Source organism: Adiantum capillus-veneris, chromosome 14, assembly GCF_014529385.1.
Source record: "Adiantum capillus-veneris isolate H3 chromosome 14, ASM1452938v2, whole genome shotgun sequence".
Classification (NCBI taxonomy): domain Eukaryota; kingdom Viridiplantae; phylum Streptophyta; class Polypodiopsida; order Polypodiales; family Pteridaceae; genus Adiantum; species Adiantum capillus-veneris.
The window spans coordinates 42,962,175-43,034,263 of record NC_140944.1 but is presented as its reverse complement, the minus strand read 5'-3'; the positions used below and the strand labels follow the sequence as shown (position 1 = coordinate 43,034,263).

At 41.1% G+C, this 72,089-nt stretch overlaps 2 protein-coding genes across 2 annotated transcripts in view; both read left to right on the top strand.

Annotated features, from left to right (window-relative positions):
• Positions 1-2,986, top strand: part of LOC147442278 (pentatricopeptide repeat-containing protein At3g09040, mitochondrial-like) — a 3,437-nt gene extending 451 nt beyond the window's left edge. Inside the window, exon 1 of the mRNA XM_086528506.1 lies at positions 1-2,986. This exon is cut by the window's left edge and continues 451 nt beyond it. Coding sequence (XP_086384632.1) covers positions 1-2,112 — 2,112 coding nt within the window. The 3' untranslated portion in view covers positions 2,113-2,986.
• Positions 2,987-56,920: 53,934 nt separating this feature from the next.
• LOC147442277 (uncharacterized) lies at positions 56,921-66,933 on the top strand. The gene is made up of 7 exons (XM_086528505.1): positions 56,921-57,730; positions 58,710-58,781; positions 58,861-58,925; positions 59,020-59,158; positions 59,289-59,369; positions 66,156-66,245; positions 66,342-66,933. The coding sequence occupies exons 1-7, from the start codon at positions 57,218-57,220 to the stop codon at positions 66,423-66,425; spliced, it is 1,044 nt and encodes a 347-aa protein (XP_086384631.1). The 5' UTR covers positions 56,921-57,217; the 3' UTR covers positions 66,426-66,933.
• Positions 66,934-72,089: the final 5,156 nt, after the last annotated feature.

The following is a 72,089-nucleotide window of genomic DNA, read 5'->3' as shown; positions in this document are numbered from 1 at the left end:
GGAACTGCACTGCTTGGTATGTATGCCAAATGTGGCGCACTCGCAAAAGCAACAGCAGTTTTTGATGAGCTTTCAACACCAGATGTCGCCTCTTGGAATGTGCTTATTTCTGGATATACCCAACATGGCCTTGGTCATGAGGCTCTCCATTGTTTTGAGCGTATGCAAGAGCAGGGCCTTACGCCTAGTGCAATCACTTATGTTTGCCTTCTGAAAGCTTGTGGCAGCGTGGGGGCAATTGACAAAGGTGAACAGATACACATTGAGGCCAGTAGGCAGGGGTTGTTGGAGAATAATCTTGTGATATGCACTTCAATCATGGACATGTATGCCAAGTGTGGTGTTCTTGGAAAGGCCCAAGAAGTGTTTGATGCGCTCTCATCACGAGATGTTGTCTCTTGGAACGTGCTTATAGCTGGATATGCCCAGAATGGACTGAATGATGAAGTTCTAAAGTGTTTTGGACGTATGCGTGATGAGGGGCTCTCGCCAACTGTAATAACATATGTTTGTGTTTTGAAAGCTTGTGGCAGCATTAGAGCAGATAAGATTGGAGAAGAGATACACGATGAAGTGAGAAAGCATGGAGGGCTTAAGAAGAATGTAATCTTAGCGACTGCATTGGTGGATATGTATGCTCAATGCGGTGCACTTGCAAAGGCGCGAAAGGTTTTTGATGACCTCTCGGCAAGAGATGTAGCCTTGTGGAACGTTTTAATATCCGGATACTGTCATCATGGGGAGAATGAGGAAGCTCTGAATTGCTATAGAAAAATGTGTGAGGAGAGGTTTTCTCCAAACGTGGTTACACTTGTTTCTGTCTTGAAAGCTTGTGGGAATCTAGGAGCGAGTGCAATTGGCAAAGAGGCACATGCTGAGGTTTGCAGACAGGGGCTTGTGGGGAAGGATCTTGTGCTAGGTACTGCATTAGTGGACATGTATGCCAAGTGTGGTGACCTCATGAAAGCACATTTAGTGTTTGATGAGCTTCCAGTATGGGATGTAACCTCTTGGACAGCACTAATTGCGGGATACGCTCGGCAGCAGCTTGGTGAGGAAGCTCTAAGCTGTTTTAGCCGGATGAAGGAAGATGGCTTCTCTCCAAACGCAGTGACCTTTTCGTGCATTCTGAATGCTTGTGGCAGCATTGGAGCTATCGAGAAGGGCAAGGAGATACACGCTGAGGTGGGTAGGCAGGGCTTGCTGGAGAAGAGCATTGTATTGGGTACTGCATTAGTGGATATGTATGCCAAGTGTGGTCTGCTTGCAAAAGCAAAAGATGTCTTGAACAAATTGCCAGCACGGGATGTTACATCTTGGACTGCACTACTGGTAGGATATGCCCAGCATGGTCTATACGACGAAGTTTTAATATGCTTTGAAAGAATGCGTGAGGAAGGTCTCTCTTCAGATGTGTCTAATTTTCTTTGCATTGTGAGAACTTGTGGCAGCGCCGGAGTGATTGAAAAAGGTAAACAGATACATGCTGAAATGGGCCAACAAGGGCTTTTGGACAAGCACAGTGTGTTAGGCATTGCTTTGCTGGACATGTATGCAAAATGCGGTGCTCTTAAACTAGCACAAGATGTGTTTGATAAGCTTCCAATAAGGGATACTGTTGCGTGGACTGCACTAATCGCTGGACATGCTCAGCTCGGTATGGCAAGCTGTGTATTCGACTTGTTCAATAAGATGAGAGGAGATTCTGTAGAGCCTAATGAGGTTACGTTTGTTGTCTTGCTCAATGCATGTAGCCATGCTGGTTTAGTGGAAGAAGGGCAAAAGTACTTCCAAATTATGAGCAGTTTTGGTAGCATTTTATCAACGCTAGAACACTATACTTGCATGGTTGATCTGTTTTGCCGTGCAGGGCTCGTTGACAATGCAGTGAGTTTGATTGAGAGGGTGCCTTCTTCTAATTGTCATCTTCTTTGGTTGTCTTTGTTGAGTGCTTGTGGAAGGTGGGCCAATGCGAAGCTTGGGCGGTTGGCATTTGACCGTGCAGTACAGCTGCGTGAAAAGTATGCTGCAGCATATGTGATTGTAAATAATCTATACGCAGTCACTGACCTGCAAGAAGAAGCAGACATTGCTGAAGCTTTGGGATCATAAGTTGTGATGTAATCAGCTTGGGACGGACAAGTGTCCACAAGGGGGGGGATAATATTTTAAAGCAACACTTGATGATGTTGGAGATAGGGTTGCAAGAATGTGCACACAGCTTGGAGATGGAGAGGAAGCTTAAGATACACAATAGAGAATGTATTACTCTTAAGTGTGTGAATACAGGATAAGATAGCCCTAAAGTGATGGATGTATATTCAAAGCACCGGAGGAAAAACCTCCCACTAGTGAGAGAAAAAAGTGCCTCGACAGTCCCAAGTGTGTTCACACACATCACTACCATATACATGGTAACAAATCCCTCAGGAAAGTGATTCGGTGAACGAGAGATGGTACGTAGAGTATGGTGAAGTGCCATGCTCTATGGATATGATCAGTCCACAAAGGGAAGCAAGCCCAAAGGTTTGCGAAAAGCTTCGAGACTCTCACAAGGCAATGTATTTGTGAAAAGATTTGCAAGGTTTTTCTGTGTCAAAGCATAAGCCAAGCTATCTCTACATATGAGAGTCTCTCCTTGACATAGTTATAATGCATCTCAATGTGCTTTGTGTATGAAAGACTTGGTTCCTCATAACTGTCAATGCACTCTGACTCTTAGTGTAAATGAGAGTGCTAGACTACTGTCCAACTCCCAAATAGCCATAAGATGTTTGAGCCACACACACTCAACCATAGGTGTGAAAGTTGTCTGTACTCAGTCTCATAAACTAGAGGTGGCTATAGTAGGTTGCTTATTGCTCAATCATGATTTGCATGAACTCTTGAGCATGAGAACTCATGTCGGCCTGTAGAGAGCAAGGTAGTGCTATGTGAAAGTATTATTGAATTGCTTATGAAGTTTGACCATGAAGTTTGTGCTTGATATGTGCGTTTTGAGCTTCTATTAACTAGATGTGTCAAGAATTGAGCTAAAAATGCTTGTGGTATGTTTAATTTGTTGGGCGAAGCCAAAACTTTGTAGAAATGTTTGTACTATGGTGGAGGGGCTAGAAGACTTAGTGTTGCTGTTGAAGTCTCCCACCACCATAGCAGACCTACTATCTATGGACAGTCTGGCATATCAACCTAGTCATGGCAAAATCATTAAAAGCTCGAAGTTAAGGCCAAACCGTTGCATGAAGAATGCCAGGAGGCTGAGTGTATCAAAGAATACCCCGTGCAACAACTTTTGATTACTTATGACTTACAACTTAGCAAAGTAGAAGCCGAGTTGTGTTGTGTTGTGGTGGAGGCTTGGGGAAAGGAATCTTTGCTACCTACCCACTATTTATCCCACTTGAGAAGAGCTAGAGCCGTCGGTACATGTGCTATGAAATACAGGGGTACCTGCACTACAAAGAGTGCTTGCAAGGCCTAGCGATAGGCATCAAAACTGAAGTAAACTAACAAAAAGGCACAAATTCAAAGTCCTCACCCTACATTACATACATGTGGCGCACATCCGTGACATTCATCCAAGGATGCACAAAATGCTCCCTCTATACATGTTTCCCTCTATGGTCTATGCAAAACACTTCCTCTATACATGCTTCCTTCTATGGTCTTGATTTGCTTTAAATTCAACAATGTATGTCTCATTTGGACTAGTGGGCAATAAATCATCCATATACACAACAATGATAAGAAAGACATGATATGTTCGTTTAACAAAAAGTGCTCTCGGTTGAACTATTTAGAAAGCCATGTGAAATGACTATATATCTTTTTGTATGAAGCACAGGAAGATTGCCTTAAACCATACAATGCCTTATTACATCTTAACATATTCTATTCTTGTCCCTTCTTGACAAAACCATGAGGCTGCATTACATACACTTCCTCAAATAATTCATCAATCAAAAAACAATTTTGATGTTTGACTAATGCATATCCCGTCCAAAAGAAGATGCAAAAGAACATCATAATCATCTTACAAAACAACCATGCATTGCTTCATTGAATGTAAGAGGTTCATCTTCATAATGTATACTTGGCACAGCCAAAGCATAACAATCCGCACAAGAAGCATGATGAGAATCCTAACGAGTCCGACTAGCAAAGATGCATCTAAATTTTAATCATGCAAAGTATGCACCAAACATTCTAACTTTCTCATTTTCAATTTTGTCCTCATTAAGTACATCATTTATATCTGCATCACAAATATGTTGATATGTGTGTGCTTTGCCGTATGTGTCGAGGACTGGGAACTTGCCAAACATCGTGCGCAAGCCACGAATTGCTGCAAGCACACAACTAGACAATCCTAGCAAGCTCAAAGGAACAATGGTGTGTCACTCACCGCTCAATGCTTCCATCGTGGAGGATCCTGTGCTGTGAAGAAGAAGGAGCCGCAGCCGATACCGCGCTCAACCACCTCGCCGCCGCCGATGCCGCCGCAATGCTCGATCTCACACACACACACTCTCTCTCTCTCTAACTTAGTAAATATTATATTGTTTACTTCTTGATGACATTTGGATCTGATATGTGCACATACATAGTAGATATTCCTACTCATGATAAGGTTTTAATGGTTTTACAAAGCCATTTAATGACGTACAATTAATATGTGAGGTAACTCAAAAATTCCAAAATATCTAGTATTTGGGCGGGCTTACCTCATAATTACTTCCGTCTAGGTACATAACATCTTCACTAAATAGTCTACCTCACGGTTGTTCTTTAATTCTTGCTCCACATCCACCTCATGCACATTGAATGCTTACTACCTTCCACATACGCTCCCCTTGCTCTCTTCTTGGCACTTGCTGCTCATTTATGCTACCCCCTCACTTTCCTGGCACTTGCTGCTCCTTTACGCTGCCCTTCACCCTCTTTGAGATTGAACACACACACACACACACACACACACACACACACAAGGGATTCGAAGCACTTGGAGGTTGCTTATTAAACCCTCTTGGAGATCGAACACACACACACACACACAAGGGATTCAAAGCCCTTTGAGGCTGCTTCCTTATTCTACCTCTTCACCCTCTTGGGGATCACACACACACACACACACACACACACAAAGATTTAGAAACCTTGAAAGCTGATTTTTTAGGATGCTTCTTCACTTGGCCTAGGATCGAACACACACACACACACACATCCACACATACACACGCACATGCACATACGTAAGCATGATACAATAGCCATTTGTAGTAGAAAGCGACAATGCCACAAGATATTGGACATACAAGGCAAGACAGATTTGCCATAAGCAAAAATTCAAAATGCCGACAACCAATACAAGTATCCCACACACATTTTTTTCTGATTTGATGAGTCTTGACACCTATTGTGATACAAAATCTGGTAATCATTAAATACAAAAATTTGTGTGTGGGATAAAATGATTGTACTTCTCTTACTGGGCTTTGTAGTCTTGCATTTTTCTCCCTATGTGGATTAGAATAAGGTTTGGGAATCGTCAAGAGTTATTCTCTTACAGCTTGAGAATTTCTTGGATTCACCTAAATTATGATGTTAAGATACAATAATTTGGGGGTGTACATTTAAATTTTAGTGTCTAGTAGATACTTCCACTTTACGAGTTCATGGACTTAATTTTTGGTAGAAAATCTAGTCCAATAGTTCTGTTGGTTGTCTCTTACAGTTCAGATGTGTGAACAACATACAAGTATATTTGTTTCTACGTTGTACATGGGAGATCTCTACAAGATGGTTGTCTCATCAATTTTTACAAATCCTCGTGTGAGGCTCCTCGGAGAGGAGGACAACTTTATTTTGAAAAGTTGTCCGAGTTACAAGCGAAACTCGTCCGATTTTTGATAGATTTCTTATAGATTTTAATTTACATATACATAGTATTCTAGCATCCCTCATACTGATTTGGGTTACTAATATAATATCAATTGTCATAAGTAATATACCATATGTTCGTATGCTTACTAATATAATACAATTCATACTACCAAATATGAGCATTTGGCATGTATCACTATGTTGAAAAATATGCAGGACAATAGCATGTACTGATTTTTTAAATCTTGGTTTTATGAAGATCCTGTAATACACTTTCATAGGATGTTTTTTTCTTTGTATTATGTTTATGACAAGTGCATCCACTATAGGATGCTTTCGATATGGGACTCGATGCTTGCAAATCACGAGTTTGGTCTGTGAAAGACAATTGTATAATTTATAATCCTTCTTTGTCCACATGATTCTCTAGGAACGAAGATAATTTTATCATATTTTATCAATTCGGTTTGGGTCATTTTGCCGTAATCCTCCTATGAGGATCTCTTAGGAGATGGCAGAAAAAGGGACTTTTTGAAAAGCTAGCCAGAATACAAACAAAATGCTGCCGAAATTTACAAAAAACTATGAGATGGCATAGCTGGTGTTAGATTGATAAAAAATGGGGGCAACATTTGGTGATAGATTAAAAAACATATATAAATAAATTAACTTTGATACCTAATAGCATATTGGTTTAAGTTAATATTACATTCATTGATACATGCTGTTGGTTTTTTAGCAATTCCTGACGCCGATAACAAGGTGAAGGGGTCGTTGACACTTGCTTTCCCACATTAAGCATGCAAAGTACTAACTTAATGCTTTTGTGGATGGTGGCAGGTAAGAGACTCTTTCCTTGGGATTGTTGCATGGATTACAGATGTAGCAGTTGATCCAGATCGACTCAAGCAGACTTACATTGGTTATGGTCTATCATGATAGCATAATTTAACTTTTTTTTATAAATATGGAAATAATGTATACTTATCCAAATACTATGTTATATGAAATGGTTGGCAATTGTATTCTATGGAATATATTGTTATGACACTTGTCCAGTCTCTTCCATTGTATGATTCTGAATGATAGGATTTTAAATTCAAACACACACACACACACACACACACACACACACACACACATGTGAGCACACGAAGGAGAAGGAGATAGAGGTAGAGGTAGAGCAAGAGCACTTCTTAGCATGCACCTCCCAGAACGAGGATTTTTAGATCAAATGGACCTGGTCGCTAATTCAACGGTCGAAAGGCACTAGAGGTCAACTATGAATACCATGGGTAAGCTTCTCAATTCTGTCTGGTCAATTAAGCTGTTTAATCGCGAGAGCAAAGTATTTCATGTCCGAGGGCTGACTAGAGGTTATACCTAGATGGCCTTGTAGTTAAGCTATAATAAAGGGAATTGCTCATGAAATCATCGCTTGACTTATTCCCTTTTCTTTGACCCCCAAAGTTTTTTCACCTTGATCAATTTTGTGTGTGTGCTTATTTTGTATGCCTTGGGCTTTTTGCTTTTCAAGGAAAAGCGCCCACACTGGGAACCTCTAGGGCTCTAGTACCATAGGCAATACATGTGAGTCACGTAACCAAATCAACCTAGGATTTCTCTTCCAGCTTAAGATTTTACATTGTGGCACTTTTGATTAGTTTGTTTATTCGTTTTCAACATTTCAATTTTGTAACTTTGGGGGGTGATATGACACTATTACCCTCCCCAAGCTCATCACACTAGTAAACTCCCTTTATAATACTTAAGCTAAAGGTCAATAGAGACTAAGCCCACTAGAAAGCCCTAGTACATTGCACACAATGCTTCGTAAATCGGATTGAGAACCTAAAGCAACCGTTGACAATTAGGAAGGCATTTCCCATGGTATTAAAAGAAGATCTCTAACGCCTATCTTGATCAAACTAGCTTACTCAGACAGCTTGATTCTTAAACCTAGGCAAGGGATTATGAAATAAAATTATATTGAATCTAATGTTTAATCTAAGCAAATATGCTAAATATTGTGCTGCCAATCATATTTAAAGCAGACAAACATGCATGCTGTAAAAAAAAAGAGGCAATGCTAATGGTCAAGAAACACCTGTTTGTGTTGATGATCACACTTGATTCCAAAATGGAACGAGACAAAGATTCCATGAAGGTCAAAATTGCAATTTTGCAATGCAATTCTATACACACTAGAAAACACAAGGAATACCTCTAGGAGGCACATTAGTGGGAAGAGGCATCAATATTTATTGAACACAATCAAACAACATTGGGAACCCTAACCTAATTATGTGCACCCCCTAGAGAGTCAAGGGAATAGGATATTGAATAGATGAACGGATAGTCCTAGGTCTAAACCCCTATTCTCGTCATCATCGAGAAAAACAAAGTCATCATCATCCGTGAGACCATACGTGCCATCCGTGTAATCATGTAACTCTTCCTCATCATTAGAGGCACAAATGTTCACTATAACGTCACTAAGCGTCCATAGTCATCTTGGTCAAGAGGGTAAGCTTGTGCAATCGGAGAGACATCCTCTAATAAGTATGGATCATTCGTGGTTAAGAGACGTATCAACCATTCTAACTCCTAGAAATTCCTCTCACATGGTAGCGTATCTACCAAATCCCATTCACATGCAACCAATGTTACCATAAACATGTGGTAGTGATGTGTGTGAACACACTAGGACCGCTGGGGCATTTTTTTCGTCTTTAGGAGGTTTTTTTCCCCGTGCATTGTATGTACGCCAATCACTCTAGGGCTATCCATCTTTCCATTACACACTAAGTAACACACTCTCAGTTGTGTTCCTTGAGCTTTCTTCGTCTTCTCTAAGTTGCGTACATTTCTCTGCAATCCTAATTCCAACAATTGGTATTAGAGCAGGTGCCATCCTCTTGAGCTTAGTCGCCATCAGCTCCAGCACATGCCTACTCACTTTCTTTGATTTCTGTGAGCTTTGGTGAGCGTTCGTAGGTCGACAAAATTTTTGAGAGTGCTCGTAGAGCTTAGTCTGCTCAAATTTCTGATTCGAGCTCATTTCGGCCTCCGTTTCCACTACAAGCAGGTCTGCGCAGGCAATTTCGTCATTTTGTGCAGAATTTTTATCAGTGCCATTTTCTTCATAACAAATCCTATACACTCTACTGAAGGTTGTGCTATATAGCATGTGCTAGTCTCACTCAATTTCTCCTCATTTTGGACAGTTTTCACATCAAGTGCAGGCATTTACTATGGCTGACAACAACACAGATGTGCTCAAGATGTTTGCTGCTGAGGACACATTGGATGGGGACAATTACCCTATGTAGGCTTACACGATGCAACATGTTCTTGTGTCAAAGGGCGTCTGGAATATTGTACAGGGCATTGATGTACGTCCCGGTTCTGAGGATGTAGGCGATGTTGAGGGTGTTGCAGGTCTTGCTGCAAGGATTGCTTCATTTCGAGTTGTTTTGCCTACGGCAAAACAAGCTCATTGGGATGTAAAGGATGCATAGGCTCATGCGTTGATTGCATTGTCTGTGAAGCGCACAATTACTCCTCACATTCGTTTAGTAAAATCTGCAAAACAGGCTTGGGATTTCTAGCAGGTCTTTATGCAAGCCGCAATGAGGCTAAAATTGCTTTGCTACGTAAAGAGCCGGAATCGAAGATTATGCATGAGGAAGATGATATGGACACTTTCCTTGCTGGTGTCAAGGATATCAATGATCAACTTACTCCTTTGGTAGATCATACCTTTTGGAACATTGTTGTCACATTTTGAAAACAATTGTTTCAAGTTGTTATAAGTGAAGACTTTGACCAATAGTTGTTGACCACCCTAGGCGTTTCATCTAAGGTACTCTCTCATGATTTTATTTGCAACGTTGTTGTAGGTGGTGAACTTACAGCGGGAGGTGCAAATTCTTTTTTGTTTGTATGTATATGTACAATGGTAGGTGGAGGTTGTGTCGAAGCTTCTATTTTCGTATATGAACTACATGAAGAGCAAGAAGCTTCATTTGTTTTTGCTATTTTTGAGCTGAGCAAAACAAGCCTTTCTCACTTGGGTACCCATATTAGCTCCGGATCCGATGTATAGAGTTTTGTGACCTTTCCCTTCCCACGATCTTCAATCGGCTTTATCGTTACAAGAGTTTACTCACATGGATCAGGTGGTGATAGGTAAAAACACAATTTACGTTTTGGCACCCAGATTTGATCATTCATTTCCTTGATAGTAGCCTTGGGCTCAAGAATCTAACGCAATGTTTTCTTACATTTCTTGGAGCGAGTGGGGCGTCTCTTACAAGGCTCCTGTTTTTTAGCATAAAAAATGGTCTCTAAAGAAGCTTTAGGGACCCATTTGTATCTTTTCCTTGTTATATTTCAACGAGTCTTGTCAGAAGCTATATGCATTGTTCCCATCATATTTAAAGGTACAACTTGTGGAATTTCATCCCCCTCAGGTGTTACCCAAGTCATCACCCTATTTTCTCAAGTGTCTATGGTTTCTACTAGGTGGACCCAATACACATTGTCACACTCAGTCGCCCCAGGTAGAACATCCATATAAGGAGAACCTTCCCCCACATCAGTGCCCGTTTTACACGTGTAACAATACTGCAATGGGGCTAGTGAATTGTGGTGTCAGATCTATGATCAATTATAAATCTATTTCCTAGAGGATGTGCCCGACCAGTTACAAGATCAACTTGAATGGCAAAGTCTTGGAACTGCAAGTAGACATGGTTTTTAGACCAGTCATGCACCATTTTTTCTTTCCTCATGAAAGGATGTCCTAAGATCATCTCAAATGACATAGTGTGCTTGGAAAAATCCATAACAATGAAGGTATGCCTTATTTTGTGTCCAAAGACCCTGATCTTGAGATCTTCTAGCATCCCAATAGGTTTACCAATAGTCCCATTGGCCATCTTTACCACTATGTTTGAAGTCCCAAGGTGAGGTCTTCCCATAATTTCCCAACAATTTTTAGTTACAATGTTAATCCCAGTGCCACCATCAAGGATTCCCTTCACAGTTAACCCTTAGTAGTGATTGATAGGGTTGCATTGGATTCTTTGCCTTCAAAGTATTGTCCCAACTTGTTAATAGGTATTTCAACAAAAGAGTTATCATCTAGGTTGGATTGTGGATCTAAGTGTTCCTCCTCTATTGGCACCTCCCTAGCTCCATTCATCTGTGCAAATTGTGGTAGCCGGACTTTCAGTTCTCCATTGAGGAAAGCTTGAAGAGCTCAGAATAGCTCAGGGTCTCCATATAGTTTGGACATGATGGTGGTTTTAACTTCTGAAGCCATGAAATACATCAATTTGGCAATATTTAATGGCACCGGTGCAGACTCTAGATCCCTTTGGGTCTCTTCTTTTAAACTCCTTAATTGCTGGACTCGCTCGATCTCCTCTGTAGGGTTTGGGTAAGTTCCTATCTTCTTCTTGGGTCCTGGCCATTGTGGCTCATGACCATCTTTCTTGTTTGTTTTTTCCCTAGTGGTCATTTTAGTCTCCATGGTTTCACCTGAATCAGAATCCTCTTCAGCGTCGTTCATATATACGGGGTCGTTACCAATCCCTATATTGGTCTTTGAACTGGGGTTTAAATTCGCTTCTTTTTGCGATCTCTTCCTCCGTGTTTTCTTCTTCTTTTGAGATTGGGCAATTGATGTTGTGTCTCTTTCTTCAAGAATATAATTTTGGTTTTGGAGCATCACTCGTGTGAGTACATTTAATGGTACCAAATGTATACTTTGTGTTCTCTCCTCAGTACCCTCAATTAAATTCAATGGCGATTTCTTTGGTGCATTTGGATTATTAGGACATTGGGATATCAAATGATCCACATCGATAAAACATGAATATCGGCATTGTAGATGTGCTCGCTTGATTGGTTTGCATAGTGTAGCATTCTTTTGTAATCTAATAGGACATTCGGCTACACGATGTGGACCTCCACATTCATATCATTGAAGAGGTGGTCTCTTGGCAGCGTAATTGTTATTTTGGCCTCTTGCCACAAGAGCAGCTACTTGATAGACAAGTTGGACTTGTCCCCAATAGTCCTCCATGTAGTATCAATCCCATAGGCAATATTAGGGTCTATATCTTCCTCACAGTCTTCCAAACCATCAATAGATGTCTCATAATCCACTTTATTCACAAAAGTGATTCTCGGATATGGTGGTTGCGGACTTAGCAATGGAGGTGGTAAGGGTGTTGTTTGAATAACATTTTGGGTCCTAGGGACCATGTGTTGTGACGTTTGTTCAAGAGGTGGGGCCGACATCAATGCAGGCACTTGAGGTGTGTCCGTCCATGCTAAGGTTGGTCTATTGGCCATCGCGCATTTAAATACTATGCAATCCTTAGCTTGATGACCATACCTCCCACATGCATTGCAATTTCCATTAAAAAATTTACTTTAAAAGTGGGGCATTCACTGGTACTATGCAGACCATAGAAAACTGAGCACCATTGTTGCTCCCTTCTTGGATACAAATGATTGTTTTGCGAAGCACTATTGTCTCTAAGACTTTCTTGAATGGCCTTGGTGAGATCTGCTAAAGTCATCTCAGATATCTTTGGCTCCTTAGCAATAGGCTTTATGGTCATTAGCTCATGCCCCGATGCTTGCGAGCTAGTAGATTTAGGCTCAATAGACACTCTTTCTCCTTGAATCATTAAATTATCCACCAATCGGATCGCATTGGTGGTAATTGCTTCCAAGTGGTGATACCTCTAATCACTAGACCATTGTAGATATCCTCATATCGTAGTCCCCTAATGAATCTATTGAGAAATTGGTTATTATTGAAGCGCTCATTTGGATTACAACAAGAATTCAAATGCTTTAAGCGACTAATAAAGTCTCTCACTGACTCTCCTTCCTCTCCTTGGGCTTTCTGGAGCTGAGATGTTACGTACTCCCTCTCGTATGTACTCTTTCAAGGACAGTCTCCTAAGAGTAGGGTAAATCGTTTTCTCTTCCACCCTTAGGGTTTGATACTAATCCCCAGCCTTTCCACTTAAGGTCAGGTTTAAAGAATTACTCTTGTGCAGGTCATTATGTTCTCCTCGGGAATTGCATATTTGTTCAAATAATTCGATATGCTTTCTCACATCCCCGTCTCCACTAAATTTTTGTGTGAGCTTGGCTATTTGCACTGCCTTACTTCTAGGCTCTCTATCCGGCGTGTTACACATATTTTTAGCAATGGATTGACCAATAGCTTTAGCAAAGGTTGCTAAGTCACCTAAGTGAGCAGGTATAGTGGGGACACGTGCTCTTGGGACTGCATGTGGAATGGGGGTTGATGTTGGGCTTGACGTATAGGAATCCCTTGGGTTCCAAGTTTGGTACGGTGTTGTGCCATGTGGTGGCCCAAAGTTCATATGTGTGGCCCTAGGCATAGCAAAACGTTGCATGTGACATGCTAATGCTAGCCGGTAATGGTCCCATTGAAATAAGAGCTTGGGTGTTGTGGTTGTGGAGCATAAGTTGTTGAAACAATGGGAGGGGAGGAGATATATGAGTACGAGGACCTATAGGTGCATATGATTGATACACACTTGTAGGTACTGTTGCAGGAATTGGGCTACCATGTAGTGGTGCTTTACTAACAAATGAGGTCCATGGCGTGTTTCTTGGCATGCCCATCACTGGGGTAGGCATGGTGGCTAAACTTGGAAAGGTAAAGCTATCACTTGTGGGCTCAAATTGTATTGAGACCCTTGGAGAAACAACATATGGAGGATCCATTGGGCTTACCGAGGGAGTCTCCATTTGCGATAAGGTTGGTTGCTTAGCCTTCCTTGTATCCAAGAATCTCATGAGACCCGTTGAAGGTATGTGGATTCCTTTGTTTGGCCTCTCTAGCTCAATAAACCTATGGATGACATCACAAACTCTTTGTTGTTGGTCCTCTACGCTAGTAGCACCGATTGTGGATTGTAGGACATGTAACCAACCCACGTGATAGGTTTGACATGTTTATAGGTCGGTTAAAGTCTCCGTTTGTAGTTCATACTCCCAGTTCTCATTTAAAAACGCTCCATCTAGGATTGAGGTGCTAGGGGTGTCCTTTGAACTAGATGTGATGTGGCTCTCTATGGGTTGACCCTTAGTGGTTGCTAATCTAGGAGCGCTTGATTGCTCGACTAGCATGGATGTTGACATGGGGCCTTTGCCTTAAGCTCTCTTTGTTGCTTTGCCTTGCGTAGGCTCTCGATTTCCTTTTCCCTAGCCACAATGATATATCGCTCAACCTCTTGCACTTTAGCAAGGCTTCTACCATCGGGTAATATAACCTCAGAGGGGAATAGCTCTGAAGAGTCACGGGGTGCAGTGAATGGAGTATTCACGTGCATGGAGCATGGGGTCTACTTTGGTCATGAATGGTGAATTTACTTCCCCACCCCCTTCATTCACATCGTTAGCTCCATGTTCGGAGCAATTGGCGCTACTAAAAGTCTCCTTCAAGCGATTAAGCACGCTTGGCCTGGACCATGGGCCCATGGCATGCATGTCTTGGCTTGAACTATGGGGATTAGGCATCAAATAACCTTCCATGATGTCGTAATCAAAGGAAGAGTCACTAGACGCAATATGTGGGTCCTAGGTGGTACTACCTTGGGTTTCCGTTGAGGGCCTAGAGCCTAAGGTGGAGGAATAATGAGTGCCCGCGTAAATAGAGACACTCTCTATGTACTCGTCCTCTAGCACACAACTAGAGCATAGGTGCATGTGACCTCAACTCTCTAGAAGTGTTGGTGAGTGCCCGTGAAGGTCGCTCACCTAGTTTTTTAGGTGTTTGCAACCCAAGTTTACCCTCAATTTTTTGGTTTTTTTGTTTTTTGTTCGGTCTCAGATTTCCGAGCTGTAATGGTACTGGTACTTTTTTCCTTTTGTTTTTTTATTTTCTTTTCCTTTCGAGCTGGTACTAGTACTGGACCTATACTGGTACAACTATACTGGTACTGGTACTATTACTGCTCTGATCTTAGATTTCAGTGTTGTATTGATACTGAAACTGATAGTACTGGTAGTACTGGTACAACTATAATGGTACTGATATATCGATACTACGGGTAGTACTAGTATTGGTACTACTAGATCTCATATTTCAGTGTTGTATTGGTACTAGTATTGGTACTATAATATACTATACTGGTACTACTGGTACGTCTCAGATTTCAATGTTGTATTGGTACTGGTACTGGTACTAACCTATATTGATATTGCTATACTGGTAGTGGTACTTGTACTGGTATCTGAACTGGTATATATGGGTACCTGTAGTGGTAGTGGTACTGGCAGATACTAGTACTAGCCAGAATTATATTGGACCTGCTATACTAGTATATTGGTATACTGGACTGGTACTGGTATACTGGACACATACTAGTACTAGTGTACTTAAAGGTTTTTTCCCGAGCTGGTGTACTGGTACTGGTATTGGTACTGGACACTCGTTGTCTAACACGGCAAACCACACACTCACAGACTTACTCAATTAACTCATTGGTATACTAGTAATGGTGTACTACGTACCGATACATGTACTGGTACTACTGGTACGTCTCAAATTTTAGTTTTGTACTAATACTTGTACTATACTATACTGGTAGTACTGGTACTGGTACTGGTACTGTTCTCATATTTTCTTTGTTACTGGTACCTGTATTGGTATTGTACTGGCCAGACCTATACTGGACTTGCTATATTGGTATAATGGTATATTGGACCTGCATTGGTATACTAGATATGTACTGGTATTGGTATACTTAAAGGTTTTTCCCCAAGCTGGTGTATTGGTATTGGTATACTGTCTAACACGACAAACTGCACACTCAAAGACTTACTTAGCCAGCTCACTCGTACTGGCATACACAGATTTTTCCTTTTGTTTGTATTTTTTCTTAAATTTTCTCTTTGGTCTCAGATTTCTAAGCTGGTATACTGGTACACTGGTACTGGTACTGGCACACACACTCAACCAGCTCACTGGTACTTTTTTCCTTTTGTTGTTTTTTAAATTTTTTTTTAATTTTCTGTGGATAATGTTTAACTGCGTGGCGTCAAGCTCACGCACAGAGCCTGTCTCAAGCGCGCACACTATTGCACCTTTGGCCGCTCTATCTAAGTTTTCTATAGCTAAACAACACTAATTAACACTGCACACACACTGTCTAACACATCAAACTACACACGGACAGAACAATCAACCTTCTCACTCAATCTTAGACAACCAGAAATGATAGAAGTGAAGGACTTTATGAGGTAGCAAGCTTAGTGCAAGGCAGTCCCCGACAACGGCGCAAAAAATGTATGCTTTGCCGCACGTGTCGAAGGTTGGGAACTTGCCAAAACACCGTGTGTGAGCCACAAATGGCTGTAAGCACACAACTAGACAATCTTAGCAAGCTCAAAGGAACAATGGTGTGTCACTCACAGCTCGATGCTTCCGTCGTAAAGGATCATGTGCTACGAAGAAGAAGGAGCCACCGTCGATACCGTGCTCAATCGCCTCGCTACCGCCGATGTTGTCACAATGCTCGATTACTCTCTCTCTCTCTCTCTCTCTCTCTCTCTCTCTCTCTCTCAAGCATACACACACACACACACACACACCCGTGAGCACACGAAGGAGAAGGAGATAGAGGTAGAGCAAGAGTACTTCTTAGCATGTACCTCCCAGAATGAGGATTTTTAGGTCAAATGGACCTTTTATAAGAGTTCCATTCACACATGGGCGGTGGTTGCAAAACTACTGTAAAAATAAGATGAGTGGTGCGCCTCTCATTGGAGATCACCTACACACCTATTGGACCGACAAGCCTGGTCCATGACTCAATCAAATAAATAATAACGCGTCCGTCGAAGGTAATAGGGTGTCCGTGAGGGTTAACAATATGTGACATTACTTGAAACCTGCGTAAGCTAAATATTTTTCTCAAAGAGGCAATAAGGTAACAAAAATGTCATGTGAGCTTACACTTGTTTTCTTAGTACATGACAATAAGGGTTGAGTTGAATCTTCCACAAAAACAACATTTTAAGAAGTCAAGATACGTTTGACTGCAGATAATTTAACTTGTAATCCTTGCTTTCAACATTGTAACTGACAAAGATGCATTTGACAGCCTTATCATCCATTTTCTTGCGTTGTTGTTGCATCACTAGAGCATAAGTTAAGCAATCAAAAACATGCAAGTAACCAATAGGTAGCTTCTTATCATGCACATGCCTCATATGGATTGATACACAATAAAGACTTGGTGGGACACCTGTTAAGTATATCGGCAACAGACATGATAACCTCTAAATAGAAAGCATGTGGTAAAGTTGGCTTTTGACCATACAACATGCCATTTTTATAAGTAACCTATTTTTTCTCTTAGCAATACCATTTTTTTAAGGTATATAAGGCATTGTATATTGGTGTTTTATCCCACAATATGCCAAAAATGCATCAAGTTCTTTTAACATATACTCCCCCCCTCGATGAGAATGGAGGACACCCACATCATAGCCCAATCAACAACAAAAACTATTTGAAGCACAAACATTTGGGACTCATCCTTATGCAAATATAGCCATGTATGCTGTGAGTAATCATCAATGAAAGTCACGAAGTACAAATTAATACTAAAAGGAGGATGTGCATCATGCCACAAACATCATTGTGAATAAGTTGTGCAGCTCGTCAATAGCCCACACTAAACTATCTTTCAGAAACTAAGAAGTTTGCATTTTCCCCAAAATGTAGCCTTCATAATATGCTTGGTTGGTACCTCCAAAGTGGGCAATAAGGCAACCATATCAAATTTTGGCAAATGCATCAAATTAGCATAATTCAAATGCCCAAAATTTGTATGCCATAATTTAGCGTTTGAAACAGCTTTAGGATCCTTTTCCACACACTTGTCATAAGGATTGAGCCTATGAGACAAGGAACCCGATGCCACAACAATATCATCTGAAGTAAGATCGTAAATACTGCATCTGTCATCCACAAACTTTACAACAAGACCAAGACTTTCTAATGACAAAACAAACACCAGATACTTATTGATCACATGCACAAAAAGTATATCATAAAATATGAAGAAACTGTCATTAATTGTACTTAAGTACAATATTTTCAACTCCTTGAACTGGATAAGAGGCATTGCTGGCAAAAGTAATAGCATTCCCATTTGAAAAAACATCAAGAGATGTGAACAAGTCAAGATGAGATGTAATGTTCTTTGTAGCACCATTGTCAAAATACCACACATGTGAATCTACAGCCTCAATAATGCATGCATCATAAACAAAAGGGTCATACTGGCACTACATACTAAAAGTCCATTCTACATCAATTTGTTGATTTTGCAATGGCTGCATTTGAAGAAGGTTTGCTCTCTTTTTACATACCTATTTAGCCTTTAGCTTTGGACATCTCTTTATCATATATTATCAGCTCTGCAATAGTTGCAATGCAAATTTTTCTTTTCTCATTCAACATACTTACTAGATGCATTGCTCTTATGAAAGGCATTTGTCATAGATGGTTTGCTACTTGAAAAAGAAACATTGGAAGTGGCAGCATTGTCATGCTACAACTTCTTTGTGCAACAACAAAATCTTGATCAATAGCATGTTGCCTCAAAGTAGATGCAAAAGTCCGATATGTATTTGGTAATGCATCCAAGATAGTCTGCACAAGTGAATGGTCGGGAATGGCTTCACCTATAGCAACAAGTTACTCATTGATATCTTTGATTTCAACATGAAACTTGTCCTTTTCATCTTTCGCATGCATGATATTTTTGACTCATTAAGACCTGCATACAATCCAACTAGAATGAGCGTAGAGGTTGAAACAAAGTAAGAGGGTGTCTTACCATGGCACTTTTCCAATAGCTTCTCCTCACCATTAGGTTATTCCCACTTCAACCAAGGAGCTCTCTCACATTTGCAAGATGACACCCTAGCTAGGTCACAAGCTCCTACGATTAAGAACTTTTAGGATGGTGTCTTACGCCATAGCAACCACACAACCTTTTTGGGGCTCGTTGTTGGAGAGAAATTGCCTAAAATAGAGGAGCCAAAAGTGGGATTGGAAAGGATTAATCACTAATTTCACTCATTCTTATTTTATACATAGTTTGGCGTGTAGAATTTGCTAATTTCATAGAAACTTGAATGATTTTGCCCCCAATTTGGTTGGGGATAGCTCCAAATTTCCACTACTCTAAGCACAAATTAAATTAATTTTCATGCTCTCACACTAATTTCACACTAATCTCAAATTAATTTTGTGTGCATAATCCCTCTATTAAATCAAGTTTTCACTAATTTTGACTACTCCTCCTAACTTTTGGGAGGTATGAATGTAAGATTCGCATACTTTAGTGCTTGAATTGACATTGTGTGCTTGCAATTGCATACTAATGGACTCACATTGTGTTGTTTTTTGTGATCAATTGCAATCATATGTGTTTTGCATTGAAGGTGCACGTCACACACTCACACAACCGATAGAGCACACCTCCTAGTTAACTACGACTATCCTACTTTAGTCAAATTTAATTAATCACCTTAAAAATCCAATACATGGAGTAGAGTACCTCATGTACAATGAGAAAAATATGGACCCTAGGCAAAGATGAGTGGGGGCATCCAAGCAATTATACCCCCCACTCACCCATATCCCATAACTCTCTCTCCCTCTACCCTTATTGTCCCTACCATTACCCAATGAACATCCTAGAGGGAATGGAATCGAGTGAGCTGATCTTCAAGAAGTTAACAATCCTATGGCTCTCATCCCGATTCCCATGCTCTATGCAAGTGCTTGCTACTCCTCAAGCCCCAATGAAACTAACGCTAGAGAGGTTAACTACTCCCTATTTTCTTGCATGGGGCCCTCGTATGCCAAATGACTCTAAGATAAAGAAGTGGGCTATGACGAGTGTACCATAGTATCTTGAGCTTCAAAATAGACAAGCAGCCCCAAAGAGTACGCTAACCCCCACTTAAGCTGCAACTTGAGAGAAAATGTTAGATGCTAAGAACTTTCCTAGTGATTTCATTGTAGGAAGTGTTGAAGCAAATGTGATTGCCTAAAGGGTAAAATCCTCAAGGAGGAGAGCAAGGGGCATAAATCCCACATGTAAAGCATCCAAGCATGTGGCTTATATAAGTGGCCTCATTCTCAATGCAAATTCTCAAAGTTTTCTCTAATTAACTATACCATTCTTGTGAATTTGTGAGCCAAATTGTGACCACACACTAGTCTCAAGATCGTGTTTATGAGTCCAAGATAATCTAATTTTAACACCCACCATAGCATCTCCATGCAGAGTGTGGTCCATGGTTTCACATGGTATCAAATCCAAGGCTATCCTTTGATTCGTTTGCATGCCCATAGTTTGTGCCATAGCATTGTTGGAGTGAGTTCTTCATATGTGTATTGACTTAAGAGTAGCTAGCTTGCATGTCTTCCAATTAATTGACAAGTCTATTTAGAGATTTGTGTGAGTGTACCCTTGTTGTTATAAGTTTGGACATGATGGTGGTTCTAACTTTTGAAGACATGAAATCCATCAATTTGGTAATGTTTAACGACACCTTTTGGAATTCAGTCCCTTGACGTGGAGAAGATGGGATCTCCATTTCTTCGATAGGATCAAGTAGTCCCTCTGTAAACATTCTTTCCATCAAGAAGTGAGTATGCCCACTTTCCCATGACTTTAAGTCACTTTCTTCTTGGATGACACTAGGTATGGCTAAGGGTATATGGTCTTGGTGAGGTTGTTGTTGCGTAGGGAACACGGTGTCTGTAATCTGGATCTACCTAGGTGATGGTTCTAGATCCCTTTGGGTATCTTCTACCAAACTCCTTAATTGCTTGACTCGCTCAATCTCCTCTGTAGGGTTTGGATAAGTTCCTATCTTCTTCTTGGATCCTTGCCATTGTGGCTCATGAAGATCTTCCTTGTTGGTTTCTATCTTAGTGGTCCTTTTGGTCTCCATGGTTTCTCCTGAATCAGAATCCTCTTCAGCGTCATTCATATATACGGGGTTGTCACCAGTTCCTATGTTGGTCTTTGAACTAGGGTCTGACTTCGCTGCTTTTTGCGATCTCTTCCTTCGTGTTTTCCTCTTTTTCTGAGATTGGGCAATTGATGCCATGCCTCTTTCCTCAAGAATATAATTTTTTTTTGGAGCATCAATCGTGTGAGTACGTTTATTGGTACCACAGGTGCACTTTGTGATGGCTCCTTGGTAACTTCAATCAAGTTTAATGGCGTGATCTTCGGTGCATTTGGACTATTTGGACATTGGGCAATCAAATGATCTATGCCACATCGATTACACATGAGTATCGGCATCGTAGACGTGCTCGCTTGATTGGTTTGCATTAGTGTGGCGTTCTTTTGTAGCCTAATAGGACACTCGGCTACACGATGTGGACCTCCACACTCATAGCATTGAAGAGGTGGTCTCTTAGCAATGTAATTAATATTTTGGGCTCTTGCAGCAAGAGCACCTACTTGATATACACGTTTGACTTGTCCCCAATAGTCTTCCATGTAGTATTCTGGACTTTCTTCAAGCACATCCATCCCATAGGCAATATTAGGATCTATATCTTCCTCACAGCCTTCCAAACAAGCAATAGATGACTCACAACCCACTTGATTCACAGAAGTGATTCTCGGATGTGGTGGTTGCGGTCCTAGCACTGGAGGCGGTAAGGGTGTTGTTTGAAAAACATTTTGGGCCCTAGGGACCATGTGTTGTGCTGTTTGTTCAAGAGGTGGGGCCAGCATCAATCCAGGCACTCGAGGTGTGCTTGTCCATGCTAAGGTTGGTCTATTGGCCATCGCACGCTTAAATACTATGCAATCCTTAGCTTGATGACCATACCTCCCACAGGCATTGCAGTTCCCATTGAATTTTACTCTAAAAGTAGGGCATTCACTGGTACTATGCGGTCCATAGCATATTGAGCACCATTGTTGCTCCCTTCTTGGATACATATGATTGTTCTGCGGAGCATGATTGTCTCTAAGACTCTCTTGAATAGCCTTGGTGAGGTCTGCTAAAGTCATCTTAGATATCTTTGGCTCCTTAGCAATAGGCTTTAGGGTCATCAGCATATATTAGACTCAACAGACACTCTTTATCCTTGAATCATTAAATTATCCTCCAATTGGATCGCATTGGTGGTGACTGCTTCCCAAGTCGTGATACCTCTAATGACTTAGCCATTGTAGATATCCTCATGTCGTAATCCCCTAATGAATCTTTCAAGCAATTGGTTATTGTTGAAGCGCTCATTTGGATTACAACGAGAATTCAAATGCTTCAAGCGACTTATAAAGTCTCTCACCGACTCTCCTTCTTCTCGTTGGGATTTCTGGAGCTGAGAGGCTACACCCGAAAGTACTCCCTCTCGTATGTATTCCTTTTAAGAACAGTCTACTAAGAGTAGGGTAAATCTTTTTTTCTTCCAACCTTAGGGTTCTATACCAATCCCCAGCCTTTCCACTTAAGGTTAGGCTTAAAGCATTGCTCTTATGTAGGTCATTGTGTTCTCCTAGAGAATCGCATATTTGTTCAAACACTTCGATATGCTTTCTCACATCCCCGTCTCCACTAAATTTTTGTGTGAGCTTGGCTATTTGTACTCCCTTACTTCTAGGCTCTCTATCAGGCACATTACGCATATTCTCGGCAATAGATCGACCTATAGCTTGAGCAAATGTTGCCAAGTCACCTAAGTGAGCAGGCACCGTGGATGGAGGTGCTCCAGAGACTACATGTGGAGTAGGTATTGGCATCAGGCTTGGCGCATAGGAAGCCCTTGGGTTCCACGTTTGGTACGATGTTGTGCCATGTGGTGGCCATAGTTCATATGTGTGGCCCTAGGCATAGCAGACGTCGGATGTGACATGTTAATGCTAGCCGGTATAGTCCCATGGAAATAAGAACTTGGGTGTTGTTGTTGTGGAGCATAGGTAGTTGAGTAGTTGAAACAATGGGAGGAGTAGGGACTACATGAGTACGAGGACCCATGGGTGTATACGATTGGTACACACTTGTAGGTACTATTGCAGGCATTGAGCTACCAGGTAGCGGTGCTTTACTAACAAATGAGGTCCATGGCGTGTTTCTCGGCATGCTCATCATTGGGGTAGGCATGGTAGCCGTGGTGTCATCAAGGGAAAGATGAGCTAGACTTGGAAAGGTGAAGCTATCACTTGTGGGCTTAGATTGCACTGAGACTCCTGGAGAAACAACATATGGGGGATCCATCGGACTTACCAAAGGAGTCTCCATTTGCGATAAGGTCAGTTGTTTAGCCTTTCCTGTATCCAAGAATCTCATTAGACCCGTTGAAGGCATGTTGATCCCATTGTTCTGTCTCTCTAACTCAATGACCCTATGGATGACCTCACAAACTCTTTGTTGTTGATCCTCCACACTAGTAGCGCCCATTGTGGATTGTAGGACATCTAACCAACGCACGTGATAGGTGTGATCTGTGTATAGGTCGGTCAGAGTTTCCGTTTGTAATTCGTACTCCCGATTATTATTTAAGAACACTCCATCTAGGATTGAGGTGCTAGGGGTGTCCTTTGAGCTAGATGAAATGTTGCTTTCTAGGGGTTGGCCCTTAGCGGTTGCTAAGTCAGGAGCACTCGATTGCTCTCCTAGCAAAGATATTGACATAGGACCTTTCGATTTTAACTCTCTTCATTGCTCCACCTTGCGTAAGCTCTCGACTTCCTTTTCCCTCACTGCAAGGATATATCGTCCAACCTCTTGCACTTCGGCAAGGCTTCTAGCATTGGGTAATATGACCTCGGAGGGAAATAACTCTGAAGAGTCAGGAGGAGCATTGAATGAAGTATTCATGTGCACATTCTCTAAGGGTATAGGGTCTACGTTGGTCACGAATGGAGAATTTACTTCCCCACCCCCCTCATTTACATCATTAGCTCCATGTTCGAAGCGAGTGGCTCTACTAAAGGTTTCCTTCAGGCGGCTAAGCACGCTCGACCCGGACCGCGGGCCCATGGCATGCATGTCTTGGCTTGAGCTATAGGGATTAGGCATTGGGAAACCCTCCATGACGTCGTAGTCAGAGGAGGAGTCACTAGCCGCTATGTTTGGGTCTTGGTTTGTACTACCTTGGGTCCCCACCGAGGGCCCGGAACCTAAAGTAGGTGGATATTGAGAACTCGTGTAAGTCGAAATTCTCTCTAGTTGCTCCGTCTCTAGCACACGACCAGAGCGAAGATGCATGTGCCTTTGGCACCCTACAAGCGTCGGCGAATAACCTCGAAGGTTAAGCGCTTACCTTTTTTAAGCGTCCGTTTTCACTCGTGTTTTTTACGTTTTTAATGTTTTTTAATGTTTGATTTTTTTATTAAAGTGTGTGATAGCTCGAAACAAGTGTATCACTTAGAGGGTCGCCATGTGCTTTACAGCAAATTTTCAGGCATCTGAAGTTCAGTTGTCCTCAAAAAATCATTTTTAGCTACGTGTGAAGCTAAAATTTGTAATTTTAAAAGGCGACTGAGGCCTAGGCTTGAGCGTGAGCTTGGGCTTGGGTCTGGGAGATATTCCCAATCCCAGTCCTACCTTTAAATTTTTTTAAAATTTTAATTTTTTTAAAAGGATAAGGTTGCCGCGGCCTGCGCGAGAGCACACACACACACACACACACTCACTCTATCTACCTACTCTGAACTAATACACCTACTGTTACACACATAACACACTCTATTATTTTAAGCGTCCGTTTTCACTCGTGTTTTTTACGTTTTTAATGTTTTTTAATGTTTGATTTTTTTTTATTAAAGTGTGTGATAGCTCAAAACGAGCGTATCACTTAGAGGGTCGCCGTGTGCTTTACAACACAATTTTCGGGCATCTGAAGTTCCGTTGTCCTCAAAAAATCATTTTTAGCTACGTGTGAAGCTAAAATTCGTAATTTTAAAAGGCGATTGAGGCCTAGGCCTGAACGTGAGCTTGGGCTTGGGTCTGGGAGATTTTCCCAATCCTGGTCCTACCTTTAAGTTTTTTTAAAGGATAAGGTCGCCGTGGCCTGCGCGAGAGCACACACACACACACACACACACTCTATCTACCTACTCTTAACTAATACACCTACTGTTACACACATAACACACTCTATTAACTCTCACAAATCTACTTCAACTAATGCTCTCACAGATCTGTTAACTCTCACAGATGAAGCTAATGCTCTATCTCCTTCTCTCTCACACACAGTCAACAAAAGCACAAAACCTTGAGTATGCGCGGGAACTGGCCATCATCCTTCTCTCTCCTCCCATCGAATTTGTGATGCCACCAAAATCATCCTCTTCAAGAGGAGGAGGAGGAGGGGGAGGCCTAGGGTGGAAAGGGTAATGCATTTACTCTTTCCCGATCTTCATAGACGTAGTTTCCATGGCCATGAAAGGGAGGATCCATGCTTGGTGGTTGCAAGGGCGAGCTACCACACACACACACACACACACACACACACACACATAGAGTGGGAGTGCAGAGAAGATCCAAAGCAAGATAAGAAGTGAATGGGAACACCCAAAATTTTTCTCTCTATCCCCACATGCATATTCTATGTTCCTACTGCTCAACTAGCAGCCGAGAGGATCCTAAGTCAACTCTGGAAGCTGAAATTATCCACGAGCCCTTGGTAGCTTATGGATTTCTTTCCTTGGAAGTGCAGGCGTGAAGATTCCAATAATTGACCATCACACTTGATAATTGATTTAATAATCATGAGTTGGGTCTTACCCCCAAAAGTGGAGTCCTACAGACACTCTTAGTGCTGTAGATAAAATAGAAGATCCACGCAAGTTGGAATCATATTCACAACCAGGTCTTGTCTAGACTCAAAATCCATAATCGAGGAGTTTCTTGAGCAGCCGTGCGGTCTGAATTGCTTGCTTCATGTATACACCTTGGTAGGGAGACGCATTTTCGAGTTTGAGACTTCCAAAAGCTCAACTTGATCTTCACACTCAAAGTGTGTAGTGCTAAAATAACACCCAAAAAAATTAATACTGGCAAGATGCTTGTTTGTCCATTGAAATCAATGGGTACTCAACTGAAGAGATTCGTTTGATCTTGAAAGCAATCACTGATGAATTACAAACAAATGGCTCTTAGCCATTTCAAAATATGTGGCTCTTAGCCCTGCCTGTTACCATATCGACATAGAAAGATTTTAGAAAAATCATGCCTAATTGCACCTTTCCCTCATAGAAATTGGAAAGAGAGAGAGAGAGAGAGAGAGAGAGAGAGAGAGAGAGAGAGAGAGAGAGAGAGAGAGAGAGAGAGAGAGAATGATGGGCTAAGGAAATATCCTTATGCGATTGTGTTGTATGCCCCGTGCAGACCATGTCTGTTTCATAGCTTATCATATAACGGGTACCACATCCTCGTAGAGAGAGGTACCATAAGTCACATCTTGACCCACTGACCTCGTATGTGATCGAGACTGTACCAGTGTGACTTTAAATACGGCACTTTGCCTATGAACAAACATATAATTTTTTTTAAAGATTAGTCACTTATCTTATCCTTGACAGAGTAGTTAGTGTTATAGCGGAAGCGTATGCAATGATGGGAGTCGTACGTCCATCATACTATTAGTGAGAGGGTGTATATCCCTCAAGCTAACCCCCCTCTTGCTTGGGTCGACCCCTCATCCTAGCTCATGTCTTAATCTCATTGGCTCTCTCAAGCCTAGCCAATCACAAGCCTAGGTCAATTCAAGCGATAGAGGTAATTTTTGGACAAGTGTCCTCCTTACTCCTTTGAGAGAGAGGCCTTGAATAATGCTTAAATAATTAATTTAATTAATTAAATTCTCATTGGACCTCTCTAAGGATCAACCAATAGGCTTTAGGCACACTATGGGGATAACCTAGCTAGGGGCTTGACATGTGTCCTACTTGCCCTCTTGAGGGAAAGGAGTGTCCCTTGGGTAAGTGTGAGACTTTCCAATCACATCCCCTCCTTTTGGGGCCGGCCCCCTCCTTTCTAGGCCTTTGCTTGACTTCAAGCATCTCAAGCACCTTGGCCCCCAAGTACCTTAAGAACTTCATGTACCTTAGTCATTGAGCATGACAAGAACCTTAAGCACCTTAGTCAGCAAGCATGACAAGCCCCTCAAGCACCTTAGTCAGCAAGCACAACAAGCACCTCAAGCTTGGGGCGGATTTCCACCTCAAGCTCAGCCCTAGCTTGCCTAAGGTCCTAGGTCTAAGGACTTTTAACACTAACCTTTGGAGGTCTTTAATGAAGCTAACCCTAGGGTCTTTCAAGCTCTATTAGCTAGCATTTCTCTTTGACAGACCATGTCTCTTTTGGACCCATTGACTTTGGTCCCGTGCTGAGATAGATGCATAAGCATATGTCTATATTCTAACTCTTGTTCCCTTTTATTCTCCCACATTAAATGATCAATTTAATATGAGAAAATCATTTGGGTTAGTTAGATATTAGATTTTATGACATTACCTTTCTCTTGAAATCATAGTCGTCCTCAACTATGAGGTAGAGGAGATAAAGCCTTAGTCATAAGTCTATGTTTCTTAGTGGGTAGAGGATCCCTTTTTACCCTATGAAATCATTCCAAGATGGATGAATAATCCATTTGGGGCTTGGGAGACTTAGTTGCCGCAAGCATGTCTGCTCTTAAGTCCATTTCATTCTCCCAAAGTAGAGTGACAGACTCTATTTGGTGTTTGAGGGAGATGCCATCATCACAAAAACATGATTCTAAGCATGCATACTACTTAAATTTGTGCACAATAAAAAGAGAACTAGTATTAAAAGACAAAAACATTGATCATTTAAAAGAATCATTTACATTTGCTTACTCTAATGTAGCATTGTAAGCATTGACAAGGTTCATACTATCCTTAATTTTTGTTCCTTGCATGTAGCATCTTCAAAAGCATAATTCTTGAACTTAATAAGATAATCTTACCATCTGTTTGTATCTTATCTTCATGTCCAAGAATCAATTTGGGTTGAAGCACCTCTTCTTGATCTTCGATCTCGGGTGGGTCCTCAATGATTGGTTCTTATGGTGGGTCTCCTTTGTAAGGCTTAAGTAGGTTCACATGGAAAACATTTTGAATGAGCCAATGGTTGGGCAACTTGAGTTGATAGGCCATCTCATTGATTGGTTTTAGAATTTGATAAGGACCATACTATTTTTTTGCTAATTTATCATAATACTTTTGGTGGCCCGTTTTTGCCCATAGTCTGCCTCAATCGAGTCTTAGAAAATTTGAGTAGAACCCAATCATTTTCCTTGAAATATAAGGCCCTTCTGTGATTGTTAGCAGCAGCCTTTTACCCTTGTTGCGAGATGGATAACCTCCTTAATATTTTGGAAATATTCTTGTAGGTATCGACTGTACTCATCGACAACGAAGATCTTCCAATGTACCTTAAGTAGCAAGGGACTTTTAGGTCTTCCTTCAATAATTTCAAAAGGTGCCTTCCCGTACTAGTATGTGAAATGTTATTGTACACATACTCTACAAGTGGTAGATACTTCTCCCATTGTGAGAGTTGATCTACTTTTGTAACATAAGTCTTTAGTAGATCGAGAATCGTAAGGTTAGCTGTCTCACTTTGGCCATCCGTTTGTGGGCCAAAGAGAAATTCAACCTTGTACCTATATTTTCAAAGAGACCTTTCCAAAAATTACTGATCATTCTAGGATATCTATCTGACACAATCGGATGTTGGCAATCCATGGTGTTTGAAAACATGAGATATGAAGAGGGTTGCCATTTGGTGTGTCTTAATAGTCTTTTTAACAGGAATAAAGTGTGCTTGCTTGCTAAACCTATCAAATATTGTATGTATTCCCATATTCCCATGGATAGACTTGGGTAATCCAAAGATAAAATCCATGGATATACTCTCCCATGGAGAATTAGGGATTGGTAATGGCTGGAGTAATCCAGGTTGTTTCCCTCTATCATACTTGGTCTTTTGGCATATCACACATTTGGAAACATACTCTTGTATGTCCACTTTTACGGTGGGCCAATAAAAATACGTCTCTACTTCTCAAAGTGTAGGTTGAATCCCTCTAGTATGACCCACATAGGGAGGAGCATGGGATTCATACATTACTTTCTCACGAAGGGAGTGAGTAACACATAGCCTGTTTCCATGGAGAAGATAACCATCCTGCGAGGCGAATGGTTCCTCTTTCTTCCCTAAGGCAAGGGCTGACATTATGTCTTTAAAATCATGGTCAATAGCGTACTCGTCTATCATGGAAGATAGATCATTGTGAGTTGTTATAGACATCGCATTTGCTGTTAGTTGTTGTGATAGTGCATCAGCCACTTGATTATGCTTACCAACAATATGAGCAACATGAAAATGAAATTGCAAAAAAAAAATGCCCACCTCATTTGTTTGTTGGAGAGCTTGGTCTACGTCATGAAGTACTTAGGTGTTTGGTGGTCCGTTCATAAGATGAATGGAGTCCCCAATAGATAGTGCTTCAAAGTGTCGAGGGCATGTAGGACAGCTAGTAGCTCTTTCTCGTGGATTGTTAGGAAATAAGACGTAGCTAAATAGATAATTGAGTAGATTACTTAATGGAGAGAGACAGATTTATATACACGAGATTATAGAGTAGAGAGAGAGAGAGAGTACACATGATATACGTGGTTCACCCAATGTGGGCTACGTCCACGGGAAAGCAGCCACTCAATGGCTTTAGTACTTCAAAACAAGAAGTAGTTTACAAAGGGATTATACCCTTAATGGAGCTCCCGCCTTGCTTCACTCTCACTACCTCACATTCACCTTGTTGCATCAACTTCACACTATGAAATGTGTGTAGAAATGGCCTCCTTTTATAGGCCAAAAGGGCTGCCCTCTCTTATGAGAGACAGCCATGTGTAGCCGCCCTTGTGCGAATAAGTCCAAATCGGACCCTCCAATCCGCCCATGTGTGGCCGCCCTTGAGAAGACAAGTCCGCTTTTGAATTCGGCCACCGGCCACCGGCCATTGACTTCCGACCACCGGCCATCGGCCATTGACTACCGGCCACCGGCCAACCGACCGGTTGTTTTCCGACCACTTTTCGGCCGCCATCCGCCATCCGGCCATAATATTCCGACGAAAAAGAATATTCCGGCGAAAAAAGTCTCCGGGGCCTCCGCCCCCAAGGCCTTTAAGGTTGCCCCTGATTCATATCCGTGAAAATTTTGGTTTCGGGTGAGTGATTTTCCTTCACGCACGATGGCTTCTCCTCATAATGGGGGCCTTACAAATGTGCGCTTTTACCACAGAGAATTACAAGGGTAAATCAGGCTCCATACTTAACAATCTCCCACTTGGAGACTGATCTCCAAACCAACCCTGTGACTACTTTCCATTCTGGCTTCTTATCCTTGAATGCCGATTGAAGATGAGCAAAAGCTCAACTTCTCCTTGTTGACCACCTTTGTAAACATGTCTGCAGGATTTTCACTTGTATGCACCTTTCCTAGCTTTAGTTGTCCCTCTTCCAAAAGAGTGCGTATGAAGTGATATCTCACCTCAATGTGCTTTGTCCTTGAATGAAAGGCTGAGTTCTTCGCAAGATGGATAGCGCTTTGGCTATCACTGTACAAGACACAATTGTCTTGTTTGAATCCAAGCTCTTCTAAGAATCTGTGAAGCCACATAATTTCTTTGCTTGCCTCCGTCATTGCTACATACTCTGCTTCCGTGGTAGAAAGTGAAACCACATTCTGCAGCTTTGAAGCCCAGCTTACTGCTGTGCCTCCAACCGTGAACACATAGCCAGTAGTGCTCCTTCGAGTATCTTTGTCACCTGCCATATCTGCATCAGCATACCCTTCTAGAAAAATATCAGTTCCTCCAAAATACAAAGCATTTGTTGTTGTCCCTTTTAGATACCTAAGTATCCACTTCACAGCTTGCCAATGCTCTTTACCTGGGTTGTCCATGAACCTACTCACAACTCCCACTGCATGTGCAATGTCTGGCCTTGTCCAGACCATAGCATACATTAGAGAACCTACCGCTGCAGCATATGGAACTTTAGACATATAGGCTATCTCCTCTTGTGTCTTTGGACACATATCCTTCGTTAGTTTAAAATGACCAGCCAAAGGTGTAGAAACTGGTTTTGCATTTTGCATTGCAAACCTTTCTAGTACCTTCTTGATGTAATCTTCTTGAGATAGCTTTATTGTCTTCTTCGTCCTGTCCCTTGATATTTTCATACCAAGTATCCTCTTTGCAGCACCTAAATCTTTCATTGAAAAAGATTTGGACAGGTCCTCTTTTAGGTCTTTGATGTCCTGCATGTTAGCACTTGCAATCAACATGTCATCAACATACAACATTAGGATGATGAATTTACCATCTCCCAAATTCTTCGTGTAGACGCAGTGATCCGAGTTGCATCTTGTGAATCCATGATCCAACATTCATCGATCAAACTTCAAGTACCATTGTCTTGATGCTTGCTTTAAACCATACAAGCTCTTCTTTAATCTGCAAACCATTCTCTCCTTATCTTTTACTTCATACCCCTTTGGTTGAAGCATGTAGATTTCCTCCTCTAAGTCACCATGAGGGAATGCCGTATTTACATCCATTTGCTCGAGATTTAAATCATGAGCAGCCACAAGGCTCAAGACAAGCTTAATTGAGTTCATTTTTACAACAGGAGAAAATATTTCATTGAAGTCAATACCTTTCTTTTGAGAAAACCCTTTTACCACAAGCCTAGACTTGTACCATAAACACAATCTTCACAGAACTCTAAGTCCACTTCTTTCAAACCTGGTAGAAGCTTCTTTGTTTGAAGGATTTGCATTCCTTTGGCACTCATATGCCCAAGTCGGTAGTGCCACACCGCACTGTCAACTTCTGTAGTTGCTGCACAAGCTGAAGGTTGCGTGCTAGCAGTACACAAGTAAAGTGTACCGACTTTTTCACCCTTGGCAACCACCAAAGATCCCTTTGAGATCTTCCACCGTTTGTTTCCGAATGCAATGTTGTGACCTTCATCGTCCAATTGTCCTGTAGAGATCAAATTTTTGCGAAGAGAAGGAACATGCCTAACATCTTTAAACTTCCATTCATTTCCGTTAGCAGTTTTGACAGAAACTGTACCTTTGCCGACAATCTCACAAGCTTCATCATCTCCCAAGTATACATACCCAAAATTACCTTTGGTGTAGTCTTGGAAATGTTGCTTGTGTGGTGTCGCATGGAATGAAGCCCTGGAATCTACTATCCAGGAATTAGACACATTGTCTAATGAGAGAATTAGAGCATCTTGCTCTACTTTACCTGCCACATTGGCCTCCGATGTTGGCTTGTTGTCTTGAGACTCTGTCTCCTTCTTCTTCTTGGACCAGCAATCCTTCTTGAGGTGGCCCTTCTTGCCGCAGTTCCAACATTCAAGAACTGACTTTGTGCGTGACTTGCTCTGCCTTGAGCGATCACGACCCTTTTGGTTTTTGAACCTCTCTTTAAGCCTTCCTCTTGTTTCCACTGATAGTGCAGCACTTGATGATTCTCCTGTGCTTCTCCTTCGCATTTCCTCGCTTAGGAGAACACCCACAACATCATCAAACTTAAGAGTATTTGTACCAGAGATAGAATTACTTACAGCCATCACAAGGCTGTCCCAACTATCCGGTAGAGATGATAGTATAAGGAGAGCTCGCACTTCGTCATCGAAATTGATTTTCACTGATCGAAGTTGACTTATGTTTGTGTTAAAGTCATTTAGGTGTTCTGCAACTGAACCATTCTCTGCCATCTTTAGATTGAACAAGCGCTTCATAAGAAATACCTTATTGGATGCCGATGGTTTCTCGTAGAAGTCGTCAAGTGACTTCATCAAGTCCTCCGTGGTCTTCATCTCCGAAACATTGAAGGCCACCGTCGACGCCAAGCTTAACCGGATTGTTCCCAGTGCCTTTCGATCAAGGACAATCCATGCTTCATCTGCCATTGTTGCGGGCTTCTTTGCAAGACCGCCTAGTGGTAAATAGAGGTCCTTCTGGTAGAGATAGTCTTCAATCTGCATCTTCCAATGTTGGTAGTTTTTGCCGTTGAACTTCTCAATCTTGAGCTTCCCTTCCTACGCCATAACTCCCACTCAATTCAAGGAATCCTTTCCTTGAAATAATTTAGCTACGAGCAAACCTTGCTCTGATACCAGTTGTTAGGAAATAAAACGTAGCTAAATAGATAATTGAGTAGATTACTTAATGGAGAGAGACAGATTTATATACACGAGATTATAGAGTAGAGAGAGAGAGAGAGAGTACACACGATATACGTGGTTCACCCAATGTGGGCTACGTCCACGGGAAAGCAGCCACTCAATGGCTTTAGTACTTCAAAACAAGAAGTAGTTTACAAAGGGATTATACCCTTAATGGAGCTCCCGCCTTGCTTCACTCTCACCACCTCACACTCACCTTGTTGCATCAACTTCACACTATGAAATGTGTGTAGAAATGGCCTCCTTTTATAGGCCAAAAGGGCTGCCCTCTCTTATGAGAGACAGCCATGTGTAGCCGCCCTTGTGCGAATAAGTCCAAATCGGACCCTCCAATCCGCCCATGTGTGGCCGCCCTTGAGAAGACAAGTCCGCTTTTGAATTCGGCCACCGGCCACCGGCCATTGACTTCCGACCACCGGCCACCGGCCATTGACTACCGGCCACTGGCCATCGGCCATTGTCTACCGGCCATCGGCCAACCGACCGGTTGTTTTCCGACCACTTTCCGGCCGCCGTCCGGCCATAATATTCTGGAGAAAAAGAATATTCCGGCGAAAAAAAAAGTCTCAGGGGCCTCCGCCCCCGAGGCCTTTAAAGTTGCCCCTGATTCTTGTCCGTGAAAATTTTGGTTTCCGGTGAGTGATTTTCCTTCACGCACGATGGCTTCTCCTCATAATGGGGGCCTTACAAATGTGCGTTTTTACCACAGAAAATTACAAGGGTAAATCAGGCTCCATACTTAACAGTGGGTAAAAGCACAAAGTGTAGCACGAGTAAATGAAAAGATAGTGAGCAGTTTGTCTACACCCAAATCTGTTGCATATTTGGTACACCACTTGAAATCGTCTCTAATAATGGTCTAGGTTTTAGGAAAGGCTTACTAACGGACATGTGTGCTGAGCTTAAAATTCACCATAGACATAGCATACCCTATTATCCATAGTCAAATGGTTTGGTAGAGAAAGCTAACGGGATTATTGCAGGAATCATAAGAAAGATGGTGAGAGAGTAAGCCAAAGTTATGGGATGGTTTTTTAGATGGGGCAGTATGGGCATTTAAGACAACTTACAAAGATGCTACACAGTTCACTCCATTCCACTTAGTGTATGGACAAGAAGCTTTGCAACCAATTGAACTTCACTTTCCCACTATAAAGCTTATAAGTAAACAGGAGAAGAAAGGCAATGAAGCATGGATCAATAGGCTCCTCATCATGGTGGAACTAGTGTGGAAAAGAGAGTTGATGTATAGGTGCTATGAGAAGAAAGCTTTGCAGCTCAAGGAGAAGCTTGCCAAGGGTTTCAAAGACAAAGGGATTAAAGAGAAGAGCCCATTTCTTTGCTACAACAATACGTTGGACAACTGGTTTGAAGCTAAGTTTGAAATAGATGGGAAGGGCCCTACATTGTGAAGAAAGCTTATACAAACAACTACTACCAATTTGATGGATTTGGCTGAAAAGGAAAGGAGCACCCGAGGAAGGTCAACGACGACTATCGACTCAAGCCTTATCTAAGTCGCATCCTTCCATGAGATTTGGAGATGGAACAAGCCAAGGAGAAAACCAAGGAGGTATGCTACTATTGTTGCACTTCACACACATTGAAATCATGCCCAAATAGGTGCATAACCCATGAAGGCAAAGAGGCATCAAGAAGAAAAGAAAGCTTGGAGGAGGCATTGCAAGATTATCCATTACTTTCGTTCTAGTGCGAGCCAGCTGATAGTACATGATGAACCATCAATAAGGGAAGGGGGGCTAAATGATAGTTGTTTTTGGTCTAGCTATCATGAAAGAAGGAATGATAAAAAACTATAAGCATAGCTCCAAATAAACATGTAAATAGCACTAATAAATTTATTTATCATAGGTGATCAAAATACACTTTCAAGGGTTTCCATGGGAACCCCTATCTTTCATTCTATATTTACCATTAAGTGTGTGTTTAATATTAGAAGGTGAGTTTTCTATACATAAATTATGGTTTGGGGCATATCTTCATAAATAAATAAGTGTTTCACCCATGCTTATGTATTTTAGTTTATATATTTTCTCTTTTGTTATCACTTGTGAATATCCATATAGAATAATAAATAAAAATTGGTGATTTACTTCACATGGAAAATAGCTCGAGATGGCGGTATTCAAAGCAGATGTCCATTCCTTACAAGTTTTAAGGTGACGTTTTGTGTGTAGTCCTAGCCTCGAGTAAGCCGTTGTAAGAGGGTTGCAAAGTGGAGAGGACTCCCTTGGCCTAAGACAATGCATGGGGTGGCTAGATCTGAGTGTGTACAATGATCACAAGCCAACCTACCAGCCTCAATTCTTCTTGAACAGAGTAATTGATGTTATAGAAGAAGCTATGATTTAGTGAAATGAGCCCACCATATTGACACTCCCTGCTTACATAAAATGATAAGCCCTTGGCTTCAATGATGATCTCAATAGTGTGAGACGATGCCATACGTGCCTTGCACAATTTGTATTGGCATGGATACATCGTAGTTTGATCTTGCTAAACGTGAAATGTGAACTTATATCCGTATTTCCAATGTCCGAAACCTATGTGCCATCATCCTTGATCCTAAGTCAATGGATAATACCCTAGCACAGAACAGAAGCCTTGATTTCCGTTAAGTTTATCAAAGCATTTTGCTTTGCATAATAGAAAAATCCTTTTTCAAAAGAAAAGGTAAAAACAAGTAGAACTTGAAATTGTCTAACCTTGTCGCCCCTTTGAGAGCAGCTTCTTCGCTTAAAGCTGGCTCATAGCCATGTATGCTGAGAAATTTAGAGCTGTCTGATATAACTTGTATGCCCTTGGGGCTTGGTTCATACCGACCTCCAATAAAAAACAGGTAGACATGTTGCCAAGTTTTCCTAAGTTCATATGTTACTAGCATATTCCAAAGTTTGGAAGCGGCTAGGTAAAATGCCCCAAAGTGAAGCCTTGCTTCACATAAGTTCATCAAGGAGATGAGACAGACATGAGCGTGATTTCTCTTAGCTTTGGAGTGATTATGCATCGAATGCATATACATAGATATGGAGCCATGCTCCTAAAAGCCTTGCTTCTCCCCTCCTCTTGATCGTACGAAGAGAACATATCAAAGAGATACTGGTCAACGAAATCTATAGCCAAGTACGTTTATGGCAACTTGCTCCTCTTTGTTGCAAGACCAAAACTAGCAATAGGGCCTACCGTTGCATCAAAAATGTAACTTCCTAAAAGCCATCCGGTTTACCTGTCCATGCCTCTTCTGGAACTCTCCCATCCAATGCTGTTGAGGGTGATCGGTTGATTAAGTACACAGACGTACTTATAGCTTCCGCCCAAAGCTCAAGCGGTAGGCCTGCATGTAACCGCATGCTTCGTGCTCGCTCCATGATTGTCCTGTTCATCCTTTCCGAAATCCCATTTTGTTGAGGTGTCCTTGGGGTTGTCCTTTGCCTCCGAATGCCATTGCTAGCACCAAAGCTTTCAAAAGATTGGCTGCAATATTCGCCTCCATTGTCAGATCTGAGGCATTTAACCTTGGTACCTGTTTCATTCTCCACAAAGGCTTTCCACCTTTGAAATATGGAAAATACATCGGATTTATTCTTCATGACATAAACCCATGTTTTTCTAGTCGCATCGTCTATGAATGTTACATAGTACAATGAGCCACCAAGTGATGGTGTACTTGCAGGACCCCAAACATCAGAATGAACCAACTCAAGTTTTTTATTTTTTCTTTCATTTCCTGATTTTTGAAATTTTACCCTCTTTTGTTTACCATAAACACAATCTTCACAGAACTCTAAGTCCACTTCTTTCAAACCTGGTAGAAGCTTCTTTGTTTGAAGGATTTGCATTCCTTTGGCACTCATATGCCCAAGTCGGTAGTGCCACACCGCACTGTCAACTTCTGTAGTTGCTGCACAAGCTGAAGGTTGCGTGCTAACAGTACATAAGTAAAGTGTACCGACTTTTTCACCCTTGGCAACCACCAAAGATCCCTTTGAGATCTTCCACCGTTTGTTTCCGAATGCAATGTTGTGACCTTCATCGTCCAATTGTCCTGTAGAGATCAAATTTTTGCGAAGAGAAGGAACATGCCTAACATCTTTAAACTTCCATTCATTTCCGTTAGCAGTTTTGACAGAAACTGTACCTTTGCCGACAATCTCACAAGCTTCATCATCTCCCAAGTATACATACCCAAAATTACCTTTGGTGTAGTCTTGGAAATGTTGCTTGTGTGGTGTCGCATGGAATGAAGCCCCGGAATCTACTATCCAGGAATTAGACACATTGTCTAATGAGAGAATTAGAGCATCTTGCTCTACTTTACCTGCCACATTGGCCTCCGATGTTGGCTTGTTGTCTTGAGACTCTGTCTCCTTCTTCTTCTTGGACCAGCAATCCTTCTTGAGGTGGCCCTTCTTGCCGCAGTTCCAACATTCAAGAACTGACTTTGTGCGTGACTTTCTCCGCCTTGAGCGATCACGATCCTTTTGGTTTTTGAACCTCTCCTTAAGCCTTCCTCTTGTTTCCACTGATAGTGCAGCACTTGATGATTCTCCTGTGCTTCTCCTTCGCATTTCCTCGCTTAGGAGAACACCCACAACATCATCAAACTTAAGAGTATTTGTGCCAGAGATAGAATTACTTACAGCCATCACAAGGCTGTCCCAACTATCCGGTAGAGATGATAGTATAAGGAGAGCTCGCACTTCGTCATCGAAATTGATTTTCACTGATCGAAGTTGACTTATGTTTGTGTTAAAGTCATTTAGGTGTTCTGCAATTGAACCATTCTCTGCCATCTTTAGATTGAACAAGCGCTTCATAAGGAATAACCTTATTGGATGCCGATGGTTTCTCGTAGAAGTCGTCAAGTGACTTCATCAAGTCCTCCGTGGTCTTCATCTCCAAAACATTGAAGGCCACCGTTGATGCCAAGCTTAACCGGATTGTTCCCAGTGCCTTTCGATCAAGGACAATCCATGCTTCATCTGCCATTGTTGTGGGCTTCTTCGCAAGACCGCCTAGTGGCAAATAGAGGTCCTTTTGGTAGAGATAGTCTTCAATCTGCATCTTCCAATGTTGGTAGTTTTTGCCGTTAAACTTCTCAATCTTGAGCTTCCCTTCCTCCGCCATAACTCCCACTCAATTCAAGGAATCCTTTCCTTGAGATAATTTAGCTACGAGCAAACCTTGCTCTGATACCAGTTGTTAGGAAATAAGACGTAGCTAAATAGATAATTGAGTAGATTACTTAATGGAGAGAGACAGATTTATATACACGAGATTATAGAGTAGAGAGAGAGAGAGAGAGTACACACGATATACGTGGTTCACCCAATGTGGGCTACGTCCACGGGAAAGCAGCCACTCAATGGCTTTAGTACTTCAAAACAAGAAGTAGTTTACAAAGGGATTATACCCTTAATGGAGCTCCCGCCTTGCTTCACTCTCACTACCTCACATTCACCTTGTTGCATCAACTTCACACTATGAAATGTGTGTAGAAATGGCCTCTTTTTATAGGCCAAAAGGGCTGCCCTCTCTTATGAGAGACAGCCATGTGTAGCCGCCCTTGTGCGAATAAGTCCAAATCGGACCCTCCAATCCGCCCATGTGTGGCCGCCCTTGAGAAGACAAGTCCGCTTTTGAATTCGGCCACCGGCCACCGGCCATTGACTTCCGACCACCGGCCATCGGCCATTGACTACCGGCCACCGGCCAACCGACCGGTTGTTTTCCGACCACTTTTCGGCCGCCATCCGGCCATAATATTCCGACGAAAAAGAATATTCCGGCGAAAAAAGTCTCGGGGGCCTCCGCCCCCAAGGCCTTTAAAGTTGCCCCTGATTCTTGTCCGTGAAAATTTTGGTTTCGGGTGAGTGATTTTCCTTCACGCACGATGGCTTCTCCTCATAATGGGGGCCTTACAAATGTGCACTTTTACCACAGAGAATTACAAGGGTAAATCAGGCTCCATACTTAACATGGATGCCTGATACTCTCTCATCGGAATGGAGGCTTTGACTCTCATATGCTATGGCATACTCTTCTTGAAGCAAAACTGCTCCAAGGCAATCTCCACAAGCATCACATTGGACCTCAAATGGTTTTGAGAGATCCGGTAGTGTAAGCACCGGTTTAGAAGTAAGATTTTCTTTAAGTTTTTCAAAAGCACTTTGCTCTTTAGCAGTCCATATGTACTTAACATTTTTCTTGGTCAAGTCATGTAGTGGTCATGCTATTTGGGAGAATTTAGCTATAAAGTGCCCATAGTATGCACACATACCAATAAAGCATCATAGCTCATGTAGATTCCTTGGATTAGGCCCTCCTTTTATTACCTCAACCTTGGCTAGGTCCATACGGATACCATCTTGAGAGATAATATGACCTAAGTATTAAATCTCTTGGAGGAAAATTTCACTGTTTTTTTGGTTAATGAAAAGTTTATTCTCCCTCATAGCTTGACAAACTGCGTGAAATGTTGCTTATGCTCCTCCCAATATTTGGAGTATATGATAATGTCATCCAAGAACACTCCAATGAACTTGCGGTAGGGTCTAAAGATTTTCTCCATTAGGCGGTTGAACGTGGCTAGAGCATTTGTCAAACCAAAAGGCATGACAAGATATTCATAAAGACCAAACGTTGTACGGAACGCGGTCTTTACAATATTCTCATTCACTATCATTATTTGATGATAGCCACTTTTAAGGTCAATCCTACTGAAGTAGTTCAAACCTTGTTGCTTATCAAATAGGTCTTGTACCCGCGATACAAGAAATCTATTTTTGATAGTGATACGATTTAGTGCTTGATAGTCCACACACATGCGATATGTGACATCTTTCTTTTGTACTAAAAGGAATGGAGAACAAAAGGGAGAGGAGCTAGGCCTCAACATCCTCTTGTCTACCAGCTCATGCACTTGCCTCATAATCTCCTCTTGTTGAGCTTGATAAACTCTATAAAGAGGTTTATTAGGCGGTGAGCTCCGGGTAGAAGCTCTATCATATGGTCATTATCCCCTCGTTTTGGAGGTAACTCCATAGGGATGTCATCAATAAATACATCTTGGAATCCATTTAAAAAATTAGACAAATCTAAATTTTCTTGATTCCTACCGCTTTGTTTTGTTAAAACATTAGCATCATTTCGAGACTCTTTGACAAAAATCATGTACGAAGAAACCGAGCTTTTCATTGACTTGTCAAAAGCAGGTGAATTTACAAGTAGTATAGTATGACCGGACTCATTAGCATCTATATACATGCTCTTTTCCCTGTAGGTGAAGTAGAGTCTCCTTTCAGGGAACTTCATGTTGGTAGCCATGCAGTTGAACCATGGTGCCCCTAGGATAACATCCTCATGTTGGAGAGGAGAGATAAAAAAGTCTTCTTTGTCAACGTAGCTTTTGACATGAAGCCTCAACTTCCCAATCAAGGGAGTAGCGAAGGCTTGATGTCCCTTGAAAGCCTCATTGTGGCAATTACAATATCTCCCATCTCGAAATCTTGTATGCCCAGCTTTGAGGCCAACTCCGTTGTTGATATGAAGTTGTATCCAGGATCAAATATGATGAAGGCATCATGCTCCCTCACATTCTCCCAAGCATATGAAAGGGATGATCCTTTGCAATGAGCATCCTCTTTTGGAGCTTCGATCGTGGAAGCTCTAGGAGTCTCATTGCGGGCATTTCTTTTGGGGCAAGAACGATAGCCATGTCCTTGCTCCCCACACTTAGAGAATTTGTGATCTTTATGAAAAGCCTCTAGCACTTTAGGAGAGAGTTTTGTTTTTACCTTTGTAAACTCCTTTCTCCTTGGTCTTGTTGTTGTTGTTGGAATTGCCTTGAGAAGAACTTTGAGCATTGTTCTTCCCCTTTGCATCACTTTAATGTTTGTTTTCCATGGGCTTGGCATTCCTTTTAGCCCCTTGTTTGAAATTGATACGAGATACAACCATAGTGTGGTGGATGACTTCAGTAATAGAACCAGGCTGTTGGGAGTTGACATACTCGGCCATTTCTTCAGGTAATCCTGCAAAAAATTGTTGCTTTTGCTTGGCAAAGTCTATCTTTCGAAAGACTGTAGCTTTGAGATATAAGGCCCAAAACTTGCCTACATGTTTGTGTATAGACTCATTGGACAGTAGCTTTAAACTTCGCCATTCAATGAGCACTTTATCTTTGGCGTCGTTAGCAAGGAATTGCTTCATGATGGAAACTCGTAAGGGTTTCCATGTTTTTGGAACGTCGCCTTGCCACGAAGGCTAGCCCACCATTGATGAACATATTTTTAAAATTGCATAGCTACATGACGTAGCTTGGAGCATTCATCAGTGAAGCCCTCATCTCCAAAGGCCGCATCAAATTGCTGGATGAAGGCCAATACTTTGTCAGTAGCACCAAAGGTGCCATCATAGGTGAGAAAAGAGATACTCTTTCCTCCCTCTTTGAACTTCTTAACCTTGTGGTACCTTTTCCAAGTAGGGTAGGATTTGCGATGTCCTCTCCTCTTATATTCTCTAAAAGAATAACCGTTGCTTTTCTCGGAAGAGGAGGAAGGTGAAGAAGAAGGAGAAGAGGGTGACCTCTTTCTTGCCTTTTTCTTCCTTTGTTTCCTCTCTTCCCTTTCAGAGTGACGAGGAGAAGGACTATAGGATGATCTTTTCCTCTTGGGAGGAGTTGGAGATCGTCGAGATCGCCGTCTTCGTGGAGCCACATCTTTAGAGGAATTCGGAGATTCACTTCTTTCTCATTCATTGGATTCCTCCTCTTCTCTTATCGAAGAGACTCTTCTTTTGAAAGTCTAAACAAGAGGCTTCCTCAGCTCTCTCTCTTCGTGGAGAGGTAGGTAAATCCATAAGGACGAAGTTGTTGGGTAACTTCAATTGCAAGGCAGGGTTGCCCAACGCTTGTTGTAACCTAGTAACAAGATAGTTCACAAACATTGGGGCATAATCAATAGCACCTTCATGTGCAAAATCAAAATTGTCAATATTCATTTTGCTCTCTTGATTATTGTTAGCCATGCTAATTAAACTTATGTATATGCTACTTTGTGCTTTTGTACCCTCAAAAACCTTAGTTGCTACTCTTCTTTACCTTTGAAAATTAGCTCTCAAGTAGCCGCACCCATGGTTTAGATATTATTGATTGCAAAGAGTAGTGGAGAGGGTCTAACATTGCCCGCTTGATTATGGTTCCTATTGAGCTTGCTAGTAGCTCAATAATGGTTAAGCCTCGAGAGACTCCATTATTAAGTCTATAGTTCCCAACGGTGTACCTCAAACTAAGTCCTTTTCAACCAAGATAATAGATCCCTGTCCCACTTACCCTCTTGCAATGAATAGGTCCAACCTTTCATGGAAAACTTAAGTACTTCTCTTCTTAAGCAAGAAAGAGAAACCAATAGCTATGATACCAATATAATGGTAATGGACTATGAACATTGAAATTGTAATGAGCATTTCCATGAGAATACTTTGAGAAAATAGAGGGTGAACTTGATTAGAGTTAGCAAGATAACCATTATACTTAATTAACTTGGCATGAACAATACTTTGCAAGAGAGAGAATTTGAGAACTTGACAACAATTGAGGACATAATTTATGTGGAGCCGGTCCCCCCTCTGAAAGGCTTTTGTATTATAGTTTCTCCCATAAAGAGAGAAATGGTACAATACAAGCTTTGTGTTCCTTGAGACCTTGACAGTGCAATGAAGATAAAGAGATTCATGCACCACAATTATGCATGTAACTTAGATAATTGAAAGCATTAACTTATCCCCGACCTCAGTCCCAAGACCTCAAACACCTTCAAAGGTGGAGAGAGATAGCAGGGAATGGAGGTAGGGAAGAGGAAGAAGAAGTATTCTTACAAGAAAGAAATAGTATCCTCTCATACCATCACTCATAGAGCTTAGCATAGCATAGTAGCATAGTAATGGAGATGAAGAAGATGGCTAGCATAGCATTGAAGGATGGCTCTTGGTTGGGTTTTCATTCCATAGCCAAGAGTGTTGGTGTAGGCTCTCAACTTCTCAACAAACTTGGAGAAGGAGATGAAGTTCTTTACACTTCACAGAATGAGAGTGTGTGTATACCTCAAGCTAACCCCCTTCTTGCTTGGGGTGACCCCTCATCCTAGTTCATGCCTTAAGCTCATTGGCTCTCTCAAGCCTATCCAATCACAAGCCTAGGTCAATTCAAGCAATAGAGGTAGTCTTTGGACAAGCGTCCTCCTTATCCCTTTGAGAGAGAGGGATTGAATAATGCTTAAATAATTAATTTAATTAACTAGATTCATTGGACCTCTCAAAGGATAAACCAATAGGCTTTAGTTACACTATGGGGGCAACCTTGCTAGGGGCTTGACATGTGTCCTACTTGCCTCTTGAGGGAAAGGGGTGTCCCTTGGGTAAATGTGAGACTTTCCAATCACATCCCCTACTTTTGGGGCTCGCCCCCTCCTTTCTAGGCCTTTATTTGACTTCAAGCATCTCAAGCACCTTGGCCCCCATGTAATGGAAATGGCTTATGAACTTTGAGAATGAAATTAAGAGAATTAAAGTGAGCATTTTTATGAGATTACTTTTAGAACATAGAGGGTGAACTTAAGTGATGGTAGCAACATGAACATAGTACATAATTAACTTGGCATGAACAATACTTTTCAAGAGAGAGAGTATTAGAGAACATGACAATAGTTGAGGACTGGATTTACTCGAAGCCGGTCCCCTCTCCAAAGGCATTTGTATTATAGATTCTCCCATCAAGAGAAACTTGGTATAATACAATCTTTGTGCTCCTTGTGACCTTGGTGATGCTATGAAGATGGAAAGCTTCATGCATCACGAGCATAACATAAACTTTGCAAAAATCATTAACTATCCCAGCTTTAGTCCCAGGCCTCAAACACTTCCAAAGGTGGAGAGAGCTAGCGAGGAATGAGGGTAGGGAAGAGGAGGAAGAGATTCATAGGAGAAAGAAATAGTCCCTCACTTATCATCACTCTTCTTGCTTAGCATAGCATAATAGCATAGTAATGAAGATGAAGAAGATGGCAAGCTTAAGCATTGAAGCATGGCTCTTGGTTGGATTTGCATTCCATAGCCAAGAGTATTGGTGTAGGCTCTCAACTTCTCAACAAGCTTGGAGAAGGAGATGGAGCTCTTGCACTTTGCACTCCACACAATGAGAGAGTGTGTGTGTTTGTGTATGGGAGAGTATACCCCCCTCTCTTGCTTGGTCCACCCCCCCCCCCCTCTCTCTCTCTCGTATTATTTAATTATATCATTTGGATATATGTCCTCTTTTTTCTCTTTCATAGAAATAACTTAATTGTTTATTTTTATGCATTTAAATTCTCATTGGACCCCTTTAAAGCCTATCCAATAGGATTCAAGCACATCATGAGGGCCACATGTGGAGGATTTGACATGTGTCTTTTATGCTTCTTTAGTCATTTGGTTTGAATTGAACACTTCAAGCACTTAGTCAATTAAGCATGGAAACCATTTATGCCTCTTGAGAATTTACCTTTGAATTAAACACTTCAAGAATCTTAGTCATTTAAGCATGAGAATTACTTCAAGCTTGGACAATGTTCCCACAAATAGTTTAAGCACTTTAGTTAGCAAGCACGACAAGCACCTCATGCTTGGGTAGGATTCCCACCTCAAGGTCAGCCCTAGCTTGCCTAAGGTCAAGCCTAAGGTCAAACTTTTTAACACTAGCCTTTGGAGGTCTTTAATAAAGCTAACCCTAAGGAATTTAAGCTCCATTAAATGCACGCCGCTCTTTGATAAACTACCTTCTTTTGGACCCCTATTGAGATGTAACCATCTCTCCTCTTGGTCCCTTGCTGAGGTAGATTTAGAAGCACTTATTGCACATTACTCTTTGGTAGACCGTCTCCTTGTGGACCCCTATTGAGATGCAACCATTTCTCCTTTTGGTCCCCTGTTGAGATAGGTCTAGAAGCACATATCTGTATCCTAACTCTTGTTCCCCTTTTATCTTCCCATATTAAATGATCAGTTTAATATAAGAAAATCATTTGGTAAAGTAAGATACTATATTTTATGACATTACCTCTCTATTGAAATCACAGTCGTCCTCGACTATGAGGTAGAGAAGATAAAGCCTAGTCATTAGTGTATGTTTCTAAGCGGGTGGAGGATCCCTTTTTACCCTACGACATCATTCGAGAATGGATGACTAATCCATTTGGTGCTCGAAAGACTTAGCTGCCGCAAGCATGTCTGCTCTTTAGTCCATATCATACTTCCAAAGTAGAGTGACAAGTTCTACTTGGTGTTTTTGGGAGATGTCGTCGCCACAATCATGATCCTAAGCATGCATATTTCTTAGATTTTGTGCACAATAAAAGAAAGAGAATGAGTCTTATAAGACCAAAATATTATTCATTTAAAATATATTTTCATTTGCTTACTCTAGTGTAGCATTGTAAGCATTTACAAGGTTCATATTATCCTTAAGCTAAGTTTCTTGCATCCATCTAGCATCTTTAAAAGGATAATTCTTAAACTTAACAAGATGTCATTGGATAATCTTACCGTTTCTTAGTACCTTGTCTTCTTGTCGAAGAATCCATTCGGACTACAACACCTCTTCTTGATCTTCGACCTCTGGCGGGTCCTCAATTATTGGTTCTTTTTGTGGCTCTCCTTTGTAAGGCTTGAGTAGGCTCACATGGTTAACATTGTGAATGAGCCAATGGTTGGACAACTTTAATTGATAAGCCATCTCATTGATTGGCTTAAGAATTTAAAAAGGACCAGAGTATCTTTTTAGCATAATACTCTTGGTGGCCCGTAGGATTCTTGCCCATAGTATGCCTTAGATGAGCCTTGAGAAACTTTAGCAAGACCCAATCATTTTTCTTAAAGGCTAAGGCTCTTCTGTGCTTGTTAGCATCATCCCTTTTTGCCTTTGCTTTGAGATGGATATAACCTCTTTAATCTTTGGAAAAGATTCTTGTGAATCTCAGCTATATTCATCAGAGCAGCGAAGATCTTCCCATGTACTTTAAGTAGTAAGGGACTTTTGGATCTTCCCTCTTTAACTTCGAAAGGTGCTTTCTCCATAGAAGTATGTACAATGTCATTGTATGCAACGTTGAGCTACTTCCATGACATAGTCTTTTAGTAGATTCAAGAATGATAAGATTAGTTATTTCATTTTGGTCATCCATTTGTGGATGATAGGCCGAAAGAGAAATTTAATCTACCCTAGATTCTTAAAGAGACCCTTCTAAAAATTATTGGTCATTCTAGGATCTTTGTCCGACACTATGGATGTTGGCAAGCCATGATACTTAAAAATTTGAGATCTAAAGAGGGTTGTTGTTTGATGTGCCTTAATAGTCTTTTTGACAGACATAGAGTGTGTTTTCTTTCTAAGCCTGTCGATTGAAACAATCCAAGTTGCTTCCCTCGATCAAATTTCAATTTTTGGTATACCACGCATTTTGAAACATACTCTTGTATGCTTACTTTTCATGGTAGACCAACAGAAATACATTTCTAGTCCAAAGGGTAGATTATGGAATCCTTATTTGCCCCGCATAATGAGAAGCATGGGATTCATACTTGACTTTCTTATTGTCTGGGTGAGTAACACATAGCCTATTTCTGTTTGGAAGATAACCATCCTCCAAGGTGAAAGGTTCTTTTTTTCTTCCCTAATGCAAGGCTGTGATTACCTACTTAAAGTCTTGGTCAGTAGTATACTCATCTATCATAAAAGATAGATCATTGTGAGTTGCTATAGACACCACATTTACCCTTGACCATTGTGAAAGTGCATCGACCACTTGATTGTGCTTGCCAACAATGTGTGCAATATGAAATTTAAATTGTGAAAGAAAATTATTCCACCTCATTTGTTTGTCGGAGTGCTTGGTTTGCGTCATGAAGTTCTTAAGGCTTTGTGATCCATTTGTAGGATGAATGGAGCCCCCCAAGAGATAGTGCTTCCATGTGTCTAGGGCATGTAGAATAGCTAAAAGCTCTTTTTCATTTATGCCCAAGACCTGTTCATCGGCATTGAGCTTGCGGCTCTCATATGCTATGGCATGCCCTTCTTGAAGCAAAACTGCTCTAAGGCAATCACCACAAGCATCACATTGGACCTCAAATGGCTTTGAGAGATAGCATGAGGACTGGTTGAGAGGTAAGCTTCTCTTTGAGCTTGTCAAAAGAATTTTTCTCCTTAGCAGTCCATCAATACTTAACATTCTTCTTTGTTACTTCATGTAATGTTCTTGCTATTTGAGAAAATTTTGCTATGATGCGTCTATAGGATGCACACATACCAATAAAGTTTCTTAGATTCCTTGGATTAGGCCATGCTTTTATTACCTTCAACTTTGATGGATCCATACAGATACCATCTTGAGAGATAATGTGACCTAAATATTGAATCTCTTGTAGAAAAAAAAAATCACTTTTCTTTTGATTAATGAAAAGCTTATTCTCTCTCACAACTTGAAAGATTACCTGGAGGTGTCGCTTGTACTCCTCAAGAGAATCTGAGTGGCTTGAAGATTTTTGTCCATCGTGATTTTGAATGCGGCTAGAGCATTTGTCAAGCCAAAACTTGTAACTTATCAAATAGATCTTCTACTCGTGGCACGGGAAATCTTTTTTTTATAATAGTGATCTTATTTAGTGCTCTATAGTCGACACACATGTGATATGTGCCATCTTTCAATTAAAGTACTAGTGAACAGAATGGAGAGGAGCTAGGCCTCACCATCCCTTTTTCCACCAATTCATGCACTTGCCTCATGATCTCCTCTTGTTGAGCTTGTGAAACTCAATAAGAAAGGTTGAGCTTCCTAGTAGAAGCTCTATTGCATGGTCATCATCCCCTGGTTTTTGAGATAGCTCACTAGGGATGTCATCAAGAAAACATCTTGGAATCCATTTAGGAAATTAGACAACTCTAAGTCCTCTTGATTCCCTTTACTGCTAATTGTGAAAACATTAGAATCATTTACAGATTCTCTAACAAAAATCATATGCACAAAAATAGAGCTTTTCATTGACTTATCAGAAGCAAGCGTATTTACCAGGGATATGGTGTCCCCTGATTCATTAGCATCTATGTACATTCTCTTTTCCCTATAGGTGAAATAGATTTCCTTTCAGGGAACTTCATGTTGGAAGCCATGAGGTTGAACCATGGTGCCCCTAGGATAACATCCTAATGTTGGAGAGGAGAGATAAAAAAGGTCTTCTTTGTCGACGTAGCTTTGGACATGAAGCCTCAACTTCCCAATCAAGGGAGTAACGGAGGCTTGCTATCCCTTGAAATCTCCATAGGCAATTACAATATCTCCCATCTTGAAAGCGTGAATGCCCAACTCCATTGATATGAAGTTGTGAGTAGAGCCAAGGTCAAACAAGATGAAGGCATCATGTCAATAATAATCAATATCTAATTCTCCTAAATGATTTTCTCATGTTAAACTGATCAAGCTAGAATATTGGTTAAGCTAGCAGACCGACCACAGTAGGGATCCAAAGGAGGGAAAATAGGGATCCAAAGGGGGGGCCATCTGCAAAAGAGCTATGTGCAACAATGGGCTCAAAGACCCTAAGGTTCAGCCCATTACGACTTCCAAAATGCTAAGGTTCCAAAATTCAAAGGTTGTGTCCAAAGGTCAAACATTAGGGGAATTGGATGCTTTAAGTGTGTCCGAAAAAGTCTTTGTCAAGCCCTACATAGGAGGGGATGAGCCCAAGAAGTAGGGGATGAGAGAGAAACACCCACACACACTCACAAGCTTCATTTGTACACAAGGGAAAAGAAGGACACCTGTCAGCTCCCTAGGCCAAATGCCCATAAGGTGTACTCAAATCCTATTGGATGGCCATGGAGGTGGACCAATGAGAATTAAGCTAGAGTAAATCTAGTTTAATTAATTTAAAAACACTTAATAAAAGAACCAATAAGAATTAAGCTCTCTAGAAGACTATTGGACAGTCTCCCAAGGGGACCAATGAGCATTCAACAGCCCAATGGCTTGCCTGATTCCTATTGGCTAGGAGGCAAAGGGGTCCAATGAGAGTTTAGTTGCATTTATTAATTACCTAAAGCTCTCACAAAAGGGGAAAGGGGGACACATGTCAGAAGGCTATCACTTATGCTGCTTAATTTCCATTGGCTAGGCCTGGGGAGGTCCAATAGGGTTGTAGCATGAGCATTTAGCAAGGGGGGTTGACCAAGAGAGAGAGGGGGCTGATTTTTGCAAGGCATTATCACACACACACACTCACACAATCTCATGTGCGAAGCAAAGAAGACTCTCTCTCCTTCTCAAGCTTTAATGGAAAGCTTACCACCTACTCCAAGCTTGTGAGAAGGGATGCCTACACCAACAACTCTTGGCTTTGTGATGCAAATCCAACCAAGCTTCAATGCATACTCATCTCCTCTACCATGCTAATTACTAAGCTAATCTATGCTAATATGAGTGATTATGTGAGGAGATGTACATCTTTCTTGTAAGAATACTTCTTCTTCCTCTCAATCTACTGTCATACCCCGCTAGCTCTCACCATCTTCGAAGGTGTGTGAGGTCTTGGGTCTGAGACCGCGAGGAAATTGATGTTGTGTTTGATAAGTGTTTTGCTTAGTGCATGAAGTTTCCATCTTGATTGCACTAGCTAGTATTGAAGGAACACAAAGACTTGTATTGTAAAATGTCTCTCTTGATGGGAGAAACCATAATACAAAGCCTTTTGGAGGGGGAACCGGCTCCATGCAAATCCGGTCCTCAACTGTTGTCAATTGCTTAATTTCTCTCTCTTTTGAAGTATTGTTTATGCTATCTAACTAGGTGTTATGCTTTTTGTTGCTCTCTCCACCCAAGCACTCTTGTTATTCTCATTAGGAAGCTATTCTAATGAAATGCTCACTATGTTCATGCTATTTTCCGCTACACACAAGTTACTAGACCATTAAATGTTACACATCATGCTCCCTTACTTTTCCCCAAGCATAGGAGAGCAATGAGCCATTGCAATGAGTATCTTCTTTTGGAGCTTCAACCATGGAAGCTCTAGGAGTGTCATTGAGTACATTTCTTTTGGGGCAAGAACGATAACCATGTCCTTGCTTCCCACATTTAAAGCATTTATGGTCTTTATGAAAGGCCTCTAATTCTTTGAGAGAGAGCTTATTTTTACCTTTGTAAGCTCCTTTATTCGTGGCCTTGCTGTTGTTGGTGTTGGTGTTGCCTTGGGAAGAGTTTTGAGCATTGCTCTTCCCTATAGCTTCATTTTGATCCTTGTTTTCCATGGGGTTGAAATTTCTTCTCACCCCTTGTTGAAAATTGATCCTTGAAGCAACCATAATGTGGTGCATGGCTTCGATGATAGTGCTGGGCCGTTGTGAGTTGACATACTCAGCCATTTCTTCAGGTAATACCACACAAAATTGTTGATTTTGTTCGGCGAAGTCTATCCTTTGAAAGACTGTAGCTTTGAGATGTAAATCCCAAAACTTGTCTATATATTTGTGGATAGACTCATTGAAGAGCAGCTTCAAGCTTTGCCATTTGGTGAGCATCGCTTGCAAGGAATTGCTTGATTATGGAAACTTGTAGAATTTTCCATGTCTTTGGTGCTTCGTCGTTGCCATGAAGGCTAGCCCACCATTAACAAGCAGATTTCTTAAAGTGCTTAGGCTACATGGTGTATCTTGGAGGACTCCATGAAGCCCTCGTCTCCAAAGGCCGCATCAAATGCTGGATGAAGGCCAATACTTTGTCGGTGGCACCAAAGGTGGGAGTCATAGGTGAGAAAAGAGATACTCTTTCCTCCCTCTTTGAATTTATTGATCTTTTGGGACCTTCACCATGCAAGGTAAGTTTTGCGATGTCCTCTCCTCTTGTATTCTCTAGGAGAATAACTATTTCTTTCATCGGAAGAGGAGGAAGGTGAAGAGGGTGACCTTTTTCTTGCCTTTTTCTTCCTTTGTTTACTCTCTTCCTTTTCAGAGTGACAAGGAGAAGGACTATGGGTTGACCGTTTTCTCTTGGGAAGAGTTGGCAATAGTCTAGACTGCCGTCTTCATAGAGCCACATCTTTAGAGGAACTTAGGGATTCACTTCTTTCTCATTCTTTGGATTCCTCCTCTCTTATGGGAGAGAGTCTTCTTTTGGGAGTCTCATCAAGAGGCCTCCTAAACTCTCTCTCCTCTTGGAGAGGAAGGGAAATCTCATAAGCATGGAGTTGCTGGGTAGCTTTGGCTTGCAAAGTAGGGTTGCCCATAGCTTGATGCAACCTAGTAACAAGATAATTGATAAACATGGGGGCATCATCATTAGCACCTTCATGAGCAAAATCAAAGTTATCAATGTTCATTCTACTCTCTTGGCTATTGTCAGCCATGCTAATTATACTTATGTGTTTACTTAGTGTATCCTTTGGCAATTCAAAACCTTAGTTGCTACTCATCTTAGCCTTTGAAAATAAGCACTTAAGTATCTACACCCACAACTCGAATTGGTTACTTATAGAGAGTAGTGGGGTGGGTCTAACATAACAGAATTGCCAAGGGATAGCTCCTTTCGGACTTCTTATGGCTCAATAATGGTAAAGCCATAGGCAAGTCTAAAAAAACCCCATTATTAAGACCAAAGCTCCCGAGGTGTGCACCATATCCCACATAGTGGGGTCAACAAAATCGATTATAGATCCCAATCCCACTTACCCTAATATAATTAACAAAATCAACCATTAATAGGCTACTTAGGGACCTCTCTTTTTAAGCAAGAAAAGAGAAATCAAATGCTATGATACCATGTAATGGAAATGGCCTATGAACTTTGAGAGTAGCGGAATTAAGAGAATTAGAGTGAGCATTTTTGTGAGATCACTTTGAGAACATAGAGGGTGAATGTAATTGATGGTAGCAACATGAACATAGTACTTAATTAACATGGCATGAACAATACTTTTGCAAGAGAGAGAGTATTAGAGAACATGACAATAGTTGAGGACCTGATTTACTTGGAGCTGGTCCCTCCAAAAGGCGTTTGCATTATAGATTCTCCATCAAGAGAGACTTGGTACAATACAATCTTTGTGCTCCTTGTGACCTTGGTGATGCTATGAAGATGGAAAGCTTCATGCATCACGAGCATAACATAAACTTTGTAAAAAGCATTAACTATCCCAAGCCTTAGTCCCAAGGCCTCAAACACCTTCGAAGGTGGAGAGAGCTAGCAGGGAATGAGGGCAGGGAAGAGGAAGAAGAATCATTCATAGGAGAAAGAAATAGTTCCTCACATATCATCACTCTTCTTGCTTAGCATAGCATAATAGCATAGTAATGAAGATGAAGAAGATGGAAAGCTTAAGCATTGAAGCATGGCTCTTGGTTGGATTTGCATTCCATAGCCAAGAGTGTTAGTGTAGGCTCTCAACTTCTCAACAAGCTTGGAGAAGGAGATGGAGCTTTTGCACTTTGCACTCCACACAATGAGAGAGAGTGTGTGTTTGTGTGGGAGAGTATACCCCCCTCTCTTGCTTGGTCCACCCCCCCTCCCCCTCTCTCTCTCTCTTGTATTATTTAATTATATCATTTGGACATGTGTCCTCTTTTTTCTCTTTGATAGAAATAACTTAATTGTTTATTTTTATGCATTTAAATTCTCATTGGACCCCTTTAAAGCCTATCCAATAGGATTCAAGCACATCGTGAGGGCCACATATGGAGGATTTTGACACGTGTCTTTTATGCTTCTTAAGCGATTTGGTTTCAATTGAACACGTTAAACACTTAGTCAATTAAGCATGGAAACCGTTTATGCCTCTTGAGAGTTTATCTTTGAATTGAACACTTCAAGAACCTTAGTCATTTAAGCATGAGAATCACCTCAAGCTTGGGCAAGGTTCCCACAAATACTTTAAGCACTTTAGTTAGCAAGCACGACAAACACCTCATGCTTGGGTAGGATTCTCATCTCAAGATAAGACCTAGCTTGCCTAAGGTCAAAGGACTTTTTAACACTAACCTTTAGAGGTTTTTAATGAAGCTAATCCTAAGGTTTTTAAAGCTCCATTAGATGGACGTTGCTCTTTGATAGACTATCCGGACCCCTATTGAGATGTAACCATCTCTCCTGTTGGTCCTTTGTTGAGGTAAATCTAGAAGCACTTATTGCACATTGCTCTTTGGTAGACTGTCTCCGTTTGGACCCCTATTGAGATGCAACCATTTCTCCATTTGGTCCCCTGTTGAGATAGGTCTAGAAGTACATATCTATATCCTAACTCTTGTTCCCTTTTTATCTTCCCATATTAAATGATCAGTTTAATATGAGAAAATCATTTGGTAAAGTTAGATATTATATTTATGACACCCCAAGTACCTTAAGCACTTGATGTACCTTAGTCATCAAGCATGACAAACACTTGAAGCACCTTAGTCAACAAGCATGACAAGCACCTTAGTCAGCAAGCACGACAAGCACCTCAAGCACCTTAGTCAGCAAGCATGACAAGCACCTCAAGCTTGGGCCGAGTTCCCACCTCAAGCTCAACCCTAGCTTGCCTAAGGTCCTAGGTCTAAAGACTTTTTTTAACACTAACCGTTGGAGGTCTTTAATGAAGCTAACCCTAAGGTCTTTCAAGCTCCATTAGATAGCATTGCTCTTTGATAGACCATCTCTCATTTGGACCCATTGCCTTTGGTCCCGCATTGGATCTCTTTGTCTCCTGGCCGATAGGAATCAGGCAAGCCATTTAATGTGTTTTTCATAAAATCTAATATATAACTAACTCAAATGATTTTCTCATATTAAACTGATCCATTCTCATTACTTAACACACAAATATCACATGCGACCAAATATGGGTCAAAATCTTCTTCGCCAATAAAGTAAACTTAACTATGATTATGCAATTTTCAACTTTCATTAACATAGTAACATTGGGCTAGGAGTTTATAGAAAGGCTGCACTAACCATGCCCATGCTACTTAATTGCACATGTAATTGCAAGAATTTCACATGCGTTCATTGTTGCCTCCACTTTAGGCACCATCATAACATGCATACAAAAGCTACTTTTTCACATATGGTCAATTGGAGGACACAAGCTTGCAAATCGTACCTTGTGCATGGTGACATGTTTGCAAATTTCTTGCAAACTAGAGCAACTTGTGTGAATGACGAGGAACATTGATGTCCATAGTGGAGAGATAGGTGTCATCACATTGGTTAGCGACCATCATTTCATAATTTTATGGTGGCTCCATGGATTTTTGAATAGGTTTCCTCTATACAAGGTGTATGCGCACGTGCGCGCGCGCACACACACACACACACGAGAGAGAGAGAGAGAGAGAGAGAGAGAGAGAGAGAGAGAGAGAGAGAGAGAGAGAGAGAGAGAGAGAGAGAGTAGGTGATGACCTCAGGTAGAGCAAGCAAGGAGTTGAGAATAAGGGTAGACATGCATGCCCAAAGGAGGCTCCTATAAGAGAGAGAGAGAGAGAGAGAGAGAGAGAGAGAGAGAGAGAGAGAGAGAGTACATTATATTATGTTGCAAGCTGAAACCAACACAACCACTAGATGCTACGTCAGATTATAGAATAGGCTTGCCTCATATAGTATATCTCTTCTCACACACCGCAAAACATAAAGAAGGTTATTCACACCTAGGTACATGTCACTATATATATGTACACACACGTTTACATACATGTTTGTATACATAAGTCCATGACTTGTTTCTTTGTAGATGCATGCATACATAAAAAGGCAATCCATACAAAAGGAACATATGCACTTATTGACACATGTATAAAGGTTATCTATGTAGGTATCTTAAGTGCAAGTACATACTTAATGTTGGCATTCATGAAAAGTTGTGACGTTGGGGAAATTGCATGAATATTGTGATTTTTAGGGTCACATCTCTATGCAAGTGTTTTTATACATATCTAGTCTTCATGCTCACATCTTTGAATTACATATGAGTCACTCTTGATATGCTTTGACCCAATTTGCATATGTTTGATCTACATCCTCATGATACAATTTTTACCTCACTTTACTTGACATCTTGGGCTCACATCCTTCCTAGACATCCACCACCTTTTGGTCAGAGTTGTTTTATTCTCTTCATAGCCAACGGGATACATCGACAGGTCCTTGAGGGAAGTGGAGAGGTGTAGATACTCTTTTGTTTGGCCATTGCCGTGGTCATCAATACTTTCAATGTAGACCAAGGACACATCACATGGCATTATGCACCTCCTCGATGGTTCATCATGCATTATTTTTATATGCCACCATAATGTATAGCTAGCACTCATATTGTACTCCTTCATTTTGTACTTCCTTTGGGAGAAAGGCTCAACGAGTTTCGAGAGAGGTCTCTTGCACACAATATATAGCTCCCATGCATTGCAAAAAAGAATGATAAGCTCATGAGGCTTATAGATTGAAGTTTGAGGAGGCACCAAACTTCCAAAGCGAGTGCATTTAATCAACTAGCACTCATTGGTCTGCGAAGGAGCCAAGTAGTTTTTTCTAGAATGGAACAACTAGATTGATAAGTCATCATTTGCATTAAAGATGTGTGCTTCAATATAAATCGACAAACACAAATCAAATGCAGTGACATAAAAACCAATCAACACACTAATCTACCAAAGCTGGAATCGCAAGCTTTTTGTTCTCCCGCATATAGCTCACAACGAGGCACATCACGACCATTCTTTGTGTGTTCTTCGGTTGGCTATATCTCAAGCTCACAACACTGACCAATGCCTTGTCCTCACCATCACTTCTAAACACCCTACAATACACACATGTTTTCACCTTAAACATATTTAGCAACCCATACCCTCTATCCTCTACTGCCTATAGGTGAAGACAAAGGGGAAAAGGCCAATGCGTCATGCACTCCAATTGGCCAAAGCTTGAATGCCATTATTCTAGACAAAAGATTGATTAATATTATGGGAGTTAGCTGCAAAAGGTTCAAGGGGGGCGACTATGGTGAAATCACCAGTCCAACAACAATTTAGAGAGAGAGAGAGAGAGAGAGAGAGAGAGAGAGAGAGAGAGAGGATTGTCAAGTTGCAGGAGTCATAGTTTTAGGCTGCTAGTCTAACAAGGCTACCATTGGGCACTAAGAGATTGTGGGTGAAAGATGGGTGTCATCATGGTCTACACACTCTCATCTTTTTTTTTTTTGCTTAGAATTTTTGGCCAAGGCAAAAACCCAAGGCTAAAGGTTGACCCTCTAGGCAAGCCAAAAAACACAGCATTCAAACGTTTACATACCATAACATAGAGTGAGCGAAGAAGAAGAGGAAGAGAAGAAGTTAACTTTACATCGAAGGAACAATGGAGAGAGAGAGAGAGAGAGAGAGAGAGAGAGAGAGAGCTCTGTGTTTTGACAAATGTTTTATTGACAATCTTGAGAAAGGAGATGTATCCAAAACGGATTGAGGTTTTAAGATAACGTTGGAGATAACAATGCCATTAGTTATGAGGCCAATTTCACTATGGACACGCAATTGTTGATGAATGTGATTGGAAATCTTCAAAGGGAGTGAAGAGATAGAGAGAGGAGCGAAGAGAGAGAACAAGGGGAAGAGAGAGAGAACTAGAAGTTTCCAATTTCAAGGATGTGTGCGTGTGCTTGACAAGGCAAGAGAATTCCTTGAACCATTTTGTCAACAAAGTGAGAAATCTTCAGCTTCCTTGAATCCTTGTAACCTTCGCCTGCAGCACATCCGCTCGTTCTTCTGCTGTACGTGATTCGAATCTTCTGTTCGTACTCCAGAGCTGCGAAATCAGCGTTGGTGTCTTTCTCTCTCACAACAGGGGCAATTAGGGTTTCTCTGCGACCGGCCTCACCCGCAATCAGGGTTTCTCTTGCATTCAGAGCACGCACACATCATGAGCGACCATGTAGCTCTCTCTGTCGATGAGATTTCCCAATCTGGGAAACGGGCAGAGCAAGAAGCCGACAATCAGGCAGGTAGCTCTGAACTTGTTGCCAAGTCTACATTATCAAGTGGTTACCAGACACTTTGCAGGGCAGATGCAGGCATTGTAGAAAATTCTGGAATGTTATGTGACCAAGAAATTGAAACACATAAAATATTCCTCAACCAAGACCGTGCCATTGAAGCAATGAAGGTCGGCTTGGGTGCAGAATCTAAGGAATATTCCAGCATCACGAGTGAGGCATCTGGTATTGAGCATGTTGTGAATGAAGAGGCTGTACCCCTTCTCAAAGGAGATCATGGTAGTGTGGATAGCAGCCATGTCGTTGTGCCTATTGAAAGTGAGCCACATTTTGGCAAGAAAGACATTGAAAGCCCTGCTTTTGCGGAGTGTAGGATCTGCCAGGAAGAGGATGACATAGCCAATCTCGAGTCACCTTGTGCCTGTTCTGGCAGTCTTAAGGTGAATTTTTAAATTGTTCACATGAATGCTAATTGCGTTATGACAGTTTATGTAGATTGATTACTTTATAAAAATGATAACATTATTATAGCGGGATACTTGTTTCTGCTCTGTCTTGATTCTGAACTTGATATATTAGTTGTTAACAACACTTTACAATAAATTTGATCAATGTGCACTCTCTTGAGTGCTTTGGTAGGGTTTTCCACAGTAGTTCAGGGTGACTTTGATGACATTTTGTTTGTAGACCTTGTGTTTTAGAAACAGAGTAATTTTTACTCTGTTTCTGTTGTGGATAACTCTGATTTTGATGCATGCTGAGATTACTCTGCTGAGTGCAAACAAGCTGGTGCATTTTTTTGGTTGTATAGCGGACATGCAGACTTCACATTGTGAAGTTTTTGTCTGAGTTACGACCAGTTGATATTGTGCTAATTCTTTCTATCTTTTGTGGTGCATATGCCCTATGAGCTACCTCTTTTTTGTGTTAATATTTTCAATTTAATGTGTCTTTTAGTGCTAGGCTTCAATGCACTTCATTATGGCTGAGTCTGCCCTTGATCTCTGCGGAGTCATGACACAAACTCAGTACGCTGAACTTTGTGTTGATGTATGCTCATGTGTGTGTGCGTGTGGTGTGTGTAGCATACGTTAGTACCTAGTTCTACACCCACTATTGGGCACTGACGACATTTGTGGGGATGTCATGATATTTAGTCAATATTATGCACGATGGAGCTGATGGTTATATTGTCTTGTGGGTGACTACCATGGGGCTATACGTTGCACTTTTCTAAGGGTGAATCTGGTCCCATCCTGGATTCATCTAGGTATATTTATTGTTGGAGTGATTTGCATGCTTGCTGTCCAGATTCCATAAGTAGAAATCTGTATTCGTACTGCCTGATCTAATTTGAGATTTGCTAGCAGTAGAGTTTGGGTGCGTTTCAGTTTTATGCAATTGTGTTTTTTGTTGCAGTTTGCTCATCGGAAATGCATCCAACATTGGTGTAATGAGAAAGGAGACACTCTTTGTGAAATATGTCAGAAGGTGAACTTTGCTCAGATTGTGAGTTATTTTGTGGCTGACCTTTTTTCAAAGTTTTTTGACAAAGATCTGCTTTTTGCAGCCTTTTGAGGGTGGCTATGCTATGCCACAGCAAGGTAGACCAGATAACGTAGGACTAGACTTAGGGTAAGCTCTTATTTACCCTTCTCGTTGTTGATATAGTTTTGCTTGGCCTGAAGTTTCCAAATGAAATTCATTTAAAAGGGCTGGATTTTGACAGTGCCGGTTGGGACATAGCAAGTGGGCAACCCAGGCTTTTTGCCTTGGCTGCTGATCATCACTTTTTGGAGGGTGACTATGATGAGTATGCAGGGTCACATGCACACAGTGCTGCTTGCTTCCGTTCCGTTGCTCTCATAGTATGCGCTATGTCAATTTTCTGTTCTTCATTATTCAAAGCAAATAGATAACAAAGCTGTACTTTGGCTGTCAACTCAATTTTATCTTTCTAGTTTATTGTGCTTACTACAAAACTTGTGGCACTTGAAGCTTGTGGCACTTTTACTACTGCGGCACATCATCTCCATGACGGGTGTTGGTGAAGATGAGGATCTGTCAACGTTTTTCATGGTAATGGGCTCCCTCCCGTATATGTTGGTCTCACATAGGAAGAAAAGAAACATTGACGGAGGGAGAGTGAGCGGGGGGGAGGGGAGGGGAGGGGAGGGGAGGGAGAAGTGACAAAGGAAGTGTCTTACTGTTGATTGTCTTTGTATGTGGCTGACTGCTGTCTTGGTGATGACAGTTTAAGATTAGCTTGTGTCAGTGTATTATCTTTCATGAAAAATGCTAGTTGAAGAGGTTTATTGCCTGCGCTTTGCTTTTGTTTAGGGTAAGGATACTCGTATCTGTTCCCTTAGTTATGAAGTAGGAGATAGTATATGCATATTTGAGTAACCTCTGGATTTGTTTTACGTTGGAAGATGTTCATTAACTCAACAGTAGCATAACGTGTGACTATGTGGTAGTCTTGTGATATGGTACTGTCCATTTAGAAGTGTCTATTGGCTGCTCGCTAGCTGGGTCTTCCATATTGATTGCTGGATCTAGCTTTACTTTACATTTGGTAAGAGTCTGTTGACCTTTGATGCCTATAGATTGAGAAGTTCGCTTAGATGTAGTTTTGGGACTATTGCATGTTTCCATAGTAGTTTTGTTATGTTTCTGCTTTTGGGTTTTCTGTTTTTTCTTTCTACGTGTGTTTTCGAAATCCTTTGGTGTTGTTCTGGTTTCTGGCGTTATGCTCATTTGTCATTTTTGTTTTTGGTTTTGGTCAAGTTTTCTCTTTTCTTGTTTGTTGGCTTGGTGTGTGCATTTGGTTTGGGGTGGTCTCCTTTCTCTTTCTGCAATTGGATATCTTCTGGCTGGCCCTGGATGCCCATTACGCTCTCCTCGGAGAGAGCCTTGGTATCTATAGATGACAGGAGCCATCTGCAGCAAGTGAACTGTCTTCTGCAAAGCGAGAGACCGTCTAGGCAGTTTCAGTTCAGTGTTTCTGTTGGTTTGTCCTTTTGAGCTCCCTTGGCAGATTTCCCTTCACCTGTGCTACCTCAGGTCCGTGGTTTGCAGAGGGTACTAGTCGGTGGGTTTTGAAAAGCTGTCTTCTGGCAGCCAGTTTCCTTCATTTCACAGACTAGTTACTTTGATTGCGTACTTTTGATCGTATGGGAAGTCTTGGAGTGCAAATGCAAAGATTACCTTTGCTCGGAAGTGCCTGTCTTTCAGATGCAATCGTCATCCTCTATCTTCCTTAGGACGCCAGGGCACTTTTTGCTCTCTTCAGGAGAGGTTTTTACCCTTGGCCTTTTCTCAGTTCATACAGTTTCTATAGTTTATGCCCATGTGGCTCAATTGTATCAGTTTTCTCTAGATTTTACCTTCGGGCTTGCTTTGTAACTCAGTATTGTACTTGCCCTATGAATCGGCACCAGGAGCTAGAGGTTGAGTTAGAGCACTTGGAGCAGCAGGCAACTAGTGCATGAGGATTGATTGTGGAAGGCACTTTAGGATCAGCCCTTGGAGTGTCTAGTTCAGCATTTTGTTGGACTCTTTGTTGATCCAGTCACATGTGCTTTTCTGAAAGCATACCGGTCAGACAGAGCTATTGATGGATTTTTATTCGAGGTATCTTCGCCCTCCAACCCGGACTTATTAGCCACTCCCACCCTTACTTCATCGCGCATCGGGCGCGCTCCCGTCTTCACTGCTCATCTCTTAGAGAGCATAAGCCAATTAAGATCACTTGCAAGAGAAGGATCCAGATTTGTTTCAAGTCACTCTTTTTCTCAGAAGCAGTGCCATGCAGATGTTGATGTCTACAGCTACCAAGCAGCATACTCCAAGTACTTGGCAAGCTTTCAAGAAAAAAAATTAAAAAAATTGCCCGAAGTTATATATGGTATTCTGACATCTTCCTTCGGGTAGAGTGGGCTATCCTGAAATGCTTGCCATGAAACCTTAGCAGATTATAACTTGAAGTTTCTCGACATCTCCCAGTAGATGTCTCTTCACGATCAGATAGCCTTGGAGGTCTAGTGCGATTGCTATCTTGGGACTACCATCGCCGCCAAAGAAACACTGTTTGTCTAAGAGCCGATGGACTATGCTGTGCTCGGCTACGACCTTATGGAAGAAACCTAACCCTCATTTTTGGTGCAGGTTTCAGGATGGAAAGTCAGTCGACTTTTCGAGCTCGACTGATGTCAAGATTGCTTTTTAAGTTTGAGTTCTGTTTGATCTTGTTTGGTGATCCTGTTTGGAATTTGTTTGAAATGGATGGTATCTATTTTGAACCTGTTTTGGTGCCGATTTGAAATGTTTGACTCTGGTTTTAATATTGGTTTTATTGATTGGTTATTTTACTCCTGGGTGGAGAAGTGAGAAATACTGTTTTGGTATTGTTTGAACCTCGGAACGACGCAGGCTGATGCTTGGGGAGTGTTTTGTTGTATGCTAGAAAACCTCCGAACGACGTAGGCCGATGCCTGGGAAGTGTTTGGTTGTATGCTTGAACCTCCAAGCGACGCAGACTGCGGTTTGGGGAGCGTTTGGTTGTACAGTTCTCTGAGCTCATGGCCCGGACCTTTTTAGGTTATTTGCAGGGGAGTGACGAGGTAGTCGTTGAGTAGCTTCATACAGTAGACCGTTTGTCTCGAGGGAGTGCTTAGCGGCACTGTTTGTTGTGTCTTGTAACATGCATATGTAAGCATTTGTGTTGCATTGTGATGTGCCAATTACTGAATATTTCTAATTAGATGAGATTGCCTGGGTATGTAATTTTTTAGTGCATCAAGACACCCGTGGAAGATCAGTACGGTCTGGGTGTGATGGCTAATTTTACTACACTAGAATATCAAGAGTTCTGATTTGGACGAAAGGAGAAGCTATCTTCTTGATCAAAAGAGTAGAAAGGAGAAGCTAACTCCTTGATCAAACCAACCGAAAGGAGAAGCTAACTCCTTGATCAAAAGAGCAGAAAGGAGAAGCTAACTCCTCAATAAAAAGAGCAAAGTGATTGTCCCTCGGAATGTCCGCTCGGAAATTTTTGAGCTAACTTGTTGTTTTGCAGATATGCTGTAATTGCGGACGATTACTTTGTTTCAAGAAGGGGAGATGTAACAAATTGCTGACGTGTCAGCCTAAAGAATGGAGCCAACTTACAGATGCCGGTCGAGGGGCCTAAACCTTAAGAAGAACAAGTAACAGAAGAAGAAGTCCTACCAACTTATGGGGACCCCGTCCGATGGGGCCAAAGTGACAAAAGGATTAAAGTAAAGTAGGACCTGCACTCACACAAAAACTGATGACGTGGCGGATTTTCCAAAATTGCGCTCACATGATGATGTGGCAGGTTTTACGGATTTCTGTAAATTACGATGGCAGCTTTTGGCATTGCTTTTTGGACCAGAAGCTTTTGAGTTGCAAAGGCTTTTTATTGTAACTGCTTTTCAGGCCAAGAGCCTTTAAATATGAGGCTAAGGCTCATTCTCTGGCATGCTTCCTGGAGAAGGTGCAGAGTCTGGAGTACCGGCTTGTACTGTGTTGATGCAATATAAAGAAATACTGAAAGGGGCGCCAAGGTTTGGGGCCAATACTCTCTGGGGTGGAATTCCGCCACTCCGTGTCGCGTGTTGTCTCTCTTTTTCAGTTCAGTTGTTATTGAAGTGCTAAAAGCCTGTTCAGTCTGTTCTTTTCTATTGGCACGTGGTGCCCGTCTTGTGACACCGGGTATGCCACGTCACTGGTTTGTGACAACGCGGTTGACGCGGCGACCATTATAAGGCTAATGCAGTTTAACAGCAAGCTTCTTGTTTTGGGCAACATTAAAAATTTGACAAAGTAATTTGAGTTTACGATTGTCTACCTCATTTGTTGGATCTGGTTCATTTTGTTCGTCCACAGAAGCTTTTGAAGAAGGTGGTGGAGAAGCAGCATTAGTCGTCCGAGAAGTGTTTTGTGTCTGCATCTGATCCAAGCGAGTGTGAAGTGATGCGAGGCTTGTGGAAAGTGTGACCATCTGCTCTTTGATAAGAGTAAGGGCGTCCTTTGATTGGCCTTCTCCGTCTGGAGAAGTCGGCATTGTTACGCCTCAAAGAACACTCGAACAGGTGCAGGAGCAGGTTCTAGATGGGTACTTCGGGAGCTAAAACTATTTTGAAACGGGTTCAGGCTTTGGAATTATGATGATATCTAGCTCGGGCAGAGGAGAACCTTGAATAATTATTACTTCACGTGCAAGAGGATTTTCCGGCAAATTTTCTCTAGAACTTCTTCTTTGTACAAGAGGAATGGGATTGGCACATTGAATTCCGCACCTACCATGACGTACACAAGAGAGGACAGCCAGCGCTAGAAGCAAGGGAGGACAGAAAACGTTTGCTGGTCTTCATGCCTCTTTGCTTTATTTTTTAATGTAAGTCTAATTCAAGTGCTTACACGAGGGGTTTAATTTTGGGGTTGACCGGCCGCTTGAGGTATGAAAAGTTTTGGGTTTTTGTATGGTGTGAAGAAGAGGGCACTGCTGGCTGATTACGTAAAAGAGTCCAGCGCAGACAATTTTCAGCGCAAAGGCCACGTTCAACAATGCAGCGTTTCAGCCAGCCCAGGGATTTGGGAAATCGTGCGCAAATGGGCATATCTCTTGGGAAGGGGTGCGAGCATTGGAGCAAACCGTTCAGGTGCGAGCATAGAGAGTGCGAGATTCTCCGGGTACGCGGCATGCACACATCACTGGTACAATATGGTTATTAGTAGGTAATAAACAAATACCAATGTTACCTCATACCGTCGGGGGAAAAATTGCATTTCATCTTTCTTTTGCTTCCATACAATTCCGATAGAGGGGACAGAGGGTAGCGGCGAGGGTGAGAGGCTCACAACCTTCGGGTCCTTGAAAAGAATTTACTCTAATACCACTTGAAGAACACGCTTACTATGTGTGTGTATTCATAAGTGAACTTAGATATAAACTGAACTATGAACGAAACTAGATGACAAGCGACTCAGAGAATGGACGTGTGTTGATTCACTGAAATGTGTTACAAGGGTGTTCTTATATAGAAACTGAAGAGACACGATGAAAAGACATGACCGTACGTCAAGAGACATGACTCTAGGCCAATAGTTGTGTCCTTCTGTTGTAGAGTTGTGACCTTTCGGCGTAAAGGTGTAGCCATTCGTTGAAGAGGCATGGCTATTTGCCGAACAGGTGCGACTCTTGGGTGAATAGACACATCCTTTGGAGAATCGAGGGTCTCGGATTTGGTACATCTTCGTATTTGCAAAAGAATTAAGCTAAGAAGGTAATACAAAGACAAAGAATACGTCACAATCGTGACATAAGGAGTTTTGTGAACATATAGTGATTGTTGTGCCTTTTTTAGTTTTAAGATATTTCAGACTCTCTTCACTGTGCAAGTAGATATCTATGATAGCATTTAAATGCCTTGACATAGAATATGTCAATTTAAATATCATCCATATGCCTCACATTTCTTCGAATATCTCTTTTAGCTAAATATGGTGTCATTTGTTCTCGACTATTTATGTTTTCTCGTCTTTGTTATGATAAATTGGCTTTTGTTGTTCAGTCATGCCATCTTATTTCTATTTTTGTTGAGAAAGGATACTCATTCAAAAGAATTATGAAAAAAGTTTGTTTATTTTTGTGTCGTAGTAAGTTTATTTTCAATATTTTCTCCTTTGGAACATTCAAGATAATCAATAGTAAATTCAATCGAAGTGGAGAGCTTAAAAGCTCACTTATTGTTTGACTTGATAACACTCTAATTTGGTATTTAGATCTTTATTGCTTGTAGTACTTTTGCTCTTACTTGACAAATGCTAGCCTTTATCATGACTGAGTATGCCTATCACCTCCAGAGGGTGATAGAAACTTAGTTCGTTGGTTTTATAGAGTACGTTCAAAGCATGAATGACCTCTATACAAACTTGCACCTGCTCTTGGGCACTGACAACGTGAGGAGGGATGCCATAGCTGTTGTCCAGGCTATGCATGATAAAGGTGATAATCTTATTCTTTCTGCTTGGACAAGCAACGAAGTTTAGGTCGCATATTGTCAAGTTTTGAACTTCGTACTACTTTGGTTATATTTAGTCTCTTCTAGGCAGGTTCGTAGTAGTATGCATTATTAGTATTTAACTTACATTAGAATTTAAGAATTTGTTCCTTCACAAGTTGTCTTGTGGAGTCTGCTTTCTAGGATTAAATCTTTGAGATGTCTTATGCTTGTTAGTTTAAAGTTGAGTACTTGTTTCAAGTATTAGGCAAGTAACTCACTTTAACTTATTTTGCTTGTGGCTTTTCTAAAAGCATTTTTAAGTGAATAATGGTTTGTTTAATCTAGTTTTGTTAAGTAGCAAGAAAAGTTTTTTAGTTTTTTCTTTTCCTTTTTTCTCGTGTCCCTTGCTTTTGTATTTTTGTGAGTGTTTTATTCCCTCATTTAATTCGTAAGTTCAAACTATTATGACCTATTGAAGGTCTACTCTACTAATCATGAATGCTACTTTAATCAAGCCTCTTAACAGGTTTTTCCTATATTCTCGTATCATGACCTTCGGTCAATTTTATGTAATGCAACAGGGTACAAACCCAATTTTGATATATATATATATATATATATATATATATATATATATATATATAGAGAGAGAGAGAGAGAGAGAGAGAGAGAGAGAGAGAGAGAGGGGTACCTGCCGTCTTTTACATCCTCCGGGTGATAGGCCTTTAAGGCTTGAGCATCCCCAGGGGTCTCTTTGTACGTGCACAAAAAAGGAGGGGGAGAGGTAGGTTTATGTGATGTTAGGTGTAATGTCAATGCTGTCTTTTGTTTTCAGCTCTCTCTAGTAAGAGCAGCAGGCTTTTTAATACCTTGCTATATTATGGCACGTGCTATGAACGCTCTTCAGATAAGGCGACAACAACAGGTGAAAATTTGAATTGAATTGTTTGATATCTGGTTCCAGCATTTGATTAGTCTTTGGTGAACCTCATGGTTAGTATATGCGCTGTGTACTATGCAGGAAGCGGCAATAGCAGCTGCAGCAGAGGTGACACACTTGATACAAACTGGGCGAATCCAAGCCGTTGTTGCTGCAGAGCCATAATCATGTCCTTTTAACCAAAACCTTTCATGACGTGAGTCATTTCTGTGGCTGGAATTTTCTAAAAAGGCGCAAGGGGGCAAACCCCCAGCTAACCAGATTCCTAGTACATGGCTCTACGCTAACTGCTAAAGAAATTCCTTGCTTTTGATGTGCAGCATTATTAAGTTGCACTCAAAGAAGGTACCGAAAGACAAATTATTGTAATGTATGTGTATGAACAGTGTAAATATGTCGCATTTCTAGGGCATTTTCTGCTAAGTGGCATTCATTTTCAAGTTCAATAAGACAGGCAATATCAGCTTTACTACTAATGAAATCCCTCGGGATCTGCCTTCGGGTTGTATCAGCTCATTCAAGAAAGAATTCATGTGTGGATGGCTAAGAGTCCTTTTGTAATAAAGCACCCACAAATTCAGGAGAAGGTTGAGGCTGGACGTACTCTTCCTTGTTTGTGGCTGTTCTGTGGCACTTACTCCCATTACATTTCATTTTTTGCTGTTGCTGCTTTTGTGGCGTTATCGGATCAATGATCTCAAATAGCATGTATAATGAAATCTTGCACAGCTTAATTAGGAGGTGATGTGCATCGCTGAGGTATGTCATCTAGCCTGCTATCAGTATCATCATAAGTATGTATCGTGTGCTGTATCGACTCGGTAAGCTGTTGTTTGGAGTGTTTTGTGTATTACAAGATTGTGGGCCATCTGTAACATTGGTGTTTTAGATCAGATGCTCATGAAGGGAGGTTTTGACAGCAAAGTTCTGTTTTGCAACTCATGGTGGTTGTGTGGCAGTCTCACGGCGCCATTTGTGTGGAGAAGGCCCTTACGAATTATGCAGGTAATTTAAGGCTGAATATCACAGATATAGGCCTCTTCCAGTCTTATGTGAACAGTCTCTTCCACCTAGAAAAGCCTTATGTGTCAAGCCATGTGAAAAGCCTCTTGTAACCTTTGTAAAGAGAAAGCCACTTGTATTGTGCATTGGTATCCACCTTCTGTGCTCATGTGTCAAAAGGATGCTTATTTGTAAAGCCTATATAGAGGCATGTTTTGTTGAATAATATTAAGCTTTATCATTTGCAAGTATAGTTTATATTGTAATGTGCAATAGTTTCTCTCTCAAGCTCTACAATAACCTTTCCAAGCATGTTTATGTCGTGAATGACACACTAACCTATCCACCTTAACTCTACAATTGGTATCAGAGCTATTCTTAGATTAGTATCTCCTAATCTAATTAGATCCTATGCATTTTTCTATGTTAGATTGCATTGGTGCTTAATCTAATTAATTATTACAATTGTTAACTCAATACTTCTTTGCATTGTATATTCATCATGGCGTTAATCACATCGTTATTTTTCTCTTTTGAAATTCTTTGGCAATGGGTTAAGATGGATAAGTTAGTGTGCCATTCATATTAATAGCATGCTTGAAGAGGTTAGTGTAGAGTTTGAGAGCTTGAGAGAGAAACTATAGCACAATACAGAGTATACTTGCAAATGATAAAGCTTAATATTATTCAGCAGAACCTACCTCTATATAGGCTTTTACAAGTAGGCAGCCTTTTGACAGATGAGTACAAAAGGTGGCTGCCAATGCACAATACAAGTGGCTTTCTCTTTACAGAAAGGTTGCAAGAGGCTTTTCATATGGCTTGACACATAAGGTTTTTCTAGGTGGAAGAGATTGTTCACATAAGAGATGCAACGGGTTTTGGTTGCATATCACTCACACAATCCTCCCTTCAAAACAAACTAGAGTGAGACACATAATTCACAAGCCTCCCCTCGAACACAAAGTTGCCTCTCTTAAACACAAAGGGTGTAGGCACACAAAACATTAGGGTGTAGGCACACAGAAGCCTCTCCTGGCACAAATAGAGGGTAAGGTACACAAGAGAGATAATGCTCATAGCAAATGTCGTTTGTTGTTTGCAAAGGTTGTTGTACTTTGGTTTTTTTGTCAGTTGTTGTAGTAGCCAATATGTCGTTGTTGTTCTGTCACATTGTGATGATGTTGTTGTTGATATTTTGATCGCATGCAAAATGCAAAGGAAGAAATAATGTACAATATATGTACAATGGAGGAAAAAACCGCGTGGGAAAAAGCCCTCGAATTATTAATGCTATGCAAAAGGACTTATTTTGATTATGTTGGAGAAAGTGCCCTAACTGCTATGCCTTTGTTATAGTTTCCTTTGAGCATTTCTTCGAGAGGAATCCAATTGATCTGGGATGCCTCATATGCAAGCAAAGCTTTGGCAAAATCATTTTCTGCTACCTCTTCTTTGGGCTCAAAATTAGGTGGATACTTCATGTGTTCATGGATAGCATGCAAGATGTACTTTCCGGGAAAAATAAACCGTCGTATGTGTTGTCGTGGTTGCATGATGCTATGCTTGAAGAGGTTAGTGTAGAGTTTGAGAGCTTGAGAGAGAAACTATAGCACAATACAATATAGAGTATACTTACAAATGATAAAGCTTAATATTATTCAGCAGAACCTGCCTCTATATAGGCTTTTACAAGTAGGTAGCCTTTTGACACATGAGCACAAAAGGTGGCTGCCAATGCACAATACAAGTGGCTTTCTCTTTACAAAGGTTGCAAGAGGCTTTTCACATGGCTTGACACATAAGACTTTTCTAGGTGGAAGGGACTGTTCACGTAAGAGATGCAACAAAACTCACATCCCATGTAATGTTGAAGCTGTGTCGGTGAGTGATATGCAACCAAAACCCACATAGGGGAGGATTGTTGGGATGCGAGTTTTGTTGCATCTCTTATGTGAACAATCTTTTTCATCTAGAAAAGCCTTATGTGTCAAGCCATGTGAAAAGCCTCTTGTAACCTTTGTAAAGAGAAAGCCACTTGTATTGTGCATTGGCAGCCACCTTTTGTGCTCATGTGTCAAAAGGTTGCCTATTTGTAAAGCCTATATAGAGGTAGGTTCTGTTGAATAATATTAAGCTTTATCATTTGCAAGTATAGTCTATATTGTATGTGCAATATTTTCTCTCTCAAGCTCTACACTAACCTCTCCAAGCATGCTTATGCCATGAATGACACACTAACCTATCCACCTTAACCCTACATAAATCAGGCTCCATACTTTAACACATTTTATATAAATACAAATAATCCACCCTAGCGACGATAACAAGACTCCAACAACAAAATCAACAACATTATACCCAAGAGAGACAATGGGTTATCAATCATATGGTTTTCATTGAATGCCTACTGGGACTTATTCAAAAGGCTTGTTGCTTTGATTTAGAAATAAGTGCCAAAACAATAAAAAATCTTATATCTACCAAATTTTAGGGTACATTCCAAGGAAATGATGGCTCCAACTTACAAATTTGGGTAGTCCGGCTAGATGGCGGAGGACCAGATAACGAACCAGTAACATTCATAGCTTTGGATGATGGAAGATCTGTGGATGTGGATCCTCTAGATTGCACATCATGAAGCTATCTCTCTCTAGCAAGGATATGGCGTCTATCCATGTTGATCCATCAAGGACAATTGTCAAGATCCCACTGCAAGAGTTGATGCATGGTTGGTGGATAAATGCATCCCTCACTGCTCTCAATGTGAGTCCAAGTATGTGCAAGAATAGGTACCGTAGCAATGTGATGCATGTCAAAAGATGAGCAAAGTGTCTGCGAAAGACAAAAAAGAATTATGCTAAACTTAAACAAGAGGCCATACACATTACTAGTTAAAGCTTTAGTGAGAATGTCAAAATGCTCAAACCGTTAGCTATAAACTGGTCGTTGAGAAGCCATGGCACAGTAGTAGTCAATCCTCTTCAAGGCCTACAACTCCTCATCCTTCATTTTGTTTTTTAAAGCCGCCTCTAGAGGAAATAGAAACTTCTTCCCTCCACCACAATCTTGGTGTAATACATATTCGTAATGCATGAGGGAGGAATTTGGCACATCCACATAGTCCACAAGAGCTTACTAGATCTATCCAAGATCCCTTGCAAAACTCCCTTTCGTTTCAGCCATCTTTGACACCAAGCACATAGACCATTAACACAAATATTAACCAAATTTCTTAATAAACCATTTGCATTAAGATGCCCACCATTAAAACTTGTGGCTTCTTTACCATGCAATAAGTTGTACGAGTGATCTTGCTTGTGTCTAGCAAGGACACCCACAAGATTTTATTTTCTATCCAAGTATCATGTAGAGCTATCAACTTTTTAAATTTTCTACAGTTGCCCAATTGTCTGCCCCCCATTGAAGGCTCATCACATGATCAAACCAATTTTTCCCTAGCCTTGGGGTCAACAATGTGGAGAATCTACCAAAGCACAATGTTAGTCAATTGAATTCCCCCCTTACCATATACAAAGAAAACACCAAAAGGTGGTTATATACATTCCCAACACAATTTGAATACTAATATTAAAGGTCATTCATGATCTTGCTCTCTAGATTTATTTCTCTCTAATGTAGTGCGTAGCTCTTTTGACATTTGAACCTTCAAAATTTATAAAATACTTTTCAACACATAAAGCTCCAATCAAAGCATACAAAAAAAAGCTACAATGCCAAACACACTCACATAAAAAATAAGTGTAGCTAGATATGTTGGTGCAAGAGGATGCCATGGTTCCTCTTCCTTTGTAGTTCTCTTGCACAGAGATTCAATCAATTGATTTTGATCATTCTCTGGCAATGCATGAAGATAATCCTCATGATTTGCAGAGCAAATGTTTGCACAATTTACCAGCTCCTCTTGCAAATGAGATGAAGCTAGCGCATGGGTGTTCATACTGAATTGAATATTAGTAGGTTAATTGACATTCAAACATGTCAAGTTTATTCAAAAACATAATAGTAAAGAGTCACTCACAAATTCATGCACTGTAAGCTCATTATAGTATTGCTATTTTGAAAAGAGTTGTAGGGTTAATGATCGTGTATAAGACCCTACAATGTTTCTCTTTACTATCAGAGAACATTTCTTTGATTGTAGCTTGCCATGCCACTATCTTGTGATTTCCTTCCTACACATTGACCATTCTGCCAAGTAGTGGCTCTAGTTGTGGTTGCGATGCTTACTCCTCTTCATACTCTTTGTTTATGTTTTTTCAAAATGGATCCCACGTGTCAATGCTTATGTCTATTTTCACAAGCGAAGCACACCCCAAAAGCAATATTAGACATTATTGAGCAAAAGGAATATTTGAAGTCCAAAAAAGTAATTTGAAACATCCATGATTACCTATCACTAATGTATGGTCCTTTTGACCTGTTTGCAATGAACCTATAAAGGAACCTTTTCCCTTTATATTACCCTCTCAAGAAAATGTAGCTTTCAAGCCAAAAACATAAAATTTAAGGTGGTATACACATGCATATGGAATTAGTATACACAAAGGCAGTGGAGAACACTCAAACAACTAAAAACCCTTGTGTTTTTGAGAATTTCCTCTCCTCTGTCCATATGCAAATCCCTCTCATCCCCATCATCTGCATATGTCCCAACTTGAGGGGTCATATGAAATGGAACCAATTCCAAGGGTGCCTCTTGCCTAGCTATGTGAGCATTTACTTCATTCACTGACCCCAAGCCAATGTGTGTGCTCTTGCTCTCATCACCATGAAGATCATTGTCACCAAATTCTTTTATGATTG

Coding starts and splice junctions, on each gene's coding strand:
- LOC147442277 (XM_086528505.1), top strand. CDS start 57,218: ATGAGCGACCATGTAGCTCTCTCTGTCGATGAGATTTCCCAATCTGGG. Junction 58,782..58,860: donor TTTGTGAAATATGTCAGAAG/GTGAACTTTGCT, acceptor TGCTTTTTGCAG/CCTTTTGAGGGTGGCTATGC. Junction 58,926..59,019: donor AACGTAGGACTAGACTTAGG/GTAAGCTCTTAT, acceptor GGATTTTGACAG/TGCCGGTTGGGACATAGCAA.